This window comes from Lygodium microphyllum, chromosome 27, assembly GCF_053477565.2.
Source record: "Lygodium microphyllum isolate KBCC chromosome 27, Lygodium_microphyllum_v1.1.10, whole genome shotgun sequence".
NCBI classification, from domain to species: Eukaryota; Viridiplantae; Streptophyta; class Polypodiopsida; order Schizaeales; family Lygodiaceae; genus Lygodium; species Lygodium microphyllum.
Window position 1 is genome coordinate 3427871 of NC_141161.1, and position 72089 is coordinate 3499959.

Below are 72089 nucleotides of genomic sequence, written 5' to 3' on the forward strand. Positions count from 1 at the left end.
GGCATCGGGCTCTAGGTCAATGTGATGTTGACATACTATGGGATCAATCCCCTTTAGGTCTTTATAGGACCAAGCAAACACATCTAAGTTCTCCTTGAGTAGGTCTCACAGGACCACTAATTCTCATTGTGGAAGATTGAGACCCACTTTCAGGTGACGCTCAGTACCCTCAACATCCAGGAACGTTACTTGTCTTTCACCTTCCACTTCATGGATAAACGTCCCACGGATTGCTTCTGAATAGAGGTCTGACTCTTTCAAGAGAGTAGTATCCTCGTCTGATGTCCCACTAGAACCAGTGTTCTCCTTCTGAACAAATGACTCATTTGTCTGTTTAGGTTGTTGGAAGGGTATCAGAGCTTTATTTGCTTCTATGTAAGTAGTGATTTCTTTTGGACTTAGGGATTCATCTTCAGAGGATGCGTCCAGGAATGTCACATAGCACGGACCTGCTAGAGGCCGGGGCTCTGAGGGCTCTAGCTTCTATTGGCAGGGGGCATCATCATCATCTTTTCTTTGAACTAAATAGTCAGGGCGACAGGAGCCACTGATGAACTTAATCTTTATGCTTTTAATCAAATGCTTATACAAAGTCTGCATACTTTGTGGTCCATTGATCAACCCAAATGGAACCATAGTCATTCCATCCAATACCCTGAGATATTCGGCCTCTAAGGTCTCTGTAGGGACATCAACAAGATCATCCTCTATAAGAGGGAATTCTTCATCTGCACTTTCATAGCCTACTTCATTTTCTTCCTCATCAGTTTCATCCTTATCCTCTAGAGGCTCTCTCTCTGCTTCTGTAGAGGCTTTGTAGGAGAAGAACAGATCTTCTGGCTCTGCATCTGCTTCTGCTTCTGTCATAGCTTCGGACTCTGCTTTTGGCTCTGGCTCTGTATCTATTATTGTCTCTGTATCTGCTCTACCTATGTACTGTAGCCACTCTGTATCTGCTCTGCCTCTGTAGTGTCTCTGCTCTGTAACTGTACTGTCTCTGCTCTATCTTTGCAACTGTCATGTAACAGGGAGAACAGTACATCCATGCTTCTATTTCACTGTCAGAGGTGATTTCAGAAGTTAATTCTAATTGAGGCAGGAGATATTCTCCCACGGACAAGGATTTTACATCCCGTGGCAGTTGGCTTACAGTGCCCACTGTTAGGGACTATGCCTCTGTTTTCTTAGGAAAGATTTGCTTAACAGCATCTTCATCTCCTGATGTACCATTTGTTACCTCATTGGAAGAGTCAATTATGACCTCAATGGATGTGGATCCATTGCCTTTTTGCGATCCATACAACTTTAGCACTGCTTTATTGGGTCCTCTGCCTAGGGTTAGGGTTCCATTGAACCAGTCCTGGCTCTTGCTTCAAAAAGCCAAGGTCTTCCCAATAGGCAGAGGGTATGAAGTCCCATACAAATTTGGTTTAACCACCAGATATGTCAACCAATAATCTCTTCCTGCAAAGGTTGTTTTTACGTATGGGAGGATGCCCAACGATTTGACTCTGCTTTTGGTCTGCCAATCTGATAAGCCACTGTGTAGGTTGAATTCCTTGCAACCCTAAGTCCTTCATTGTGACATCTGTCATTATGTTTATTGATGAGCCTCCATCAATCAATGCATCTGAAATGAAGCATCCTTCTATCCATACACTAATCTCTGGGGTTCCATGATCTAGGAAGGCATTAGCCACATCCACTTCCTTTACAGGCTCTGGGGCCTTATTGGTCTTGGTCGCTATTGAAGGAACGATCCTTAGTCCACACCTTCTTGTCAAAATGCTTTTAAATTTCTTTCGGCAGCTGGGAGACAGCATCAACAATTGCCGGAATGTTAAGTTTGGTTTAAAAGTGTTTAGATCTTTGACCAAGTCATAATCTTTGATAGGATCCACAGGCTTCTCCAGCTGGCTGGGGAAAGGGGCTACACCCATTTTCATTTTTTCTTTTTCTTCTAAAAATTGCAACATCGGCACTTCTTTCTGTTTCTGGAAGTGCTTTTGTATCTTCTATCTCGTGGGCCTCTGGTCCTGTCTCTAAGACTGTCTCTGTAACTCTCTATGGCACTTAGTGCTCTGTACTGCGTTGTTCTGTTCTGTACTGCTCTATCCCTCTGTAGTAGGTAGGTTGAACTTAGTCTTGGCAGGAGAGTCATTTTCGTTTTGAACCACTGGTTCCTTCTTCTTGGTGCGTGTCACAGCGGCAACTTCCAACTCAACCAAATTAAAAACAGGCTCTTGTACAGCGGCAACTTCCAACTCATCCAAATTGGAAACAAGCTCTTGTACCTTCTGTTGGCTATCACTAGCATTGTCCTTTATAGGGGCTGGACTGGAACAGTCCTTTGCAGTGTGGCCTTCTCCTTTGCATCGGGTGCATAAGGGCTTGTAATCCACAGATCGTCTAGAGTTTGGATAATTCGACGAGATATGTCCCTTTTCTCCACACCTGTAACATTCCACCTCTGATCTCTGTCCACCGCCCCAGACTGTCGTCCTCTGTAACTTTGAGAGGGAAACCTCCTTGGACCAAAATTAGAACCAAAAGCCCTAGGCTTTGGTCCAATATCCTGTGTTGTCATTTTGGATTCCAGCAAGTTGAATCTTGCATTTTCATCCTTCTGTCTTCGTTCATGCATCTCTTTCAGAGAGCAAATATCCTCTGTATGGTTCTTCCGCAAACAGTAGGAATAGAAGGCTCCAGGAATGGTTGGTTTTCAAGTACATTCAGTGGCTAAATGTCCTGCTTGATGACACTTTCCACACCATGTATTAGAGCGCATCACATCTCTTCCAGCTCCTGCAAGAGTGGAGATATTGGCAGTATTCACCTTCAGCGTCTGTAGCTGCTCTGTAATCACATCCAGAAGATCTTTCTTGATACTTGCAACAACTGAGTTGGATAAGTAGTCCTTCAAATTTTCACCTCCTGAAGTGCTTGTTGTGGGATTTTGGGAAGCATCTGTAATTACTGTATACACTGGTTGGGTAGATCCAGAAGGTCCTCTATTCTGGCTCTGATTTAGAGCTCCTGTTGAGACTTAGGGTTGTTGATTCCAGTTGGTAGGGTTCCACTGTTATTGAGTCGCCATTGGAGGAACTATTTGAGGCCACTGTTATTGTGGTTGAACCATCATTTGAGGCACTGTCGTCTGCGGTGACCACACTGGATTAGCTGCATTATATTGGGGCACCATTTGCATCTAGGGATAAGGGTAGGGAACTGTCCCTGGGACTGCACTTGGTGGGTATACCATTCTAGGCATAGGAGGAGGTAAGACTCCTCTTCCTGGAGTCATTGACAGCCTTGCTTCAACTTCGTCATACAATCTTGCACCTTCCAGTGCAGCTTGCAGATTGACTGGTCTTCTCAATTCCACGAACTTGCGAACTTCTGGTTGTAGGTCCTTGAGAAACACTCATTTTTGGATTCCTTCATCCAAATGATGATTAGTCCATCTCTTCAAGATGGATTCCATTTGCGAGACATAAGCTTCTACTCTTTCTCTAGGGGACTAACTTAGATTCATGAACTCCTCTCGGATCCGCTCTTCAAAACCTTCACGCCTGAATTTAGTGAGGCAGGCCAACTTCAGGTCGTCCCATGTGCCAAAAGTTCCTGTTGCTTGTCTCTCATACCATTGAAATGCCACACCCTTGAAAGTGGCAGGGAAGATTGCTAACCAATGCTCAGGGGTTCTGACATTGTTAGCCATACATGCTACCATGAACTCTGCTACATGAAGATCAGGGTCTTAATTGTACTCTCCCTTAAAAACTGGCAATGGTACCATGAACTCTACTACATGAAGATCAGGGTCTTCATTGTACTCTCCCTTAAAAACTAGCAATGGGACTACATTTGTTGGCCTGTCATCAATATTTCCAAGACGAATCTGAATAGGAAGGGGACCTTGAGTTGCCATGGGGACTTCTATAAAGAGTGCTTTTAGGGCGTCAAAGGAGGCTTCTGCTCTACGAGCTCGTTCTCAGCTTTGATTTTTGCCTTCTCTCTTCTCACGTACCTCTGGACTCATTCTAACGCTTGCCTCTTTATTGCGTCATTCATCAGGGGGTTGGCTTCAACCACTTGGTTTGGACTCAACAGAATAGTATCAGAGAGGGCTTCAGTCTCTGATGGATTCTCTGGCCAACATCTCCTCTACTTCCTTCTTTTCAACATCTCTGAATTCAACTTTCAAACCACTACAGAGAGGAAGATATTCTGTTCTGAAAGTATCAAAACTCATTCTTCTTAGGATCATTGTTGCGTCATTATAATAATGCCAACTTCTGAGGGTTTCAACAGTGTATGTTGTGAAAAACGCTCTATCCACCAACTTCCAGTGGGTTGCTAATTGAAAAAAACAGAAGATTATCAGTGCACTAAGCATCCCACATATCTTGCTGTTGAGCATCCACGAGAAAATTCCAACTCTTTTTCTTCTTGTCTTCGTGAACCTCTATAGACCAAGACTCCTGAAGCTTCTTCACAATCTCCCACTTGATGATGTTTGGAAACTTCTCAATGAATGCCAAAACTTCCATGGATGGCCATTCTCTCTATTTCTGCTCTTCAGTTTGTTCCCAAACAGTTTGCCACCAAGATGCAAGTTTCTGCTGCTTCAATAGGAAGAGGAAACAGTCCACCACATAGAGCATGCATCATGATGGTGATATGTTTTCACCATTGTGGGATGAAATTCTTGTGGAAAGTGGCTTTGATAATGAGAAATTCCAACTTTTCAGTGGAAGAATGAACTTTGCAAACATCCATTGAATTCTCCTCTTCTTGGCAATGCCATTTCCTTTCTTTTCAGTCTCTTCTGGTGCTTGTTGATGGCAAGTTTCCCCGGCTGCACACCAAAAACATGGAGCTCCAAGAGAAACACCAAGGAAAAGGGAATTATCTTGCAAAAAAATCTATCTTGTAACATCAACAAGCTTTTATTTCATTCGTTTGATCATCAGAACAAAGAAAACAACAAATCTTCACACATCATCATAGTAGATATCTCCCACGGATTTGATAAAATCAACCATAACCTTCAACATCTTTATCGAATTCTTCAATATAACAAAAAAACACAAAGGAATACACCATCTTTTGAATGGAAATCAATCACATATTATTCATCTTCAATATCTTCATAGTTCTCTCTCTCAATCTCTCATATACAATTACACCGTTTTGATAAAATTGACTATCTCTGACTCTCTCTCTCTCTCTCTCTCTATCAATAATACATCATATCCTCACTACAATGCTCTAATAATAACCCTCAATAATCTTTCTTAGGTCGTGGATGCACCTCCCAAGAGGTATGTCTGGTATGAAGAGTCACCAAAGCCACTACAGTGTCTTTTCACAGCTCACTACTGTCACTGTCACTTAGTCTTCTCTTCAATCTTCAGTAGCTGCTTCTTCCACTTGTTTTAGCTCTTTTGAACTTAGATTCATCATTTCCAAAGATTAGAAAACTTTCCCAAAGTCACACATACATTCTACAGAACACTTACAGAAGGTCTACAGAACAGTCACAGTATAGCACCAGAACAGCTACAGTACAGTTATAGTACAGAGACTGAGCAGAGACAGAGGGTCTACAGAACCTCATAACTCATACTCAAACCATTCCAAACTATCAAAAACTATTCAATAAGCTTTCAAAAGATCTCAATCTTCATCAATCATCAATCCATGCTTCATACAGAAGAAAATCAAAACAAAACAGAAGCTATACAGAAGGTATACAGAACCTATCAGAACCTATCAGAACATCACAGAACCTTATATCTCCATTGAAAATCATCATGAAATTCCAAAAAATAATCAATATCATCCAAAACACTCTCAAATACTTCCCTTAACAACCATGCATCACTCTAAATCCATCAAAAATCAATCATTCAGTCCTCAAAAACAACAAAAATCAGTCAAAAATTTAGTCTTTTTCCACTCTCAACAGTGCTTCGCATGGCTATCTTCCCCCACAACCCCAAGTGACATTGCTGGCCCATCCCCGCCACACTCCCTCTCCTCCAGCACGGCATTTGGCTGGGGGAAGAAGGAATATAAAATAAAAATTTGAATTTTTGATCCCCACATTATCCTCTTAGCCTTCTCCCAAGAGGATGTTTACCTACGGTTATGTGGGTTTTTAAACCTTGGTCCCGTTTTGCCAGTGGAGAGTCATGATACTTCGCGTACAACTTAAAGATTGCATCATCCGTAAATTCAATGCCAGCATTGTCATTTGCATGAGTCTCACGCGGCTAGTAATATTTTCCAACAGAAAGATTACAACAAATGAGAGAAAAGAAAGTTGTAGAGAGAGAGAGAGATAGAGAAAGTTGTAGAGAGAGAGAGATAGAGAAATTGACAACACACTAGGGATTGAAAGATTGGCCAGTCCCCCCCCCTTGTGGAGTTATATTATTGACAAGGAGCAATCTCGTCCGTTACACGTAAACCAGTTCTTACTTGTAGATCTTGGAAACAAGATCACGATTCCTTGCACGGTATACAACCAGCTAACACTTGCACAACTTAGAAGTTGGCACCTTTGATCCTTCCTGAGTCTCCTTCTCTCCTACACAATATGTGTAGGGCTCTCCTCTTGGCGCTTGATTTCAGCAGAGCTTTCGCAGCACTTGCACCTTCTCTTCTCCTCTTGGAGCTTGATTTCAACAGAGCTTCCACAACACTTGATTTCAACAAAGCTTCCACAGCACTTGTACCTTCTCTTCTCCTCTTGGATGCATGCAAAGTGATGCTTCCTTCACCTCTCTCACACCCAAGGAGAGCCTCCTCTTTTATAGGCTTTCAAGAGTTTCTTTTCCTGGAGAGAGACTTGAGTTGATCTTCATGCAAGACATGGCTGCTCCAGGACCTACTCTGTAGTACCAATTTTGAGATATCTCTCCGTGTGTTGCTCGGATGAAAAAACCTCCAACACAAAAGTTGTAGATCTCGTTGTTTTTGATAACCCGCATGGCTCGTTTGTAGAGATCGTCTTTCTATCGTGAGATATTTTAGAAATGGATTCACCATGTCTTTTTTAAAAAGAACAGCTTCTCAAACTGTACTCTTAACTTGTGGTCCATGCAACCACCTTAAGGAGAGTTCATTAAATTGCATTGGGCCTCAACCTTAAGATTGACTTCCACACAAAAGTTTGTGTTTTTTTAGACCTTAGAAAGAGAAAATCGCTTCTCTCCTCACTTCCAAAGGATCACGTCTCTTGTCTTTCTTAATGAAAAAAAAGACCTTCAACCTTGACTTGTAAGGGAGGGGATGACCCCAAATGAATACAATGCTCATTACACACAAGTAAACGTTTCCAGGCGTCCCCGAATGCACACATAAATACATATAGACAATGGTAATGCACTTTCTCTTCTTAGAACTTAATCCATCTTCATTTATGTGTAACTCCTTAGTTCTTGTATACACTCTTACACTTGGCAGACACTTCTTTCCCCCTTCATAACTTGTACTACCTGTACTAGATATCCCCATCACAGTGCTCTGATCACCCCATTAAGTGATACACTAGGAATACTGGTCTCTAAATGGTTTCATGGCCATGCTAGATCATCATCAACACTTAAAGAAAAGTGAGTCATTAAGTTATTGACATAATTTTTTTAAAAAATAGAGAACGTGTAATGAGCAATCAATTTAGTGACATCCCTTTGGCTTCTAAACAGTTGGCCTCAACTGTGGAGGGGGTACATAGTCCTTAAAAAGATCTAGAAAGTATTATAGTTCTCTCTCAGTCATAAAATGAGCGTCCAATGGGGGATAATTCTTAAACTTAGCCAAATACTTCCATAATACCTTACCTGACCTTAAGAGTATTGTCCTGATGGTGTAAAATTATTTCAGGCACAAGGAACTCTTCTGTTTCTTCTATGTCAGGCAAATCTTCCTTGATTGATTCCATTGGAGGTTCTCCAATATAGGAACGCAACAAACTTATAGGGATGATACTTGAGTGAAAGTTGTATCAATGTCTTTAACAAACTCATCTGGTGCAAAGATCTTATCCTTCATAAGAAGAATGGGTGGTAAATGAGGCTTACTATAGATGATCTCAAAGGGCGCCTTACCAATACTAGAGTGCACTGTATTATTGTATACAAACTCAACCAAAGGCAAATACTTTTTACATTCTCTTTGATTATCAAAAACATAGGATTTCAAAAGGTCCAGAATAGTAGAATTAGCACTTTCAATCTATCCATCCATTTGAGGATGAAAACTTTAACTTTGTCCCGAGGTTCTCGAAGAGAGCTTGCTAGAAGAGGCTGGTCATGCAGGGATCTCGATCACTTATAATGGACTTAGGCATGCCATGATGCTTGAAAATATGAGCAATGAATAGATTAGCCATATGATTGGCTCTGATTGTCTTTCGCATAAGTATAAAGTGAGCATGCATTACTGAATCTATCAATGATTTTCCAGATTGCATTGTTGCTTGCTTGGGTGCGAGGAAGCTCCATGATAAAGTCCATGGCTATACTTTCCCAAGGCTCATTGGGAATAGGTAATGGCTTTAGTATACCAAGTGGTTTACGCATGTGATACTTTACTTTTTGGCATATCTTGCACTTGCGGACATATCTTTCAATGTCAGCTCTAACAGTGGGCCAAAAGAAATATCTTTCCAATGCTTGAGTAGTGGGTAGAATACCCCTATGTCCAGTATATGAAGGCATGACATCTGATGTTATCCCATCTTTCTTCTTCTTCTTACTTCCCTCCAATCTTCACAAAATCCATGGCACAGTCCCGGCAATAGAACCAAAAATGACTGGCTCTCACCCAACACTTGAACATGCACAAAACTAGGTACTAATAAGCAACAAAGTATATTATTGGAGCTTTTCTCCTCACCATGAAACCTACAAATACACCTCTCATGCCATGAATACACACACACAAAATACTCAAGACACACCCTCACAGATCATGAAACAAGATCAAGAGGCTCCTCCTCTTCCTCTACACACTTAAGATCCATAGTTGTAGCACACAGGAAGAGCAAGAAGAAGGATGGACAAAGAGAGTTTGGAAAAGAGGGAAGAGAGTAGTTAAAGAGGCACCACAATCTACTGTGCTCCAACCTCCTCAACCACTTTTTCCAAAGAACCCTAATTGCACCCTTTTTAACCTTTATTAAATCAAATATTTTTGAGCATACATAAGGAAAGGTTGAAGTCTTATGTGATGCATGCATTCTAGGCAAGATTCCTAAGGTTGTAAAATAAAAGAACATATGCAATGGCTTTTATAGCTCCAAGCCAAGCATTTACAACGATAAAAATATATATCAATGACGTACAACTTAGATGCAATAGCACAATTTTTTTTGATAAAGTGAATAATTTGTCGATGTAGAGCCACATGCTTTTAGCCTTTTTTATGACCAAATTGGAGGCTATCAAGTAGATGTCTATGACTATGTCTTCTTCTTCTTTCCTCTTGAGCTCCACATCTTCTTCCTTAGCTTTTCTCTTTCTCTCCTCTTCGGCCCTCTTGGATTCCTCTTTTATCCTTTTTGCCTCCTCCTTTTCACTTCTCTTTCTTCTTTATTTTGTGCTTTTGGACTCACTCTAGGCTCTTTGTAGATCTACTTTTTCTTTCTTCATGCTCTCTTTTTTGTTCTTCTTATGTGGAGTCTTTTTCTTTGACTTCTTTGCCCTTCTTCCTTGGCTAGATTGTGCTTCCCAGTCTCCTTCTTTGTCACTCACCATCCTCTCACTAGATTTCTTCTATTCTTGGCAGGGAGGGGACTTGTTTGGCATCTCAGTGACTTCATTATCTTCTTGCACTTCTCCCAAAGCCTCTCTGATGATGACCATCAAGACCTCTCCAAACCCAATGGTAGAGGCCTTCGATGATGACTTCTTCCTAGATTTGGAGGCCGAGGATTCTCCCCCCATGGGTCTTCCACTTATAGGGCCAATGCTTTCGTCGATGTTTCTATCGTCTTCCACACAAAGCTATTTAGGTTCACCTAATCAAAGGACTTGGTAGCGATGCTTTCTAGCATTAGTACATTGATTCTGCTCATCAATGCGTTGTACCTTTGGCTAGAGAACAAGGCATGAACCATTTTTTCTTGTAGTTGTGGACTTCGGGGTTGGGGATATCAGCTAAGCCATCACTTTGTCCATTCCCAACATGCTGTACATGTTTCTTTTGGCCATCTTTTAACCTTGTTGGGTAGGCCTAGTGCTCTCTACACCAACCGAGGACTCACCTCGATTTCCACCTGGTAGGTTTCATTCTCTTGATACATCGTGATGGTGTGGCAGATCCTATTGAAAGTTTGGAGTAATTCTGCACAACTTCTCATAGTCCATGGCTTGGACCACCTTCTCCACATACTTTTGTATCTTGCATTGCTTCATGATTTGCTTGATGACTTACTCCTCCATGACTATGTCTTTTGAATTCAGGATGTGCCTGAATTTGAATTGGTTGTACGCCCTTGTCTCCCACTGAGAGGTCGTACTTTGCCTGCTCTTCCTCCGAGAATGGCAGCTTGCTAGTTTTCTCATGTCCTACCTATTGAGGCTCGAATTGCACTATATTAGTACTTTTATACATTAGTACTAGCATACATATAGAACCAGCATATGGAAAGTGACCTAAGATGTCATATGAAGCATTCAGGTTTTTACCTGACATTCAGGCGCCTTCCTGATAGTTAGGAGTTCGTGTTTTTTGTATTTCTGCGTGATGAGAAATGAGATACTCTTCAGGACAGCGCCAGATTCTGGTCGCTTACGTCTAGTTCTAACACTGTATATCTGTGTCCTGAATATTCGTGATGTCTGTTTCAAGTTATTTGATCAGGAGTGAATATGATGATGACAAACTGTGTGATAGTTTTCAGGAGAGTGGTTCAGCATTGATGTTTACGATATGTAGATCATGTTTGCATGGTATTCCTGAAGATTAGGTATGTGTAATGGCTGTAAATTGTGACAGGAAGTTCCTTGCAGTGCTAATTTCCTGCATTTCCTGTTATGGTCCTAATGGTCCATAACACTTTGGCGATCCTGCCCAGTTTCATGAGAATATTTCTCATGATTCAGGTATATGGCTTGGAAGAAATACTTACACAATTTGGCTGCAAGAATTTAGGATGCTAATGGCATTGAAGATGTACAAGGTGCCTTGCATGGGGAGTCTTTATGTCAGAGAATTATCCTCATTCCTCCAATCTTATTTTCACGAGGAGCAGATCTCGAGCATTGAGGGAGGCATTGTCAAGACAGCAACATCAATCTGTAAGGTCTAATGATATAGATGAAGTGGTGCAATTAGGCAGGCTGGATGAAGAGGAGTTCACAGATGTTGGACATCATCTTTTGGGGGTGGGTTCTACTGAGGGCACTTCAATAGTATATCATGCTCCTGCCACCTCTACAGAGTCCATCCCTACACCTCCAACCCCTTCCAGCATACCAGATGTATCAGATAATGAAGAACCAGTATTACCTCCTGACTATCAGGCTACTCCCCCAAAACAGGCACTTGAAAGACTGCAGCATGCAGTTCTAGGGAGAACATTCCTGTTAAGGAATGCAGGGGTTTTAGTCAATAAATCTTTGAATTTTAATCCTTTACCACCTCAAAGGAAACTTAAGAAGAAACACAATATGAATCAAAATCAATTGTTCAACCCAAAGGTGAGGGCATCTAAATTTTCAGGCAGGAAGAAGGAAGATCCAAATTGTCATGTAGCTCAGTTTGAAACAAGGTGGACAGCAAGTGGATTTAATCAATTGTATGGAGATCAGGTTAAAGAGCAGCAGTTCGCAGCCACTTTGCAGGGAAAAGCCATGGACTGGTTTTCCAATTATGGCATGGCAACATTTAACACCTATGATGAATTGAAGAATGCATTTTTGGACAGGTTCCAGAAAGATAAAACACCAGGAGATATTTTGAGGAAGATAAAGAGAATTAAGCAAAAGAGGATGTTGGTGGAAGATTATTCTCAAAAGTTCAGGAACCTATTGAATAGGTTGAATAATGCTGATGCACCATCAGTGGAAATGCAAATTACTTATTTCATTAAGGGTTTGCAAAGCAAGATCAGGAATCCAATTGCTAATGTAGAATTGGGACAGAATGGTACACTGGATACCATGATTAGGGCTGCTATAAGAGTGGAGAGAAGGCTGGGTACTTCTCATTCAAAACGACATAAAGAGGATGATTCTTTAGGATCAGAGTCTGACACAGATTTAGATTTAGAATCTGAAAGTGATACTAGTGATGATGACAGTGAAAATAGTTCAGATTCAGAAAATGATGCCAGTGATTCTGATAGTGAGACTTCTAGTAGGAAGAAACACAAGAAAATGAAGAAAAAGTCAGGATCAATTAAGTCCAAAAGAAGGAAAACCAAAGACAAGAATGAAAGAAAAGCAGAGGAGACTAAACTCGATAGAAAGATCAAGCAGAAGCTGAAGGATTTAGGTCTTTCGGACACTAAGAGGAAAGAAAAGTATTGTGAGATATTCCAAAGAAATGACCATGAAACAAGGACATGCTGGTACAATCCTAATTTTAGGATGCCACATTAGATGCCAATGGGACAGCCTAGGCTGAGGCCTTTCCAGCCAGTTGTAGTAAATCAGGTTATGACTGACACAATGCCTCAAAGACCTTTCAGGGGATCTGGAAGAATACAGGCAAGACAGCCTTGGGGAAATTTAAGAACACATCAGCAAACTACTCAAAGGGGAGCATGCCATTATTGTGGATGTCAAGGACACTTTGTGGGACCAAATTGTGAACTTTGGGCAAGGCATAGGACTGAGAGAGGAATGCCAGTAGCAAGGAACCGCAATGATGGGAGACCTGCAGGAGCATCTCATCTACAGCATCCACCTGCCCCAACTGTAGCAGTCCTAATAGAGTTACCTGATCACAATGAGGAATGGCAAGTCCCTGCTAATACAGGAGCTGTTAGTGGTAGGGAAATATAGCAAGAAGAGGTTCAAGAAGGTCAGGAGAGGGTGTCAGGTAACTTAAATGCTGCAAGTATGCATATTCAGTGTGATTGTTTTAATTGCATTAAAGTTGAGGATTGTCCTGATGAAGGTATGGTATTAGCGGTTACTAGAAGCCAAGTAGGCCAGAAGCTTGATTGGCTGGAACAAGAGGAAGCCAGGAGAAAGGTGACAAAGCAGGTCAAAAGATTGTAGAAAATTGCAGAGAAAGATAGATTTGAAGAGCCTAAGGATTAGGCAGAGTCAAGAACACTGTTTCCTGATGATCGGGATCAGTCTCCTGAAGATACAGAATCAGGAAAATTTCAGGAGGGAGGTTCAGTAGAGCTATTTCAGGCTCTAGCAAAGTGTTCCTTGCAATTAACATTGGAGCAGATCTTGGATTTGATCCCAGGGTTCAAGGAGAAGTTAATCCTAAAGATCAGGGAAAAGCAATAGGAGGTTATTGAAAGTACCTTAGTTCACGATCAAGTACTTCCTGACTATCAAGCAGTTATACCAACTCAAAAGGAGGTGGTAGATTATCAAGTGCCCACTATTCAAGTTGAATATCAAGGGAAGAAGTTTGATGATGTCCTGTTGGAGTTAATATCCTTCCTGAACATACATATTTAGTAACTAAGCAAAAAGAGTTGCTACCAGCCCCATTTCAGGTCAAGATGGCAGGCCAGAGGAGGTTACAACCTGTGGGAATTCTCAGGAAGCAAGAAATTCAAGTTGCTGGTCTGAAGTTCAAGGTAAGCTTTGTGGTATTAAGAATGTCAGAGATTGGAGATTCTTACAAGATGCTGTTGGGAAGACCATGGTTTAAGTTGGCTAAATTGAAGCACGATTGGGGGAATGATTATGTTTGTATACCATGGGGATTGAAAGAGATCAGATTATCAACCATTAATAAGGTAATCTTGAAGAGTTCTTCTCGACCTGTGGTAGCTCAGACTATTAATTTGGCTGATGAAGTGGAAGATGATGAGGAGGAAATGTTTCTTCAAGAAAATCCTTCTGTAGTTCCAGTGTTTGAAATTGATGTGGATAATATTATTCAGAAGTATCAAGATTCTTCAATATCTACGAGCTATGAAGTTCGGGACCATTCAGCGGTTCAACATGCAGGAAGAAACCAGTCAGGATAGCAACGTGAAGCATTTCCTGAAAGTCAGGAACAGCTTGATGTTCAGGAGAACTTAGGAAATGAATCTTATAACAGGATTCAAGATCAAGGCAGTTAGTTATCCTGAAGAATTTCAGCCAGAGAAACTTGCAAATCAGCCTAAGGATGTGGATAAATGTAGGGACAATCCTGAAGTACTTGATGAAGAGGGACAAAAAGCAATCATTCAGGCTGAGTTGAGATATGAGCACACCTTGAGAACATCTGCAAGGGTGGTAGAAGATGAGGTGCAGGAAGTCAATTTGGATCTTGAAGGGAAGGTTAAACTCATTAAGATCAGTATCTTTGTGGAACAAGAGTTCAAGCAAAACCTTGTTCAGCTGTGCTAAGAGTTTCAGGATATCTTTGCTTGGGATTACACAGATATGAATGGTTTTGATCCAGTTGTTTGTCAACATAGAATATATCTTAAAAAATATGCCAAGCCAATTGTTCAGAAAAGATATAGGATGAATCCCAATTATGCCAAGAAGGTCAAGGAAGAAATTGACAAGCTTCTGAGGGTGGGATTCATCAAACCAGTCAATGAGGTCACTTGGTTATCCCCTATAGTGGTGGTACCTAAAAAGAATGGAAAGATTCAGGTTTGTGTGGATTATAGGAAATTGAATGCAGCTACTATTACTGATCCTTTTTCTATTCCTTTTACTGATTCTCTTCTTAATGATGTGGCTGGTCATGAAATGTATAGTTTTCTAGATGGTTTTTCAGGCTACAATCAAATAAGGATGCATCCGGAAGATATGGATAAGACAGCCTTCATTATTGAATGGGGAGCATATGTTAGTACGGTCATGAATTTTGGATTGAAGAATGGGCCTCCTGAGTTTCAGGGAGCTGCTCATAAGACCTTTGGGCCGTATTTGACAGCTTTTATGAGGGTGTTTATTGATGATTTCTGTGTTTTTGGCAGCACTAAAGATCATCTTCAACATCTTAGGTTATGTTTTGAGAGATGCAGAAAATTTGGCATGTCCTTAAATCCATTTAAATCAGTATTTGCAGCAAAGAGAGGAGTGCTGTTAGGCCATATTCTCTCTGAGGAGGGTATGAGCATAGATCCAAGAAATATTGCAGTTGTTCAGAAAGCTAAAGCTCCATCCAATGTGCAAGAAGTTATGAGATTTGTCAGGCAAGTGAAGTGGCATAGCAGATACTTGAGGTATCTATCTCATATATGTGCTCCTCTTATTAATTTAACCAAAAAGGGGATGCAGTTTGTCTAGAGGGAAGATCATGATAAGGCCTTTGGTATTCTCAAGAAAATGCTTGTTGTAGCTCCTATATTGTAGCCTCCTGAATGGGATTTACATTTCCATATATTTGTTTATGCTTCTGATCTTGCTATGGGAGCTGTTTTGATGCAAGATAAGGTGCCTAGATGGTATAGACCTATTTACTATGCAAGTCGGAGATTGAGTACTACTGAAAAGAATTATTCAATAATAGAAAGAGAAGCACTTGGTATGGTGTGCTCAGACATTACTTGCTTGGGAATTAGGTTATATTTCATGTGGATCATTAGGCACTGTTGTTCCTGATTAATAAACCTCAGTTAATAGGCAGACTTGCTAGATGGATGTTGCTATTGCAGGAATTTGATTTCATGGTTATTCATACTCCTGGGAAAGAGCATGCTGTAGCTGATTATCTTAGCAGATTGGACAATGATGATATGGGAGCAGGAGTTCCCGATCAGCTTCTTGATGCTGAACATTTTGAAGTTCAGGCTATAGATCCTGACTCTTATTATGATCAGTTACTGCATTTCTTACAGGAAGGAGTGATGCCTGCACACCTTACAACAGATCAGAGAAGGAGATTAGCTTTGAAGAGTCGGTCCTTTCAGCTTATTCTAAATCTTTTGTACAAAAGAGGAGTTGATAATGTGTTGAGGAGGTGTGTTCCTGAATTTGAGCAACCAACAGTTCTTCATTGAGCTCATTCCGGACTGTCTGGAGGTCACTTTTTTGGAGAAATTACAGGCAGGAAAATACTGCAAGCAGGTTTATGGTGGCCTACTGTGCTGAAGGATGCTCATCAATATGCTAAGGTGTTTACCACTTGAACCATTTCAGAAATGGGGAATTGATTTTGTTGGACCTATCAAACCAGCAACTAAAGGCATAGGTAACAAATACATTTTGGTTTGCACAGACTATGCCACAAAGAGGGTGGAAGTACAAGCCCTCAAGGATAATAAAGCAGTTAGTGTGGCCAACTTTGTGGGCTTTTCGGACTGCATACAAGGTGACAGCTGGATTAACACCTTTCAGGTTAGTGTATGGATTGGAAGTTGTTGTCCCTATGGAATTTGTGGTTCCCAGTTTAAGAGTTGCTGTTGAACATAAGTTGGAACCAGAACAATTAGTGCAGTATCGGATGGAACAACTCCTGAAGTTGGAGGAAGACAGAGTGTTAGCTGCTTATGTGTCACGAATCACACAGCAAAGGAGAAAAGCTTGGGTAAATCGACACATTCGCAAGAAAATTTTTGAAGAGGGGGATTGGGTAGTTGTTTATAATTCTCGGTTGGGAAAATTTCCTGGAAAATTGAAGCTTAGATATGATGGACCATTTATTATTCAAAAAGATATTGGGCAAGGTACATTTCTGCTAAAAAATTTGCAAGGCAATATCCTGAAGCCTACGGTCAATGGTTTTCGGCTTAAAAGACTACTGCAACCTTATTATTCACCTGTTAATTTAATTTTTCATGTTAATGTAAGGGAATCAAATTGTGAAGGTTACATGTGTGAAGGGTCACTTGTGCATGATGCTGACATGACATTTGGCACACAACAAAGTTCACTTGCAGAACACTTGGACTTCACTTTTCAAATGGAGAAGGAAGCAGGCATTCTTCGTGATTCTCCTCTTTCTCCATAGCTGTGTGTTGTGCGCCCTGTTCGTGCCGTCATGACACATACACACCGAAGCTCTGTTCGGAAGCTGGCTCTTCCAAAGCGTGCTCGCCAAGAGGAGGAGGACGATGAGGAGTATGGGCTGTCGAAAGATGATCGGCCTGGTTGACACAAGGAGGACACGTCAACACCGATGTCGGTTTCTCAGCTGTCAAGCCCGAGTGCTATGAATACATCGTTTGTTGATTCTTCCCTAGTCCTTGACGTGGATGATGCAGTTCATAGCGCTTGGCTGCAACGCATTGGATTATATGCATTTGCATGTTTGCCATGGTCTCGGTGGGCTGCCAATGTTAATGCATCCGCCCAATTGGACATGATGAGGCAAAGTCAGGGCATGATTGCAAGCCGTTTGGAATTGACTGCTGCAGTTGTTGCACAGGTATTTGCATTACCCATGAATGAAAATCCAACTTTTTGGAAATGTAGTGATGAGCAGATGTATCAGGCCTTTGGGGAGCCTACTAGTCCTCGGCATGTTTATATTTTGAAGAGAGTTGATGCTGTCCAAAAATTGCAGCTCCGATGGTTTATTGAGTGTTTCATGCTATTCATCAAAACTAACATCATAGCAAGGGAGACTTATGGTGTTATTTATTATGTTGAGAATGTGGGTATGCCGAATTGGGTAAGCTTGATGTTTGACAAGCTTATGGCTGAGATTAATATCTCTAAGCCCAAGAAGGTTTTCTAGAAGTCGCGTATGGGATGCTGTTTGGCTGCTCTTTATGAGTATGCACAGTCCAAATTTCCTGATGTTGTTTTGGGGAATGTGTCTGACTCAAAGCCATTCTCTTCAGTAGATAATGCAGTGCATGTTGATGATCAACATGTAGAGTCTGATTCTCATCAAAAGGATGCTGACAGTGATAATGTTTTTGCCGGCCATGAGCAACAGAAGGCTATATACAGGGACTTGGTGCATGTCGGTTATGATGAAGCCTATGCTCGAAAAGTTGCCTTGGATTTTGTTCCAAAGGATTCTGTCTCTTTGGATGATGCAGCAATTCATGAAAATCAGGGTAATGAAGATTTTCTTAAGTCTGCAGGTCATGGGCATGCTAAAAAGAAACCTAGAATCGGTAAGATTTGGTTGAGAAGCATGCAGGAGCCTCAGGTTCAGCAGCAGACTTTTTCTGAAGACCCTTTGATATCTGCAACATCTTTGGATGTTAAAGAGCAGGTGGATGTTGTTTAGCCCAGTGTTCCTTTTGTTCCAAATTGCTCTCGGGTGGATGAAATTGCTTTCAGTAGTGTGTCAAATGCTTGGACTGTCATGAAAAAGGTGATGTCATTTTTTGAGCAGGCTGACAAAAATAGTGCTCAAACTATAGCTGAATGTAAACAGGTCAAGTTCTAGTTAGATTTTCAACAGAAGCAGTATGATGCCTTGGTTAAACAGTTGAAGATTAAGCAAGATGAGTATGATGCTTTGCAAACAGAGTCTCTTGGCAAAATTGCAGCTTTACAGCAGTTAGTGGATAATAGAAAAATGTCAACTGCTTTGTTTGAGAAATGGACTCAAGAGTTGCAAGATAAGTGTATACATGAGTTGCAAAGTTTTATTGATATGCATGCTAAATTTCAGGTTGAGCATCAATTGTTGTTGGAGAGTTTTCAGCCTCTTAAACATGCTGAACAGCAGATTTTGAAGAATTTGGAAGTAGATGTGGATGCCTCGGTTGTATTGAAGTTTGAATTTTCTGAGATTCAGCAAGCTTTGATTGGTGAAGTTAGAAACACTTGGTAGCTGGTGATGGGAAAATTTGACACTTTGGTTTCTAGACCTTATAATATGCTTAAAAATGCTTTTGTTCCAGTTGAGTTTGATGCATTAATTCAGGAAAAGGATGCATTTCTTCAGCAAGTTGCAGATTTGCAAGCTGTCAAAGTGGATCTTACTGCTAAGTTACAGCATGCTTTGGATGAGAAGAGAAAAAGTGATGACTATGTAGCATCTCTTTTGCAGCAGAAGGATTTTAAGTTAGAAGATAAAGATGCTACTGTGCAGCAAGTTTTGTATGAGGTGCATGAAGAGATTAAGGTTACTAGTAGTGGATCTGTTGAAGACTATGCTGTTGCACGTTCGGACTGTCAGATTTCTACTTGCACAAATATTATTCTATACACTCCTAGTTTGTTTACTACTTGACTTTGATATGTATCTTCTTTTTGCTCATGACATGATGTAATGACCTCTGGTAACACTTAGGATCAATTATGCAACTACACAAGAGGACTATGAGTATCCTAGAGGGGCTCTACGCATGGTTGCTCAGTGTGGCTTGTCAAGGGGTGCAAGGCCTCTGGCAGGGCATAATTATATTCTCTGGGTTATTTCTTACTTTGTATGCTTTCCGTTATATAGCTACATACTTGTGGGTTCGAGACTTGACTATCCCAATCATCCACCGGGCTGTGCCAGGTGTTGAGGCTCGAATTGCACTATATTAGTACTTTTATACCTTAGTACTAGCATACATGTAGAACCAGCATATGGAAAGTGACCTACATTTAGAGACCCAGTCTGGGTATTGAAGTCCGCGATTCAGATTAAAGCACCGCTCTAACCTAATAATTGGTACTTAAAATTTTAAGAAGGAACTTGTTAAGGTTTATCACTTAATAAAAATTCACCCATTTCTTAATAATTTATTAAAATGAACCTTTCATTAAATTAATTCCCCCTCACTGTACTTATTTCCCCTTTTTAATGAACCCGTTTTGTGGGATGGGTATGCGAAGTCTTCGGAGTTGTCTCCATGGTCAAAAACTGATTATCAAAGTTGTGGTCTTGATGTGTGTGGGTTGTTGTTATGTTTTGGTTCAATTTCTTTAATACGGTTAAGGGTACGGTGTGTCGTTTTTTTCTTTATTGCCTGATACAGGGATTTGGGTGATTGCATGTTGCATAGCATGAAGCTTTCGGTCGCATATGTCTAGAGGTCATGTCAAATTTTTTCTAGGCTGTGGTTTGCTTGGGGATAGTTGGTCGAGTCACATTTTATCATTTTGGTTTATATCTTATCCTTGGTTTTTGTATGTTGCTTTGCAAGCATTCTCCTTGATTGTCTGTGTTTGTGGTGTATGTGTAACCATCTGAATGGCGCCTCACGCTCCTCCCCCTATCCAGTATGTCCCATTAGTCAGTAGGGATTACTCTTCCCTACTCACTTTTGAGCCTCTCACGAAGGCGGGACTTGCGACTTTCGTGGCTGCCTCCTTTCCATTGCTTCCAGAGGATCCATCTATGTGTGACGAGTTTCTGGCCTCCTACAGCAAGAAGTTGGGACTGGTCCAGGGTACTTCCATGACTTTGATACCTCGAGGTCTCGGGAAGGCTCTGTCTCTTCCCTCCAAAGGTGAACCCTTTGTTACCACTCGCCAGCTTTTCTCTAACGAGGAGATTTTGAAGTTGTTACAAAAGCAGACCAGGGAAATTTTGATGTTAAGAAGGTGATCAACTCTTCAAGAGTTTCCTTTTCCATGATCACTAATCCTGTGTGGAAGTTGGTCTGTCAGTTTCTCCAAGACAGGTTTATGCCTGCAAAAATGCCATCCCATTACTTGTCCAAAGAGCTCTTTACAGCTTCAAGGATGGTGTTAAAAGGAGTAGCTATTGATTGGAGCACTTACCTACTCACTAAGATGGATCAACATTTCATCAAAGTCACCAGGGGCAATGTTACCAATGTCACCTATGGATCGTACTTGTCTGCCTTCTTGACCTACTCAGGTTTACAGAAGAGTGTGCCTCCACCTCCTCCATCTGATCCAGTACCTCCTCCTCCACCTTCAGATGAGTCAGAACCAATTGATATAGAGGATTTGGATTCTCCGCCTCCCCTGGTCATACAACGCAAACGCTTAAAGTGGGTAGCAGATAAAGCTCTTTCACTTCTTCCCTCAGTGCCCATTCCTGCTACCTCTCGGGCAGTGATCTCCCTGGTTATCTCACATGTAATAACCTATTCAGAGCACATCGCGAAGGTTTGTTGGATATATCAGTCCCCTCACTGAACAGTCTAGTCTCGGGAGATGCCATTCCTTTCCTATGTAAAGACATTCAGAGTTCCATTGAACTGTCAATGACAGCCTGTGTTCAATAGCTGTACGCTTCCTTTTATGAAGAACTGATGTAGTCTAAGGACCAGTTGCATAAGGCAACATCCGAGTTAGCCTCTACTAAGGATACCTTAGCAGATTTGTTTAAACATATGGAGCAACAAACCCAACTGATTGCAACCCAAAGAGATGAGATATCTTCTTTGAAGATTCAGTTATAATAGAGGCTCAATCAGAGGTTACTAGCCTCTCAGAGGAGGAGAGGATGTCCAAAGAAGCGCAAGAGTTCCAAACTCTTTTATATGTCAAACTTTCAGCCTTACAGACTGCTAATGACACAGTGGAATCACAAGCTTCCCAAATCAAGCAGTTGCAAGATCAACTGGCAAAGTCACGGTCTGTTCCTCCAAGCCCTCATGTTCCCTTGATCCCTTCTCTCTCACAGCAGGACTTGGCAACTCTTCAGAGACAAGCTACCTTGTGTCCTCTCTTCCAAGATAAAGTGGAAAGATTGCAGTCCAGAATGGATTTTCTATGGTCTTCATTTGAGCAGTATCAGGAATATGTTCCTACGGACCATTCTTTCTTTGTCCACTACCAATTACAGAAGTTGGCCTTTTACATGAAGCTTTCCACGATGGATCTTCCTCTTCTAGAGGATGGTTGGAGTGGGGCTTGGTCTCCTGAGTTGCTAATAGAGGTGGTCCGTATGGTGTTTGAAGATTCTGTCATGACCAATACCATGTTGATGTCATATATGTATCTACGAGGAGACTTGTTGATTCCAGATGAAGTGGATATGGCTTGGTATGTGGGAGACATGATATAAGAAGTGTTAATGTATAAAGGGTTTTCCTTTCATTGTATTTTTATATCAGATACAGGTGATAAGTTGGGGTCGTGGTTGGATGGACTGTTTTTGAAGATTTATTGAAGATTTGGAAGTGGTTTGAGAGTGTGGAATGGTTTGAGTATGAGTTATGAGGTTCTGTAACCTTCTGTAGAGCTTCTGTCTCTGTACTGTAACTGTACTGTAGCTGTTCTAGTACTATACTGTAGAGCTTCTGTATGCTTCTGTATGTGTTCTGTTGGATGAGAGTGTACCTTGGGAAAGTTTTCTAGCCTTGGAAAGAGGTGAATACAAGTGCAAAAGAGCTAAAAGAAGTGAAAGAAGTAGCTGCTGAAGACTCAAGTAAAGACTGGAGTGAAGTGACAGTAGTGAGCTATGAAAAGACACTGTAGTGGCTCTGGTGACTCTTCATATCAGACATACCTCTTGGGAGGGGTATCCACGACCTAAGAAGGATTATTGTAAGTGATTATGAGAGATTGTAGAGAGGATATGATGTACTATTGATGGAGAGAGAGAGAGAGAGAGTCAAAGATAGTCAATTCTATTAAAACAGAGTGATTGTATATGAGAGACTGAGAGAGAAGACTATGAAGATATTGAAGATGAATACTATGTGATGTATTTCCATTCAAAGATGGTGTATTCCTTTGCTTTCTTTGTTCTATTGATGGATTTTGTGAAGATATTGAAGAATATGGTTGATTCTATCAAATCCGTGGGAGATCTACATGATGCTGCATGAAGATTTGTTGTGCCTGGTGTTCTTTTCTTCATTGTGATCATATAAAACCTAATACAAAAGCTTGTTGATGTTACAAGATAGATTTTCTTGCAAGAGAATTCTCTTTTTCCTTGGTGTTCCTCTTGGGGCTCCACTGTGCAATGTTGCTCAAGGTACATCTCTCATCAAGAGTGTCATGTCTAGTCATCTTGGCATTTGTAGCTTGCTGATGTTGCATTTCGCTCTGACTGGACATGGTTTGAACACAATGTCTTTGTGTTCTTGGGGTGTGGCATTTTTTCCCTTGATGGCTAGATTGGCCTGTTAAGGTTCTAGGGTCTCTGTTTGTTTCTATTCGAGTGCGGCCTTTTGATTGCTCCTTTGAGCTTCCATGCTCGCGTAGGACCATTACTGCCCGAGGGTCTAAGTTGGAGGGCCTGTCACAGCGCACGTTCTCTCTCCCACCTACTTGGGGTGGAAAAGGAGGGGGTAGGGCCCCCTTTGCGGGAGTCTTGGAGGCGGTCCCCTCCTTGACCCGCAGGGTCGTTGCGGTAGGCACCATGCATAGCTTGGAGGATCGTTCCGCCAAATCTTGAACCACTTACTCTAGGTTTCGGCCCAGCAGTGGGTCTGCAGTGCACCTTTCGTTCTATATAGCCTGGGGGGTCAATTTCGAGGCTGGGCACTCCTTTTCCACTTCGTTGCCTCGTTCGTTTTTGGGTCTAATCAGGCTTTCCCCCTCGACAGATTACGCCTAAGTCCCTAGTCTTGTGATTTCCTGCCTCTAGCTCCTAAGCGGTTGCACCCTACGATTTTGCATATTCCATGGGCCAGAATAGTGTTTTGGGTGTCCCACAGCCTTCTGACAGTTCGCCTGTTGCGTTCTAGCCGGGCCAGGTCAAATTTCAGAAAATTTGATAAAAAATTACACTCGGACCAATTGGTCCGAATTGCAGGGTCCGAGTAGGTCACTCGGACGGGCCGAGGCACAGGGCCGAGGGCCGAATTTCAGGGTTTGACTTAGACGGTTTTGATTCGGATGGCCGAATGGCAAATTCGAACAAGGTGATTCGGACGGGCCGAATGGCACTTGGGCCGAGGGCCGAATGTGGAGAGTGGCCAAGGGCCGAATTGGAGGCTCAGATGGGTCGTTCGGACGGGCCGAGGTCGAATGTGCCATGTGGCAAAAAGTTTTGACTCGAACGGGCCGAATGGGCTCACTCGGACGGTTTTGACTCGGACGGGTCTGAGGGTAGGTTTGGCCGAGTGACCAGCTGAGGGCCGAGTCTGGGCCTCAGACCAAAGTCGATGTGACTCGGATGCGCCGAATGCCGCACGTGTTTTCGCCGAAGCTCCCAAAATTCATCGTGCAGGGCGCTGGGAGTCTTCTCCCTTGTCGAGCAACTCCAGATTGGTCCTACTACTGTAGGGGGAGATGTAGAATTACCTGGGCTAGCCGAAGATCTTCATGATGCCAAGATTGAAGCGGATTTCCTCGCCAAGCTTTCCTCTTCTCTCCTGCTCTCCTGAAACCGTGCAATGCACAATGTGGCCTTTCTTGCCACTTTTGGTCCTTATACCCTATTTCGGGTATGGTATTGGCACCCGCAACAACTCACTTACTGACCTTAGGCATCACAAGTAAGGTTTTTACCACTTTTACACGATTCTTGCCCTGTTTCTGCTCTGTTTTGCAACAGTAACCCTAATGCTCATTTTCTTTGTTTTTCTTTGTTTTCTCCTACTCTAATGCATACAACTCACAAAGTAAATACCTACTCTACTCCATCTCATTACATAACTCTCAAAAAGCAAAAAACCTACTTCCCAAGGAGATCGAATACCATCTTCAACCCCCTCACTACCTACCTATCTCAAGCACCGGTTCGGGGAAACCCTTACTTGGATGCTCGATTCGAAGCGCACAAGCGCTCAAGACTTGAATTTGTTGGTCTCGGCAAAACGGAACCAAAATGTGGATGCTTTCGCTCAACCACCAAGACCCACGGACCGCTTATTGCTTCAAGTGTTCCAAGCCAAGCACTAATGGCTACCTCTCACATGGCCGATGTGCCATCCACATCTATGGGTGTAGTGAGCTTACCTCCATGCCGTTCGAGTTACCTCCTCTCCCGCGCACTCCGGTAGCTCCACGATCCAAGTGCAAGCTTCAAGCAAGCTCCATCCTCGGGCTCCACACTCCAAGCTCCATCACCGCGAGCAAGAGAAGAGAAGAAAAGAAGAGAGGAGAAGATGGAGAGCTTCTCCACCCCACGGTCCCTCACCCTCGCACACTCACTCCCTCACACTCTCACACTCCCTCTCTCAAGCACAAGCTCAAGCAAGCAAGAACAAGAAGAAGAAGAGGAAGAGGAGAGCTACTTTTGGCCACACACAAGAATGAGCTTCTCATTCACTTTTCAACTTCATATACAAAACCCTAAATCCCTTTTGGGCGGTCATCCCCTTTTCCCCTTTTTTAGATGGCCGGCCATAGCCTAGGCCCTTTTTCCCATTGTCCTTCTATCTTCCTAGCTTCCTTTCCACCGCCCGTCTACATTTATAAATTGCACGCGGCGCTCCTTGAATTAAACCATGATACGCTTGCGCTCTTTTACAAAAGTATTGATTCGCACTTTTTCTTGTGCGCCTTTGCCTTCCATTTCTCTCGCCTTGGCCTTTGCCTTTGTCTTTGTCTTTTATTTTGGCTTTCCGGCTGTTCCACTGCCTGGCACTTTTTTACAAGATTCACGGTGCACCTTTGTATTTTAAAATGTACCTTTCCCCTTTTGCAACTGCCTAGGAATTTTAAGGTTGCCCTTGCACTTTTGGCCTCTTCTCCTCTTCTTTCTTCAGTCGAGCTACCTCTTTTCCGCCTTTGCCCTGCATCTTTTTTATTTCCTTTTGCTTTCTTCGTGTTGGGGTTAACGTAGCCAATTCACCAGCTACTGCAGCCACCCTTTCCTTCCAACAACACCTCTGCTAATGCTGACCCCATCTATGAAATCACCACCAAGGAGCGTATAGAAAAAAGCAAACAAAAAATTGAAAACTTATAAAGGTGCAATAAAAATAAAAACAAAGAAGCATCTTACACATGAAAATTTTGAAATTGGAAAATTACTTGGAATTATTTTTCGTAAAAGCACATCAAGCTGGCTCTTGTATAAATCATAACAATATATCTCAGCTAAGTTGGTTGGAAAATAATTAAAAGAATGTAAATGGTGTGTGCAAGTGAGAGAAGATTGGTCTAGGCAAATGCAAAAGGAGGGTGCCCAAAAATTGAGGCCATATATAAAAACTGGAAAGTCAATGGATAAGCTCTTTCTTATGATGTGCAATCTTGAGAGCTCTCTTCTTACTTCTTGCTTGTGTGAGAGGGAGAGATTGAGAGAAAGAAATATTAACATCTATAAAAGGCCAATGTGGCCTATGAGACAAAACCAAAGTACATCTCTATCCAGTGTCATCTCATCACAAAAGTGAAAGAAAAATGCATCCTAATGTAAGGCTAATATCTAAATATCTCTATGTCTAAAAAGCTGACTATATAAAATGTCTAACTATAGTAGCTCCTCTCTAAATGTCGAGATCAACACATGATTCTAACCATGATGTGAGTCTCCTATGTCTTAGTATGGGCCCCTCAGTCTCGTCAAAACGCATGGTTAAGGTCTCTACGCTTGACACAATTCAATGGCCCTATCTAGTGTGACTTGGTAGCATAGAGTAGAGGTAGTCTAGTGAGATGGATTTGTGTTTGCTAAGCTAGTAGTGACTATGGATCTGATTTATGAAAGAAATCCATCACTAGTCTTTGCATGGGTCCCTCTAGTCGAGCTAGTCCCCTGTCTCATAGTAGTGTTGTGTGGTGCCTTTGGAGCTCCAAGAGGAAAAGCCCTAGACATTTCTAGTCGTCATACTCCATGACATGACAAAGAGGTCCAAAGCCCTCACAAAAAAGGTAGTGATATGTTCCTTATATGTCATAGTACATTTTACATCTACATATGTAGTGCTCCTCTATCTCAAGCTCTCTGTCATCACAAAGCTAGCATATCTTATCCTCAGCTGGACCATCTCTCCATCTACATGTCTCTATCCTCAACTAATGGGAGGAGGCATGCATCATCCACATATTGTGGGAGAGATGCATGTCCATATATTGTGGTCACGGACAAGAAATCATCCTCAAAGAGGTGTAGAAAGTGGCTCCAATATCTTCAATCCTAGCGAAAGAGAGAGACAGAGAGAGAGAGAGAGAGAGAGAGAGAGAGAGAGAGAGAGAGAGAGAGAGAGAGCAAAAAGTAAGAAGAGAGCTCCACAAGATTGTACACCACAAGAATAAGCTTATCATTTCATTTTGTGTTTATACATGGCCTTTTTTTTCTTGTGTTCCTCTCATCTCATTGGCATAAATCACTCTTCTCTTACCTTACATACTCTTTTGTTTTTTACAACTCTTTTTCAACTTGTTGGACACCGAGTTTTTTACCCCTCATTCAAGAAGTTATTACAATTCGCATGGGAATGAGTCCATCTCTCTTCCCAAAATAATTTTCTGTCAAAAAAATTTAGGCACTTGAGAGACCTTAATTTCCACTTCTCCTTTCATTCTTAAATTTTATATTTCTTTTGTATCTCCTTAGTCATGCTTTCCCAGAAGGGGTTAACATTACCCCCATCTTAGACTTATACTAGTTCCATGGCCCTCTATATCTAGTGGATATCCTTATGTGGCTGATATTGTGGACCATGTAGAGGGTAACTACTAATTATGCTGCAATTTTGGGCCATTATTGGAGTGGATGAGGTTAGCTCTTTCTCCATTCTTGAGGGGTTGGTTCTCTATTGAGGGAAAGGAGGAAGAGGATGGGATGACAAGGGCAACATATGTCACCGAGTTAGTCAAGTTGATCTTCAAGCCATAATCTCATCATGGTGTATTGGGACTTGGATTTGTTTCATGATGGTCACATGCTTGTGGGGTAAAGGAGGATTCTTTTTCCTATTTTAGGTTCTTATGGCTCTTTAAACGTTAATCGAGGAATAGTGCCATAGCTTTCTAATTCACCCCTAGCCACTTAAGTACTCTCAGATATTGAAGGAAATGTACACTCCATAAGGGTGTGTGCCTACCTTATTGTGTTGTGACTATTGTAGAAGTGCGAGTGCAACAAGGAGATGGATCAAATCTCAAGCACTGTGCTTGGAGTGTTGTATCACATTTGAGGACCCAGTTGGTGCATGAGGACATATGATGCAAAGCTCACAATGACATGCTTGTTGACGTCCTAGGTATATCTTGCCCTTGAGATGCCCTAAGTCTATGAAGTTGCAAACGGCTAGGGGTTGGGGATGGGGCCCGCCAACTATTATCATAAGAGGTGCCCAACTTGGGGACCCCTAGGTGATGTGACTATGAGTGGTTCTAGTGAGATTTTTATTTGCTTTGATTCGTTGATTCTTTTTCTCTCCTTTTCTCTCTTTTTTATTTTCTTTTTCTTGTCTCTCTCTATTTATTTTTAAAAAAATGAAAGCTTCATTGTGGCTTTCTTTGATTCCTGAGTGTTGGCTGGGGAATGGTCACAATGTTCTTTGCAAGCATACTCTGCTCATCATGTAGGTCTTCAATACTAGCCTTATAGATAGGGGTTTAGATTAAATGAAGGTGTGGCTACAACTAGTAAACTTACTTATGTTCATAATATCCTTTAATAGCACAAAACAATATACAAGTTGTAGAGTAGGTTGAAGAAGTAGTCTCACCATAGCATATCTATCTATTCTAACATTTATATCAAAGAAGAGTGGATGAAGACCCTCTTGTTATGTTGCCTTCTTTTGATTGACTAGTCGAAGAAGTAACCATAGGTATTTGTGGTGATAGTAGTCCCTTATCTTCTTTTGGCTCCTAGTCTAAATCAAGTGCAAGAGGTGATTGTGTGACTCTTCTGTGGTGGTTGGAGTGGGTTCTTTACTAGCTACAACCCCAATTAGCCTTAGATATGCTATTGAGAATCTAGCTTCCCTTAGTCATAACACCTGATTTTCCTTTGTCATCATATATTCATGTTGAGGTACTCCTATTTCCAAACTATGCTTGAGAGTCTACTTAGTAAGTTACATCTACAATGCCTGCCTAGTAAGTTACATCTTCTTCTTAAGATTATCAACAATGTTCTCCTCACATGGCTACCATGCTTCAAGTAGCATGTTAGTGAAGCTTTGTTTTTGTTCTCGTATAATCTCTTCTATTGCTTTAGCCCTTTTAATCACCAAATTCTTTTCACTCTCAACTTGAGCTAAGTAGGTGGCCAGGTCTCGCATGATGTCGACATTTCTCTCCTTCCATTGATTCATGTTCTCCTTTGCCTACTCTAGCCCTTTTTGTTTTGCTACTTTTTGAGGATTTCTAATGTGGTTTGCTATTCACTCTAGGTTTGACTCAAGGTTTTCCTTTTGTTGCATTTTATATTCTAGTTGTTGCTAGAGTTGTATGTAGTCATGTTGTGTGCCTTTTTCTATTTCATTTTCTAGTTCCACAATCCTTTTGGTACTATGTTGTTCCTCCTCTTTTGTTTGATTTGCTTTTTCTAACTCTCTCATCAGCTGCCCTTGCAACTACTTTAGTCCTTCTAGCTCTCATTATACCTTGGCCTTCTTCTTTCTAGCTTGGATATTCTAACTCTTGAGCTGCACTTCATTTTTCATTTATACTTTACATTGCTTTCACAGTCATGTCTTTTACTCTAGGGACTAAGATGAAAGGTGTGGATGCCATAATTGATGGAAGAGATTCCTAGTGGACCTTGCCTTTGCCTATGATTGGTGGCCTTGTTGAAGGTCATGCTACTCCACTAGTACCTACTTCTGATGAGCTTTCTAGGTGGTGGTTCATTAATACCAGTTCTTCCACTATTGAGTCTTGTTTGATTGAATGATGGCTAGGGCTATGCCCTCCTCTTCTTATTTCTTGAGTGGCTTCTTCTCCTCCTATTGCTTGAGCCTTCGTTTCTCTTATTCCTTCCTTGATTCTTCCTTGGATCTTTCTAATTCCTTCTCTTCTTTAAGAGTGGCCTCTACTAATTTGATAGATACTTTAACAATAAACTTTTCCCTACCCTCCTTGTCAAAGGTTGCTGATTTTGGCACTTCTAATAGCACTTGGTTGTTGTCACTAGGTTCAATGACTCACGTGTCATGGGTCATGGAATCATTTTCTTCTTAATTTTGATGGTCACTCTAATGCTTGAGCTTGAAGAATAGCTAATGTGTGCTCCAGTTGATTCACTTCATCTTCTATGGTTGGGCTTGCCATGGGGATCTAGGTTGATGCTTTCTTGTTGGGCACATGTCATGAGTCTTGAGCTTTTGTGGCATTGCTGCGAGTCTTTTAGTACTTTCCTTTGCTTTCAACTACACTCTCTTGATTTCCTATTCCTCTACGTCTCGTGAGGGTTCAAGCTGCTCCAATGTTCTTGTGTACATGGGGGACACATGTGGTATTGATATGGTTGGGGGTTTCTAGGATACTTGTTTCTCTCTTGTCTCAATGGACCCTTGATGATTTACTATATGATTGTCATTAATGCATCTTTGAATCCTATTAATGTGGCTTTGGTTGCAATTGTTTTCCTCTCTACTTCCTTGCTTACTACTGATATGGGTCCTGATCTTTCAGAGTCTTATACACTAGATCCAAGCATCTTCGCTAGATCATGGATGGCCTTTATAACAAAGGCATTGAGATTCTTATTATCCATTGTCCATCCATCTCCACTTTCTAGCATTGCCACTTGGATCCTACTTATCATGGAGTTGTACTTGTGGCAAAAATAAAAGCTTGTGTTAACTTTGCTTGGATTTCATAGTAGGGTCTAGGATATCCACTAGGCTTACAGCATCATGGGTGAACACCTTTTGTTTGTCCATCCCTAGTATTGCATAAATGTCTATTTTTTGTCTCTCCTCCTTTTTGTTCAACAAGCCCAAGGCTTTATGGACCACCCTTGGTATGAGCAAGATTTCCACTTATTGTTGACCATTACCATCATTCACAATGATTGCCCCACTATTTCTATCAAGGTTTGTAGGTCATGAGAAATGCCATGTACTTTTCATAAGTCACCTCTTGTTAGAAGTTTTTCATGTAGATGTCTAACCTCTCCTCTTCTATCTCCTCTCCTTTCCTCTCTCTCTCTCTCTCTCTCTCTCTCTCTTTTTCACTCAAAAACCCTAAATTTCTTGAGAGCAAATCCCTCTCTTTGATTCTCTCTCTCCCCTCTTCTCTCTCTCTCTCTCTCTCTCTCTCTCTCTCTCTCTCTCTCTCTCTCTCGGCTTGTGTTGGATACCTCCCTCGGCATAGTGGTTGATTGCCTCTTGTCTACTAGCCCCACTGCCCGTATGTTGTGGCTAATGACTCCCTCTCTGTGCTAGCCACTGTCGTCGCTATCCTGCCTCCCGCATTTTGCCTACCGCTCTCCTACCTCCCGCCTCCTGCTAGCTACTCTTTTGCCTCCCGTGTATATATGTATATATGTAGGGCCGTTGTTGCCCTACCAATTAGCCATCTACCATCTGCTCGTGTGCTAGCCCAACTTGGCCTTGTGCTCCACGAGCTCGCCCTCTACTACATGTGCACTTGCAGTCCCCTCCGCCCTCTATGCCCTGTGTTGCCCACCAACACTTCACCCGCAGTCGCTTGCTGGTCTTCTCCTCCTGGTTACCAATGCCCCTCCTCATGCTTCTTGATGCTTGCTCCTTGCACCAACTCTACCGATGCCCTCCACACATAGCTAGGCGCCCGAGTAGCTCACTATTACACATACACACACAAACACACACACACACACACCCACCTCACTTCAAGTCCCTTCTCCCACTTCCGACTCCAACTAACGACGCCCTCTGCACATAGTTGAGTGCTCCATTGGATGCACTATCATGTAGACGAGAGAGAGAGAGAGAGAGAGAGAGAGAGAGAGAGAGAGATGGCTATGATGAGACGAGGGAAGAATAAGAAGAACAACAGAGAGTTCAAAAGGTTAAAAGAGCTCATAAAATATACCTATTTAGGTGACCAAAGAGGCATGAAGAAGAACAATAGAGAGTTTAAAAAGTTGAAAGAGCTCATTAAATGCAAGAAACTAAAGAGGTGCATTCTCTCGCCATAGCCATCTCTCTCTCTTGCCATGTGGTGATAGCACAACCAATGGAGTGCTCACCTATGTGTAGAGGGTGTCAATAGAGTTGGAACATGGATTGGGCATCAGGAAGCAAGTAGGAGAAGGGACATGTAACCAAATATGCATATACATCTCCAGGCAATAGTGTAGGCAGTGGAGCACTTTTATAGAAATGTGGAGGGCATTGCCTATGTTCATGTTGGAGTCCAAGAAGCACTTCTTATAACCTGTTATCCTTAGAATGGAGTTGATCATGCCAAGTACGTCGAAGAAGTAGCAACTGCATTAGGACTGTAGTAGCTGTGCCTATTGTAAGAGCATGAACACCAATTTACTTAATTAGCTATCTGGGTCTCAACAAATAATGTTGCAAATTCTTTGCTATGGAAATTTCGTCCTCAATCAATTGTTATTAATATTCTAGTGCAAATCTTGATTGATTTCGTGCTCTTAACAATCCACCTATCCTCTATGTGTGTGTGTGTGTGTGTGTGTGTGTGTGTTCTCATGACTCCTGGTAGGAGGGTGAGGGGGCCATTAGGGCTCTCTCTCTCTCTCTCTCTCTCTCTCTCTCTCTCTCTCTCTCTCTCTCTCTCTCTACACGATAGTGTGACCAATGGAGTGCTCAACTATGTGCAGAGGTGTTAGTAGTTGGAGCAGGAAGTGGGAGAAGGGACTTGGAGTGTGTGTGTGCGTGTGTGTGTAGCTACTGGAGTGCTCAGCTATGTGCGGAGGGCATTAGTAGCAGCTGGAGCAAGGAGCAAGCATCAAGAAGTAGGAGGAGGGGCATCAGTAACTAGGATGAGAAGACAAGCAGGCTAGCGCGGGTGAAGTGTTGGTGGGCAACACAAGTTGTAGAGGGCGGAGGGGACTATGAGTGCACAGGTAGTAGAGGGCGAGCTGGTGGAGTACAAGGCCGAGTTGGTCTAGAACAAGAGGAGATGGTAGATAGCTGATTGGTAGGGCAACCGCGGCCCTCTATATATATACACACACATATATACAAGGGAGGCAAAAGAGCAGCTAGCAAGGAGGCGGGAGGTAGGAGAGTGGTAGGCAAAATGCAGGAGGTAGGACAACAATGCCAGCTAGAAAGGAGGGGGGGTGATTAGGCGCCACAACAGACGGTCAATGGCCAGTAGACAAGAGGCGGCCAACAAATACACCGAGGGAGGTAGCCAACACAAAAGGGGGGAGAGAGAGAGAGAGGAGAAAAGAGAGGGAGAGAGAGAGAGGAGAAAAGAGAGGAAAGAGAGAGAGAGATAACCAAAGAGAGAGGCATTTGCTCTAAAAATTTTTAGGGCTTTTGAGAGAGAGAGAGAGAGAGAGAGAGAGAGAGAGAGAGAGAGAGAGAGAGGAGAGGTTAGACATCTACATGAAAAACTTCTAACAAGAGGTGAATTATGAAAAGTACATGGCATTTCTCATGACCTAAAAACCTTGATAGAAATAGTGGAGCAGTCATTATGAATGATGGTAATGGTCAACAATAATGGTAATGGTCAACAATAAGTGGAAATCTTGCTCATACCAAGGTGGTCCATAAAGCCTTGGGCTTGCTAAACAAAAAGGAGGAGAGACAAAAAATGGACATCTATGCAATACCAGGGATGATGGACAAATAAAAGGTGTTCACCCATGATGGTGTAAGCCTAGTGGATATCCTAGACCGTACTATGAAATCCAAGCAAAGTTAACACAAGCTTTTATTTTTGCCACAAGTACAACTCCATGATAAGTAGGATCCAAGTGGCAATGCTAGAAAGTGGAGATGGATGGAAAATGGGTAATAAGAATCTCAATGCCTTTGTTATAAAGGCCATCCATGATCTAGCGAAGATGCTTGGATCCATATTAGTAGTAAGCAAGGAAGTAGAGAGGAAAACAATTGCAACCAAAGCCACATTAATAGGATTCAAATGTGCATTAATGAGAATCATATAGTAAATCATCAAGGGTCCATTGAGACAAGAGAGAAACAAGTATCCTAGAAACCCCCAACCATATCAATACCACATGTGTCCCTCATGTACACAAGAACATCAAAGCAGCTTGAACCCTCACGAGACGTAGAGGAATAGGCAATCAAGAGAGTGTAGTTGAAAGCAAAGGAAAATACCAAAAGACTCGTAGCAAAGCCACAAAAGCTCAAGACTCATGACATGCATCCAACAAGAAATCATCAACCTAGATCCCCATGGCAAGCCCAACCATAGAAGATGAAGTGAATCAACCAGAGCACATAATAGCTATTCTTCAAGATTAGGCATTAGAGTGACCACCAAATTGAGAAGAAAATGATTCCATGGCCCACAACACGTGAGTCATTGAACCTAGTAGCATTCACCAAGTGCTATTAGAAGTGCCAAAATTAGCCACCTTTGATAACGAAGGTAGGGAAAAGTTTATTGTTAAAGTATCTATCAAATTAGTCGAGGCCACTCTTGAAGAAGAGAAGGAATTAGAAAGAGCCAAGGAATTAGTAGTGACCCACGACCCATGAAATGTGATAGCAAGAACCCTATAGAACCTCCAAACCTCTTTGGTCACCTGAATAGGTGCATTTAATGAGCTCTTTCAAACTTTTTGAACTCTCTCTTGTTCTCCTTCTTCTATATTGCTATATAGTGTAAACTAGCGTTCCGCGCATGCTTCACGCATACGGAACACTAGGCCACTTCGCAACAGCTTTGCTGCCTTGAAGCGGCGAGTGAAGTAGCTGTGCTATCGTATGTCAACTTCACTCAACAATCCATTTCTCATCTTTCTCTTTCCTCTTTTTCCTCTCTCTCTCTCTCTCTCCTCCTCCAAATTCCCTATGTCTAATTCTCTCTCTCTCTCTCTCTCTCTCTCTCTGCCTTCTATTTTAGATTATTTTTCTCCTCTCCTGGTTCTCTCTCTCCCTTTTTTCTCTCCCCGCTTTTCTTCTCTCTCACTCTCCTCTTTTTTCCTTTTTTTTTCTTCTTCTCTCTCTCTATCTCTTCATTCTCTTTTTAAATTTTTTCTTTTCTCTCTCTCTCTCTCCTTTTATTCTCTTTGCGTTTTTCTTCTCTCTCTCCTCTCTTTTCCTTCTCTCTTTCTCCTCTATTTTATATTTTCTCTCTCTATAATTCTCTCTACATGTTCTCTCTCTCTCTCTCTCTCTCTCTCTTTTCCTTCTCTCTTTCTCCTCTATTTTATCTTTTCTCTCTTTATAATTCTCTCTACATGTTCTCTCTCTCTCTCTCTCTCATTCCTTCTTCTTCTTCTTCTTCTTTTTCTTTTTCTTTTTCTTTTTCTTTTTCTTCTTTCACTTTCTTCCCCCCCCCCCTTTACTCTCTCTTAAAGTATGTAAATTTTATCTTTTCCCTATATATAATTCTCTCTTTATGTTTATATTCTCTCTCTCTCTCTTCGTCCCCTTTTCTTCGTCTTCCCTTTCTCTAAATTTTCCATTTTTTCTTCTCTCCCTCTCTCTCTTTTAAATTTTATATTTTTGTTCACTCATTCTCTCTCTTTTAAATTATATCTTCTCTCTCTCTCTCTCTCTCTCTCTCTCTCTCTTCCCTCTCTCCTTCTTTCTTCCTTTCTCTCATTCTCAAAAAATATTTAAATTAAAAAAAACTTTTCTCTTTTATCTTTTTTCCCATCTCTCTTCCTTTTTCTTCTTCTCTCTCTCTCTCTCTCCCCCCTCTCCTCTCTTTTCCTTCTCTCTCCTCTCTTTTCTTTTTTTTCTCTTTAAATTTTTTATTTTATCTTTCTTTTAAATTTTATATTTTCTCTCTCTATAATTCTCTCTCTGTGTTCAAATTCTCTCTCTTCTTCTTATTTTCTCTCTCTCATTTTCTTCTCTATGTCTCTCTCCTCCCTCTCTCCTCTCTTTTCCTTTTTTCTTTTCCTCTCTCTCTTTCTCTCTTAAATTTTATATTTCCTCTCTCTATAATTCTCTTTCTCTTTGCTCCCCCTCTTTCTCCCTCCCTCTCCTCTTCTTTCTTTTTTGCTCTTTGTATATTTCTCTCTCTCTCTCTCTCTCTATTTTAATTAAAAAGAAAGTTTCTTTTTTTTTTCTTTTTCTTTTTTTCTCTTTAAATTTTTTCTTTTTCTCTTTCTTTTAAATTTTATCTTTCCTCTCTCTATAATTCTCTCTGTGTTCAAATTCTTTCTCTTCTTCTTCTTGTTTTCTCTATCATTTTCTTCTCTCTATCTCTCTCCACCCCTCTCTCCTCTCTTTTCCTTTTTTCTTTTCCTCTTTCTCTCTGTCTCTCAAATTTTATATTTCATCTCTCTATAATTTTCTTTCTTTCTTTTAAATTTTATCTTTCCTCTCTCTATAATTCTCTCACTGTGTTCAAATTCTTTCTCTTCTTTTTTCATTTCTCTCTCTCTCTCTCTTCCCCTCTTTCCTCTCTTTTTTATTTTCTTTTTCTCTCTCTCTCTCTCTTAAATTTTATATTTCCTCTCTCTGTTCCCCTTCTCTCTCTCCCTCCCTCTTCTCTTCTTTCTTTTTTACTCTTTGTATATTTCTCTCTCTCTCTCTCATTAAACTTTTAAATGTAAATTTTTTTGTTTAATTAACATAAGGAGAAAGAGAGAGAGAGAGAGAGAGAGAGAGAGAGAGAGAGAGAGAGAGAGAGAACCTTAGCCCTACATATGAGAGAGAGCGGGGGGAGGGGCGAGGAATTTAATTTAAAAGGGGAGGGGGGAAAAAAAGAGAGAGATTATAAGTGAAAGAGAGGAGAGAGGGTTTTAATTTAAAAAAGGAAGGTGGGGGAGGGCGGGGAGGGGAGGCTTTAATGAAAAAAGGGAGAGAAAGAGAAAATGAGATATAACATGTGATAAAGAAGGGAGGGAAAGAGGAGGGAGGTTTAGAAAAGGGGGGAGATTTGGGAAGCCCTCTAAAAGTTTGGGGCTTTCCGAACATATAAAATAATATAGTAGTAAGATAAGAAGTAAGATATTGCAAAATTTTACGTTTGTAAATTATAATGTTTCTATTTGTTTTTTCCCAAAAAGTCGAGGATAGGAAAAAGGGGAACTTGGAAGCGACGAAACATGTGGTACAAACGCGCCTCGAGACACCTGCCACACACGGAGGGTGGTAAAAGATAAGGGGGAATCGGGAATCATTGAGTCGGGATACTAGGGTAACTGGATTAGTCTAATGGTCTTCTGAGTGTGAGAGACGAGGCGGAAATAGAATTTGTCAGAGCGATGGCGGGGGAGAACGGGGAAGCAGCAGGGAGAGGAATGGGCGTGCCGCACGCGGTGGTGGTGCCATGGACGGGGCAGGGCCATCTGGTGCCAATGGCGCAGCTGGCGCGCATCCTGGCGGCCGCCGGCGTGCACGTCACCATGGTCTACGGCGCGTACGGGCACGCCCGACTGCGGCGCGCCGGATCGTCGGAGCCCGCCAACATAAAGGTGGAGGTTATCCCGGACGGTCTGCCCGCCGACGACCCTTCCTTCACACCCACCTTCGAGGACATGCTGGCCTCCATCCCTGTGATGCAGCAGGGCCTGCAGGACCTTCTGGGCAGGCTCGCCGGCGGTCCTGGGCCTCGTCCGACCTGCCTCGTGTCCGGCACCTTCTGTCCCTGGACCGCCCCTCCGGCCGCCACGTTTGGCCTGCCCAGGGTCGAGCTGTGGTCCTCCATGGCCATCATCTACGCCATTGGCTTCTACCACCACAAGCTCCATGAGGAGGGCTACATACCCTTCCAAGGTATCATGAGAGAGAGAGAGAGAGAGAGAGAGAGAGAGAGAGAGAGGCTCATAGTTACGAATACCTTAGTAACCTTCCATATCTTATCTGATGCAGGCAGCCGAGAGGAGACCTGGATCTCTTGTATACCCGGTGTGCCCCCCATGCGAGCCTCGGACTACCCTCGAGAGTTCATCCCTTCCCTTGGCCCTGACTTTGATGAAGAGAAGATCAAGAAGATCTGTGACCGGATCGCAAACACCTATGGGCAGGCCACAAGCGCATACAGAGTGCTTGTCAACAGCGTCTATGATCTGGAGCCCAGCACCTTTGATGCCCTTCTAGCCGACCATGTCCAAGCCTATGCAGTTGGGCCCTTGATACTGCAGGAACTCGGGAGTCCTACCCCTGATGCAGGTCCCTTATTACTGCAGCTCTCACCCAGCATTTATAAGGAGGACTATTCATGCCTGCAATGGCTGGATGGAAAAGACAATGCCTCTGTGGTCTATGTGGCCTTTGGTAGCGACTCAAAATTCAAGAGAGAAGATTTGCTGGAGCTCGCATTGGGATTGGAAGACAGTCAGCCCAACTTCCTCTGGGTCATCAGACCAGGCTCGGTGCTCGGCATGGCTGCAGCATCTGAGAGCTCCTTCCAGGACATCCTGCCCGAAGGCTTCCTAGAGAGAACTGCACAGAGGGGCTTGGTGGTATCCTGGGCGCCTCAGATGCGTGTCTTGGCCCACACAGCCACCGGTGCGTTCTTGAGCCACTGTGGCTGGAATTCCACCCTGGAAGCACTGTGTTTAGGCCGAGTTCCCATCATAGCTTGGCCACAGAGAGCTGATCAAGGGATTAACAAGAAGCTCATAGAGGAGGATTGGCAGGTGGGCATAAGTGTTAAGAAGGATGGAGAGGGTAGGGTGCTTAGGGCAGCCATAGCCGAGGCAGTGAGATATGTAATGCAAGGGAAAGAAGGAAGCTTTGCTAGAAAGGTCTCAGAGATGATTGAACTTTTGCACAAGGCAACTCTGGAGGGTGGCACCTCCAAGACGAATTTGAAGGCCTTCATACAAGATCTCTACAAGCTATCTCAAGATTATCAAGCTGACTGAGTTTCTTAATCTCAAGTTTTGTACAGTTAATAGCCGGTAACATGGCCTGCTAATTACATTGGCTGCAGCTTCCTGTTGATGGTACAGACCTTGCGAAGAATGAAACAAACAATCTCTGCACATAATTACAATAGTAATACAGAGAAGAACTAGACTGCGAATGAGGTGGGCAATATAGCAAGAGGACTTGGAAGCTGGGTCACCTAGCTGCAGCTACAGGCAGCAACTGCATCAAAACCACCAGTGGTCCACTACTAAGCTCATCAATAGGTTACACAGCATGCCTAATTTTGGACATGAAAGCATCCTCAAGCTTGCTGTGTGGACAGATGCTCCTTTTGCAAAGAAGTATTTCATGCTTTGGAGACTTATAATTATGATCAAGGCGCCTACTTGAGACAGGATTTCTGGTTGCCGGTTGCCTGCTACTTGTGTCCTGTTTGCAAGGGCCTTGGAGAAATATTTGTTTCACCTTTTTGGTCTTGTAAAAACACTAGAAGGTTTTGGAGGACATAGTAAATAGTAAAGATGAGGCAAGTAAGCGGATCATCCGTAAGCTAAAAGGCCTTGCTAGAGCCAGTTATCTTCTCGTAAGGCTGTAAAGTTCCCTTGATACATTTGACCACTATTTTCGCGTAAATAAAAAAGTTCCCTCAAGCTTCTTCTTTTCCATATTCCCATGAGTTTCGTCATCTTAGGTCTTGCTTTTTCTCGATTTTTTGAAAGTTTTTCTAGATTATGGTATTTCTTATACCATATATTAATAGAAGGATTTTTTGGCTTTACATATGGCCAACAAGAAAGAGTGATACAAAGCAAGTAGTTTTTTTATAATGCACATTACATTAAATAAGGTAACCAAGTAATTTTAGTATCTCGAAGGATAGAGATTTAGATCACCTTTGTTCGGACTTTACAAGATACTTCAAAGACTTAATCTACTTTCTTGGCCCCTCTGAAGGTAAAAATCACTCCTAACCTACATTTCTTAGCAGGTAGAGATGACATATGAAAGAAAAATGTGAAGAGAATTTAAAACCATAGCCAAGTCTCCTCGAAGAACATCTTGAGTCAAGAAATCAAATGCCTTGGCAAAAAAGCCTTAGTAAGGAGGGTGTTTGCAAAAACTTGTTCTTAGAAAAAGTCATGTTTTAGCTAGTTGTCTCTTTTATCTCAAATTGGTTTGTTGATGTATCAAAATCTCACCAAATGAGCATTAGAGTAGGTTTCATCCATGATACTTTCTAGCTCTTTTGAAGTTGCACCAATGAGATTTAGCACCAAGTTGTTGCAATGCTTCATCAAGTTCTACAATGGATACCAAATACCAAGGAAAGTGCTCCTCTATGTATAGGTTAAGAACTTGGATCATCATCTTAAGCATGTGAACCTCCCTTTGAGAGGATAACTAATTCTTACTTTTCTTTGAGATTAACTCAATCATGCATCTATGCAAATCGTAGTCTAAGGATGATTCAATGACTTAGATGGGTATCCATACTTGTATATTGTTCTTGAAGTATCCTTGAGTGTAACATGCTCGTTTGTTTGCTTGTGGGACACGTCTTAGTAGCCCATCGGGAGGAGGGTCTAGAAGGCTCCGCCTGGCACTCGCAGGGAATGACACAGGGTTTGCGATCTAGGTCCTCCCGAGTCTGCCCTGAGCAAAAGTATCCAGTCGTTCCCACTTGGGATCGACCTGATGTCAGGGTCCTTTTTCTATCAGTAAAGTCTCTAGGAAGGAGCTAGCATCGAGCTCCAGTTTGTCACAACTCTATAGAAACAAAATTTATATCATTTTTCATTAATTTGTCTATATAATGATTTATTAAATTTATTTCCTTTGCACTAATTAGATATAAAGAAAAGTGCATTGGAGCTAGCCACCACTGATGAGTGGTCACAAGTTATGGTGGACCCACGCGGTGGGTTAGAGAAAAGATAGTTCACACTTCCACCTATATGGCCTGATTGGGCGCCTGTGACTAGAACTCACGCATATCAGGGTTAGACTCGCACAGAAAAATGATTGATGCCTTGAAGTATGGGCTAGATCCACCAGAACAGACAGTTACAATCAACAAGATGGCATGATCATGAAATGCTTGTATAATGTGCATGTGTGGGCTGAAAGCTTGAAATGCACATTTCTTTGCATAGAAAAGTCACATGAAGATTCGGATATCATTTTTGCGATGTACACGGAAAAAGCTTTCATATGACACCCATATTGGGGGGGTCCCTAAATTTTAGGAGGTCCCTACATTTTAGAAGCCTCGAATTAGCCTAAAAATGCTAGTCCTAAAAAATAGGGATATCATTCTAAAAATAGTAAGTTCTGTACTCTGATTGTGCTTACTAAATTTGGTTGTTTCTATTCTTGACAGTATTCAACCCAAAAAGGAAGGCCATAGAGAAGAGACAAGTGTCAAGACACTTGTCACACAAGTTTCCAAGTGTCCCACCACTTGTCACATCTCATGACATGTGGCTGGACACTTGTCTTGTGCTACTCCACTTTTCCCTTTTGTACTAGCTCTTCCCTCTCCTATAAATAAGAGCTCGTTTTTCTTCATTCAGCATCATTTTTCTTTGCTGTAAACTCATGTACATCACCCACAGATAGCTAGAAACTGGCCCCATCCATCCCCATCATCATCCCCCACTTCTCCATTATCAAATTCCTCCATATTCCCTCTTCTATCACTGCTGTTTTACAGGACATCAAGCCTGTAAATTCATTACAGCACCTCCTTTTCAAGCTCTTTCTTCCATTTTAGCAACAAGAAGCAAGCCCTATCCATGTACTACTGTTCAACGATGGAGAAGGCTGATTTCCCATTTTTCTTCTCTCATACTGTAAAGAAATCAGTTCTTATCATTGCATAATAGATAATGCATGTGTGTTTGTACATCTTTGCATGATCTTGTGAGAGTGAGAATTACTTCTTCTCACTCTCAGGTTGATTGTAACTGAGCTCTTCCCTAAGGGACTTGGGTTGAGCAGAAATACATTCCTTCGGGGGGGGGGGGGGGGGGGGGGGATTGCCCATCTTCAACCCTCAATCTTGTCTCCATTACTTTTACATTTTCATGGCTGTAATTTTGTGAGTAATTTTCATTTTCAGCTTTAAGTGTTCATTCTCTTTTATATTAAATCTCGAAAAAAGCGAATATCATAATTGTTAAGCATACTACGTTGTTCGGGGCATTTACAGAAATTTAGGAATCTCCTAAAATTTAGGGAGCCCCCCAATATGGGTGTCATATGAAAGCTTTTTCCGTGTACATCGCAAAAATGGTATCCGAATCTTCATGTGACTTTCCTATGCAAAGAAATGTGCATTTCAAGCTTTCAGCTCACACATGCACATTATACAAGCATTTCATGATCATGCCATCTTGTTGATTGTAACTATCTATTTTGGTGGATCTAGCCCACACTTCAAGGCATCAATCCTTTCTGTGTGCGAGTCTAACCCTGATATGCGTGAGTTCTAGTCACAGGCGCCCAATCGGGCCATATAGGTGGAAGTGTGAACTATCTTTTCTCTAACCCACCGCGTGGGTCCATCATAACCTGTGACCACTCATCAGTGGCCAGCTCCAATGCACTTTTCTTTATATCTAATTAGCGCAAATGAAATAAATTTAATAAATCATTATATAGACAAATTAATGAAAAAGGATACAATTTTTGTTTCTATAGAGTTGTGACACAGTTATACCACTTGGTGTAGGAACAACGGAGTCGATGCGGATTCATGCTGCACTTGGTTCATGGAGAATGGGAAATGAGAGGGATGCGAAGCTCAACCTCTCTGCCGTATGGCATAGCCCCATTTCTTTCCCCTAAAACAGAATAAACCGGAAATTCTACATCTTCTGACACTAGGTCTTCATTGTCTTATCATCTCATCATTTGAGAAAAGTTCCCAACTGACCGGGACCACCCTTCCGTAGGACGGACCTAAGTCACGTCCACTGCACTTTCTTCACTTTGCTTTAATTATCTAATTACCTAACACATTACGTTTTGACATGCAAAATCAGCTTCTTTAATTAAACAAATTAATCACGGGTTCCTTCACGTAACTTAGGGACTAACACAAAAACAATGTCAAGCAAGTTCCTCTTTCTCAAGTATTTATTCTTTATTTATCATAGTCCTGGATTACATCCAATATCATGCCCGAAGGCCATCCCAGAAATCTATAGGATCGCTGCTTCAAGTTCCGTCCATAGACTAGTACACGGGGCTCGAGATCCCATCTCGAGTCACGTCGGCCTCTTGTGCGGAATCCGGAGGCAAGGGATTTATAGCCAGAGCCTCCCCTGGCACCCAAGCGTCCTCTCGCTCCAAGCACTACCCACGGAGAGACCTCTCGCGGCGGGTTAGGTCCATATGCCCGGCACGGCTAACAACCCCCTTTGATAGGGCTAGGAAGACAGTGAGAGGTAACTGTTCCTGCCTCTCCCTCTAGGCTTTCAATTTGAAGCATTAAGTATTTTCCTTGGATTAGTTCCTTGAGCAAAGAGATCAAATAATGTATCTAAGTACAAGCACGAACATTTTCGGAGGTCGTTTGTGCGACCGACTGCTAAGGTGTGACTCCCTTTTTCCTGGATGCTCCCCAGCACCCAATCCTGGGTCTTTTCACGACTTGGCGAGATCCCAATAATTTCGAACAAGATGCGCAAGCAAATGGTCTTGGTAAGTTGACTTATACTTGCCCTTTTCCCTTGGGTTTTACCTTAGGGTATTTTAGTACATAACTCAAGCATTAGCTGGTCAGTCAAGGCAACGAACATGCTTTATTCGCAGCCCAACCAAGGTCTTTTAATCTCTAATTCCAACCAAGCTCAGTTAACACACATGGAAACACATGATTTTTCATTTAGACTTTCAAGATGCAATCTAGATGCATACGATCCTTCCAATTTTCTTAGTGCAGCTCTATGCACGATTTCCCAATCAACCTTAACCATCGTGCACATTGTGCGGTTAGTATAGTTGTACCTCCTAAATGACTTTGATCTCTCTTTATTCTTGGGAACGAATACTTATTTCTAATGCACCGGAACACATGTGACTTGCGTCTATGAAAGTCTAGGGTTTTTTCTAACGATGCAAGTGCATCTCATGAACAGAAATTAACATTTCATGTGTTTCTTTTAACCATGATTGCGAAACGTGAATTCCAATCGACTATTCATACACTGAACATGTTAAAAAGCCATCATTTTATGTGAAGTAAGGTGATAACCCTATCATTTTATGTGAGTAAAAGCTATCATTTCATGTGAGGTAAGATGATAACCTTATCATTTTATGTGAATTCCAAACTCTTCCGTTCGCGCATGCAACTTAGTTCTTAGAGTACATAAAACCCTAAGACTCGTTCTTGTTCCATGCACGTCGCAAACCTCTTGTTCCATGCACGTCGCAAACCATTTCATCTTTTCCACGAGACATAATACCTAACTAATTTTAAAGGTTAAAACCTGGGTTTGATTCGTGTGTGCTGTATTGGTCGTCCTGCTCGCCCCTCCAGCATTACCGGTGGCTTGGGCGCCTATGCTTCCCGTGACTTTCTTCTTGGGAGCCATTCGCCTCGCGGAGATTAGGCAGACCGGACCTTGATGGGTTTCGGGTTGACACGTTTGGTTGGGAGAGACCACCGGATGGGGTTCATTGCCAGGAGAGTGGTTTGGGTGACTTGTAGCAGTTACTCTCTTTCTTTCTCTTCTTCTTCTTTTCCTCCTCTCCTCCTTCTTTCTCTCTCTCTCTCTTTTCTTCTTCTTTGTTTTTCTTACTCTCCTACTCTCTCTCCCTCTCCTTCCCTTCTCCTAATTCTCTCTTATTCCTCTACTCTCTCTTTCTCTCCTTCTCTCTCTCTTCTTCTCCTTCTCCCACTTCTTTCTCCTTCTACTTCTTCCTCTTTTCCTTCTTCTACTACTTCACTCCTCTCTCCTCTCTCCCTCTCCCTCTCCCTCTCCCTCTCCCTCTACCACTTCTTCTTCTTCCTCTACCTCTCTCCTTTCCCTTCTTCTTCTCCTCTCCTCCTTCTCTCCCTCTTCTTCCTCTTCTTCTACCTCTCTCCTACTCCTTCTCTTCTATTACTCTCCCTCTACTTCCCTCTTCCTCTACCTCTCTCCTACTCCTTCTCTTCTTCTACTTCTCTCTCTCTCCCTCCTTCTTTCTCTTTCCTCCTTCTCCTTCTTTCCCTCTTCTTCCCTTCTCTTCCCTCACTCCTTCTTCTCTCTCCTCACTCCTCCTTCTCTCTCTCTTTCTCTTTTCTTTTTTCTCCTCACTCCTTCTTATCCTCTCCTTCTCCTTCTCTCTCTCTCTCCTCCTCCTCCTCTCTCTCCCTCCTTCTTTCTCTTCCCTCCTTTCTCTTCCCTCCTTCTCCTTCTTTCCCTCTTCTTCCCTTATGTTCCCTCACTCCTTCTTCTTCTCTCCCCTCACTCCTTCTTATCCTCTCCTTATCCTTCTCTCCTCACGGCCGGTCAGGATGGCAACCAGGGTGGGAGGCGACTACTTTGGATGGCTCAGTCGGGGGGGGGGGGGGGATGTCAAGATTGTGGGAGAGAAGGAAGGAGTCTCACTTGTAGCTTTCTTGCTTGCACAATGGGGGAATACACACAAAGGTGGAGGTTGAAAACAGTTTTCCTCTTCTTAGTTGTGTAAGCCAAAAAGAACTCTTGTACATAGAAATAGAAGAACCCTATATATGGGTCTCAAACCAAACTCAACTAACTAAGGTGGCATACTAACTGAGCCACGAACTAGAGTAGATAAGGATAGCTGTCATCTAGCTATTATTCATGGACGGTGTACCAACCGCATCTACAGCTAACAAGTCGGTGACATAAATGCACAACGGTCACCCTGGCATATCACAAGTGGAGCTCGATATCTCAACACTCCCCCTCGAGCTCAATCCCAATTCCTGCACACCAAGCAGGTCTCTGAACTTGCGCAGCTTGTCTGCGCCCAATGCCTTCGTAAATATGTCAGCTACCTGATCCTCTGTGCTGACATAAACTAGATCAATAAGACCTAGTAAAACCCTCTCCCGCACATAGTGATAGTGCACCTCAATGTGCTTTGTTCTAGCATGATAGACTGGGTTATTTGCCAAGTGTATACTACTCATGTTGTCACAATAAATGACAACTGGCCCATCTGTAGGCTGATGCATATCATAAAGTAGCTTATGCAACCAAGCTACCTCACATGCAGCCATTGCTGCGCCCCTGTACTCAGCCTCTGTGCTCAACAAGGCAACTGTAGGCTGTTTCTTGCTGCTCCAAGTGATTGCAGCACTCCCAAAAGAGAACACATATCCACTGGTAGATCGTCTATCAGAAATACTACCAGCCCAATCAGCATCAGTGTATCCATGCAACTGTATCTGAACCCCAGTCTCATAAAGTAGTCCATACTGCAATGTTGACTTCACATACCTGAGTATGTGTCTAGCCGCATCCAAATGCGATTTCCTTGGAGCCTGCATAAACTAACTTACCAATTCAATAACATAGCTCAAATCTGGCCTAGTAATAGTCATATAAATTAAACTTCATACTATGCGTCTGTACATAGTAGGGTCTTCCAGAAGCTCACCTGCATCTGCGCTCAGCTTCACATTCTGCTCCAAAGGAACTGAAATAGGCTTACAGCCTCTCATCCCATCTTTGGACAGCATGTCCAATCCATACTGCCTCTGCAAGAGTTGTATCCCAATTGGTGATCTAATCACCTCAATGCCCAAGAAATAACGCAGCTCTCCCAAATCCTTCATCTCAAACTTCTGCTTCAATAGCATTTTCACATGAAGAATATCTTCATCACTGTCACCTGTCATAATCAAATCATCAACATAAATGACAAGTAGCATAATACCTTCCTCTGTTTCTCTCACATAAAGTGAGAAATCTCCCTTGGAAATCTGAAAGCCAATATTGACAAGATACTATCCTATCTTGTCAGACCATGCTCTAGGTGCTTGCTTCAAGCCATACAATGCTTTCTTCAACCTCCAAACAAACTCAAGATGAACAACATGCACATAACCTGGTGGCTGCTCTATATAGACCTCTTCTTGCAAATCACTATGCAAGAAGGCATTCTTTACATCCATCTGATGTAAAGACCATCCCTTTGATGCAGCCATAGCAATGACTACTCTTATGGTTGCCATCCTTGCAACCGGACTGAATGTTTCTTCATAATCAATGCCATATGTTTGTGCATATCCCTTGACTACTAATCTTGCCTTGTATCTATTCACAGAACCATCTGCATTGTGTTTCACCTTATAAACCCACTTACAACCAATTGCATGCTTATCTTTAGGCAAAGGTACCAATTTCCATGTGGCATTTGCTTCCAAGGCATCCATTTCTTCATCCATGGCTTTCTCCCATTTTTCTTTTCCCATGGCTTGCTCAAAAGAAGTGGGTTCTGGTTCCTGTATCACTTTGACCATATAGGCATAGTGAATGGCTGTAAATCCATCATATTTCAGCCTATCCACAGGATACCTAGCTCTGGTAGACCTGCGCAAAGTAGGTTCACTCCCAGGTGCTCTCAAAATATCCCTGGTCTTCCTTACTCCAGGTGTAACAATAGAAGGAATACCCAACTCATCATCAATGCTCTGTTCTGAGCCACTGAATTCACCATCCACATAAGAGTGACATGCATTCACATCAAACATGGGCTGATCTACCTTCTCTTTTCCTTTTCGTGATACCTGAATACCACTATCTGCATTACTTTGAGAAGATTCTCCTGATCTCAATCTGCCTGTCCATGGCAAAGAATGTGAACCACTGCTAGAGGATGCTCCAGGTCCACTAATATTTTGTGACTGCTGCTGTGAATTCTGTGCAGCATTAGCATTTTGTGCATCTACATTATCAATCACATTTACTGGTTTATACCAGCTACTCATCTCATTAAAAACAACATCTCTGCTCACTGTAAACTTACGAGTAGAAGGGTTATAGTATCTGTACCCTTTCTGCTGCAAAGAGTAACCAATAAAGATGTACTTCTCAGCTTTTGGATCCAACTTGGATCTCAACTCATCTGGCACATGAACATAGGCAATGCAACCAAAAATTTTCAAATGAGAAATATCTGGTTTCCTACCATTATACCTCTCCTCTGGAGTCATCCCATGTATTACTGCAGTGGGAGTCCTGTTCATTATGTAGACTACTGTAGCAACTACCTCAGCCCAATAAAAATCTGGCAGGTCTTTTTCATTGAGCATGGCACGAAATACCTCTCCAATATGCCTGTTTTTCCTTTCTGCAATTCCATTTTGTTGTGGGATATGACTGCATGAATATTGCTGCTTTATGCCATGCTCCTGCAGGAACCTTGCAAACTCATTTGAGAGGTACTCTCCCCCTCCATTTGACCTTAGGCATTTTATTTGCAGGCCTGTTTCTTTTTCAACCATAGCTTTAAGAGTTTTGAAATGCCCAAAAACTTCACTTTTCTTTTTCATAAAATACACCCAAACTTTTCTGCTATAGTCATCAATAAAAGTGACAAAATAATGACAGCCTCCAAGAGATGCAGCTTTAGTAGTCCACACATCAGAGTGGATTAATTCCAATGGCTTTCTACTCTCTTGAACATGTCTAGGAAATGGTTTCCTTGCCTGTTTTCCAAATTGACAGGCTTCACATACCTTATGCATTTCTGCAACCTTGAATTTAGGGAATCCTACAATAATATTTTGGGCCTGCATTGATTTAAGTCGCTGTACATTAACATGACCAATGCGTTTATGTTAGATATCAATATCTGCAACTACACCGGTCCCATGTGCAAACATTGCTGCACTCAATTCAGGCATGTCTGCATCCAACGTAAACATTCTGCCCTTCTTCTTTCCTTTTTGCTATCAAGCGACCTTTATTTTTCATATCCTCAACAAAGCATCCATGAGGATTAAATATGACCTGCAAGCCCTGCTCAATCATTTGACCAACAGAAACCAGATTCTTGGTGATATTCGGGACATGAAATACATCGGACATGTATTTCTTTTTCCATCCTGCATAGACAAATGAATTTTTCCAATTTGCACAATAGGATGTGCAGTATCATCACCAGTCTCCACAAATCCTGGTTTTTCCATTTTCCTTGCATCCTCCATTCATTCTGCATGACCTGTCATGTGGTTGGATGCACCTGAGTCAACATACCATACATCGTTGCTTTCTTCTGCACTTGTCACAGAATTGTTCATGTGCTGCACCATAAACAAATGCTCATTTCTGTCTCATCACCCTGTCTACTAGAAGATGCAAAATTCCCTTGTTGCAATTTTTCATTCATGATGTCATTCTGCTTTTTATAGCAGTCTTTAGCCATATGACCCATTTTACCACAGTAGTAGCATTCAACATTACTGTTTGCATTTTGGCCTCTTTGCCATCCACCACGACCTCTTTGGCTCCCCCTACCTCTATAGTTACCACGTCCTCCTTTATAGGACTGGTTTTCTTGAGTTTGCTGCAATTCTAATTTCTACCACCGCCTCCAGATCGGCCTCCTCTACCTCTGCCTCTACCTCTTCCAGCATTTGAGTAGAAGACAGCTTCTTTTGAAGTCCTCCTGAAGAAGATGCACCACCATTTCTCTGCTCCTCAGAAATTAGAAGAGCAATCAACTCCTCAAAATCAGAAAATCTTTCACGGACGGAAATGGATGTTCGGAACTGTGCATAATCCTTTCCTAGACCATTCAAGGTCACAGAAACTAAATCATCATCTTCCACTAGCGACCCAATGGAAGCAAGTGCATCTGCAATCTTCTTCACCTTCATATGGTAGTCATTGATGCATATATTTTCTCTTTGCACATTGTGCAACTCTTGCTTGAGCTGCGTTTTCCTGGCTTGCGTATTTGTGCTATACATTTTTGACAAAGTATCCCATGCCTCCTTTGGCGTACTTGCATCTTGAATATGCACAATCATAGAGTCTGTAATGCTGATAGACAGCCAGTATATAACTTTCATGGCTCTCTCATGTCATGCTTTAAATGCCTGCATTTGCTGTTGATTGGGAACTTCAGGAAGAACTGGTTCTTCTTCATTTCCTGCAACAAATTTCCAATATCCTTTTCCCATAAGGAAATTTGTCCTTCTAAACTTCCATGCTTGGAAGTTGTTCTTGTCAAGCTTTTCAGTGACAATCTGTGAAAGAGAATCAAACGCCATTACAGAACACTACAAAAAATTCTGTCACTGCAAAGAACACAGCTTCAGCCTCACAAGGGTAAATTTGCAAAACTGACGAAAGTGGTATTTGACCACACAATCACTTTCTAGTGACGATTTTGCATCAACAGGCAACAAGGATGATTCTGTAACTCCCAATGTCTCTGCGCACAGGCATACGATTCAATTTCTACAGTAACTTTTCACCGACCTGTAGAACAGTAGTCGCACAGCATAAAACTGGGCCTTTTCCTGAGTGCGTGCAGAAAACTTCCGCCTCCAAAACATGCCCCGAAAGGGCCTCAAATTAAAAAAAAAGAGCAACCAAGGGCTAAAGCCCTTGCCCGTAGCATATACTGCCCTCTTGCTACACCGCGAAGGATGTCTCAATCTGAGACAATGCACTCTTGCACTTTCCGGCTGTGCTACCTGCAGAGACTTGCTCCCAACAACAGAAAAATGAAAGCAACACTGGTCCTCTTACCAGAACACCACGAACTTGGCTTGCTTTCTTGAGCTCCTTACCATGAACAAGGCTCTGATACCATGTCAAGATTGTGGGAGAGAAGGAAGGAGTCTCACTTGTAGCTTTCTTGCTTGCATAATAGGAGAATACACACAAAGATGGAGCCTGAAAACAGTTTTTCTCTTCTTAGTTGTGTAAGCCAAAAAGAACTCTTGTACATAGAAATAGAAGAACCCTATATATGGGTCTCAAACCAAACTCAACTAACTAAGGTGGCATACTAACTGAGCCACGAACTAGAGTAGATAAGGATAGCTGTCATCTAGCTATTATTCATGGGCGGTGTACCAACCGCATCTACAGCTAACAAGTCGGTGACATAAATGCACAACGGTCACCCTGGCATATCACGAGTGGAGCTCGATATCTCAACACGGGGGGACGTAAGGAGGGGGCCTGTAGCCCCCGTCGATACCAGCTAACTCGGGGGGATGGACCGAGCCACTAGCGGAGTATATGCTGGACCAGAACAAGTTGTAAGGGGGGAGGCTGCGTTCAAAAGGCCCAGGGAGGTGGTGCAGCGCCTGTCGTCGAGGTGGTGGGATGTGGCTACGGCTGAGAGCCCAGGGGGGTTGGTGTAGTCACTGCTGACAGGAGGAGGAAATGGCTTTTAGCGGAGGCCCAAGGGCCCTATACGGCAGCTCGGGGGAGGTTGGCAACGTCTTGAAGGGTATAGCCTCTCTATATCCTCCTCTCCTCTCCCTGGGGAGGGGAGAAGCCTCCCCTTAAATAGGGGAGGGGAGGAGGTAGGTGGCATGGAAACCCCTCCACTTGGAGGTTGCATGCCTCCCCCCCCATCATCCACCACTCCCACTCTCTCTCCCGCTCCCCCGAGACTGCTGTCGGCGGGGAGAGAGGGGGGAGTAAAAAAATTTGAACTAGGGATAATAAAAATTCATTTTCTTAAAAATCTTTAGGGGAGGGTTCCTATTACACTGAGACTCAAGAAAAGATCCTAGGCAATCATATTGACCTAACCTTCAATGAGTTGACATATAGAATTCTTTGAAATAGCTTGAATTGACCTCATGGTTCAAGCTTATATGAGCATAGGATGAAGTGCAAGCCTTTTTTTTGGTGATCAACCAAATACTAAACTTGGAAGAAATTTCCACTTGTATTATTATTTTTAGACTATTGATTGGACCAAGGGTATTGTGGATGTTGTGATAAGTCTTGATTCCTATAGTTTGGCATCGATAATCAACATGGCAATTTGAGAGCTAAACATGGAAGTTGGCCAATCTATATAATTAAGAAATACCCATCTATCATGCATGGGCCTCTAATCTTATTTATGTGAATTTGTAATGCACTTGAGAGCTTCTAAGAGGTCCAAAGTTGTTTCCAACCACTACTACAAGATATAGGCCTTATACCGACGTTTAAAGCGACGAAAATGCAAATAACAAAATTTGCCCCCGTCGTCGCAAAAAGCATCGTTATTGGTGATGCCATAGAACAGTTGGTATCATCGTCAGTATTGGTGTCGGTACCGACACTAATACCGACGCTGATAGCGACAGTTTGCGACGTAAATAACGACGCCAATAACGACACGAGCAGTAAAATTTGCAACGCTAATAGCGATGGTAACAGAGAAAAAAAAATTGTGGCATAAAAATAGTTTCTGCACTATTGTGTACAATGCGCTTGCAAACAAAAACAATGTATACTGAAATCATAAAACTGATACATGAAATAAATACATGATCACATAATAAGCGATTGGTACAATCATGACAGGATATCACTAATACATAGAAAATGTCTACATAGATCAGGCGACTCAAAAATAAAGGTGTGTGAGCTCCAGGGATCCAAGGGCGAGCTACATATCCTCATTCCCCAAAAGCTCGTCCTGTCGCAAAGGAGCATCGAATGGACTCTGCAAAAAAAGAAACAACACATCAGTCCACCATACAATAATGCATTCAAATATCTCATGGTAACTACGGACAAGAAAGATGAGTGACTTACAGGGCCGCCGCGTCTATACAATCGGTCGATCAATGTAGTGAGACCGTGCCTCTCTGCATATCGAGTCTCAAGGCCAGTCGGATCGCGATTTGTAATGGAGTGCTGCAAAGAAAACAAAATGCTAACTGTTAGAAATATGATTGTCAGTACAAAGAATATTTTAAAAAAATAAACAAGCAAAACAAAAGAAAAACTTACAAAGTCCTCCAAATATGTCCTATAGCAGCCACTCCCAAGATGATGGACCACTCCGGCCTCGAGTCATGCCCTCGCCGCCTTGCGCTGCTGACTCCAACGTCCTGGAGAATCTGTAGCCTCATCCCTCAGTCGGCACCAGTCGTCTGCATCTAACCACTCGGGCTTTGCAGTCCCACTCTTGATTGCCTTGCGTGTGTTGGATCCTCTATGTGACATGTATGCACACATGCAATCCATCATCCAGCCCGTAGAGAATCTATCTGCTGAGGCTAGCACCAGAAACTCCTCGTGTAAGGATGCTACTATGTAGTCCTTTCTCCCCTCCGGTATATTCTTCCAATGATCCAAGACGTTGTGCCGAAAAACTTGTTGGCACAACTCTCTCATGCGAGCCATCACCCTCCTCCCCTCATCATTCATGATGATGTCTCCTGACCTACTATCAACTAGATATCCATAACCCCCTGGAGTCTGCCTAAGATGGGTCCTCTCCCATCTGCGTCCACACTCCTGGGCATATTCAGGAGACCCCTGTGCATCCGGTGTACCGATCGGGATAATATCTCTCGGAGTGGTACCCACAGGGGTGCCACCCTACTGACGGCTAAGCAAAAGCCGGAGTAACTAGAGTAGATGTCCCCATAGGTGTGACAAATCCCTGAGGTGACGAAACTCCAGCTTAACAATGAGACAGAGACACCGCGTCCGCGTCTCCACAGCATCCACCTGAGCCTGACCCAGGCTCCTTGGAAGGGCCACGAGAGCGAGGAGTCGCACATGTATCCTGTGTCGACTGCAGGCTCACTGCCTTTGTATCTCTACAGCATCCCCCTGATCCCGATGCACCCCCTCCCTCTGGCCCAAGTCGTGAGCATCGAGCTCGTCTGCTCAAAGCCAAAGCATCCGATCGCGCTGAAGCAGATCTAGCAGAGCGCCCTAATGAAGACCGAGACAGCTCCTGGTTTGCCATCTCTCTGAATCTCGCGATCTGGTCTGGAGACATGTATGCGAAGATGTCCTGTAACTCCTCATCGCTCATCCCTTGACTCATCCTGAAAATGTCACCTGCATAGATAAAACACGATGTTAGAATAATCAATTTAAATCATACAAAGCACAATAATATAAATCATTAAAAAAAATCACACTTAAAATGCATATCTTATGTACCATTATAAGCGATTGGTCAATGAATTGAGTAAGTGGATGCTCCAAGTATGAAGTATCCTATGGTCCCATGTTAATCTCCTGACACAACTCCGCATACATTGGAAGGTCGATAGACATGTCACCACAAAAGAATGAGTCCACCTCGTTCTCAAAGAATTCTTGGACTCCTATATTTCCATCATTGTTAGCCAATGCTGGCTCCAAGCTTTCGACGGCCTCCACCCCTTGCAATATCGACCCCTGTATTTGCATATTACCTTCATCTATACTCGGAACATTGCTTTGATCATATACTCTCGCACTTCGGGGAGTTGAAGGTATAACATACCACCATCGAGGTTGTCGAGGGTTTGGATAGAAGATTACCTGTTCACAAACACGTACAAGAGAGTTCAAACCATTGTGACATAAACCATGTCATAATACAATTAGCAAGTAAATGAGTCCATGCACCTCTTCACAATGGACCGGCATGTTATCGTGTTCCCGTAGCACAGAGGAGCAGAAAATGAAAAAAAATAGAAATAGCAAAAAAGGCACAGGATAAAAGCAAAAAAAGGCGCCTTGACCGGTAGCCAGTCCTTGAAAAACTCAAATGTTCGGGCACGACCCTCAGAAAGCTTCGGTGTCGGCCCGAGGCAACAAAAGAATTAAAATACGGAAGCGCCCCCGAATCTTTGTAAAAGAGTGCTAGGCTCGCTCCTGTGCAAAGTGTACGCATTAGCCGGGAATAGGATAAATTAGAATCGTGGGAAATGGGAAAAAGGGCCTAGGCTACGGCCGGCCATGTAAAAGAGGGAAAAGGGGATGACTGTCCAAGAAGGATTTAGGGCTTTGTATATAAAGATGGAAAGCGAATGAGAAGCTCATTCTTTGGTGTGTGGCAAAAAGAGTCTTCTTCTTCCTCTCTTCTTGTCTCATTCTTGCTTGTGTGTGCTCTTGAGAGAGGAAGTGTGAGTGTGAGGGAGTGAGTGTGTGTGAGAGTGAGGGATCAAGAGGGTGAAGCTCTTCACCATCTCCTCTTCTCTTTTTCTCTTCTCTTCTTTTCTCTTCTCTTGCGCACGCGGCTATGGAGGATGGAGCTTGGAGATGGAGGAGGCTTGAGGATGCTTGAGCTAGCATCAAGAATCGTGGAGCTACCGGAGTGCAAGAGAGAGGAGGGTACTCGATCGGGCATCAAGGTAAGCTCACTACACTCGTAGGATCGACGGTGCGTCAGCTAGGTGAGAGATAGCCATTAGAGATCACTTGGAATGCTTGAAACAATAAGCGATCCGTGGGTCTTGGCGGTTGAGTGAAAGCTCCCACATTTTGGTTCCGTTGCCGAGACAACGGATTCAAGCTTGAGCACTTGCGCGCCTCATATCGAGCATCGAAGTAGGGTACTCATCCCCGAAACGGAGCTTGAGATAGGTAGGAAGCTGGGTGTTTTTAATCTTCAAAACAAGTAAGTATTTTGGGATATTTTGGTTGGTTGATGATTGGAAAGCATGGAGGATCTATTTCAGTTTTTTTTCCTTCGATCTTCGTTGCATTTAGCGTGGGTTAGAGTTAGGAAATCGAACCTGAAAAGAGTAGGGTTTACTGTTTCAAAACACGGAAAAACAGGAAAAAAATCGTGCAAAATGCGCAAAATGCTCGCTAATGAGGCCTAAGATCGACAAGAGAGTGATTGGGGGCGTCAACGCAGCATTTGGGAAGGCATATAAGAGCCAAGAGGCCAAAAGAGAGCTCATTTGTGCCATTTCAGTGAGTGAGAGAGAGAGAGAGAGAGAGAGAGAGAGAGAGCTAGAGAGCCCCAGCCCGTGTGATTCGATCGCATCACTGATGCACTCACCGACCTGTTCAGGTATACAAACCTCTCCTTCTACTACCCTAGATAGGATCTGGAAGTGCATGACCATGGCGCCGGCCTATATTGGGTGAAACGATCGAATTCGCATTTGCACGGGTTGCGTGCGCCGTGTTCGGCCCATCCGAGTGGCCTCTCCTGGGCCGAGTCCCAGAATCGGCCCTCGGCCCACTTGGCCAAACCCTAGTTGGCCCTCGGACCGGACCGTCCGAGGCAACTGTCCGAGCCAACCCACTCGGCCGTCCGAGTCAAAGCTCTTTGCCACATGGCACATCCGGCCCTCGGCCCCCGTCCGAGCGACCCGTTTGAGTCTCAAATTTGGCACTCGGCCGCACCCGGGATTCTGCCCCAGGCCAAGCGCCGTTCGGCCGGTCCGAATTACCCTGTTCGAACCTGCCATTTGGCCCGTTCGAATAAGAATCGTCCGAGTCAAATCCGGAAATTTGGGCCTCGACCCCATGCCTCGGCCCATCCGAGTGACCCACTCGGACCTTGCAATTCAGACCAGTTGGTTCGAGTGTAACTTTTTGTCAAATATTTGACCCGACCCGGCAAATACGCATTAGCGCAACTTGTCGAAACCCTTCGGGTGCTCAGAACTTGATTCTGGCACACGTGATAAGAGAAATTGTAGTACACAGCCGCTTAGCGGTTGGCAGTAGACAGTTGAGGGACCCAAGGACTCGGACACGAGCCGCTGAACCGTAAAACCTGATCGACCGAAAGCGAACAAGGCGACATACAAGGAAACCCTAAACCCTGACTAAACGGCTAGAAAATGGACCTACAAGCCTATCAGTTCGAAACGAGCAAGAGTGAGTAAGACGCCGGGGAATTACTTGTGGCACTCACATTGAATTTCCGCACTTGAAGTACACTTAAGAAAGCTGAAAGCCTGATTGGGCACAAGTGCACGAGAAACAACACTCTCACCGAGTGACCATAAATTGAGGTTTGTATTCAATAATCAAAGGAACTCACTCAGATAAAATCACTTAAGGAACCCACTAGTAGGAGAAGACCCCAAGAATTAGACCGATGCCTAAGTGTCCTACTAGTAGGACCTGGAGAAGACACGAAGACACGAAAAGCAACAATATAGAGGATTGGATGCTGCTGGAGCTGCTTGGATTGATTGACAACCTCGTGGAACTAGAAGCAGAAACAATGTCGGGACCAAGAGGCGAACAAAGAGAGGACCGGATTAGACTTAGGAGAATTTCCAACCTCAGTCCAAGAACTGGTCCACGACTATGATCTACTCACTAGGACCGTGATCCAGGGCAAACCTGTAGAGGAAGTGGTAGCTAACCTGGAAGAAGAGAGAAGAGCTATCAAGAGAGCGCTAGAAGGCATAATTGCCTACAACCATGAGCAAAGGGCTAGAAGGTTACAGCAAGACGTAGATATGTACGAGGCTAGACGAGTGCTAGACCTAGCTGGAGTGGCCAAATCCGGACCGAATGTAGAGAGGGAACGGGCAGCAGAGACTGACATGACATTGAGCGAACTGGTAGCAAAGCGACTCTTGGACAACACGTCCGTTGAACAGAGCGCTACTGCCCTAGTCAGCGTGCTACTATTGGGATTGGGAGACCGCAAGGGGCTAAAGGGCAGGCTAGAATCCCCATAGTAGCAAAACAACTAGCTAGATATGAACCTAGCAGTGACCCGTACAGCTTCATGGAGCAGTTCGAGCAAGTATGTGAGGCAAATGGTCTTATTGACCTTGAACAGCGAGCTCAAGCTTTCGTCCTGTGCTTAGGCGATAAGGGGAGGACGTGGTATTCTAGTCTAGATGACGCAGAACGTACAAACTTTGTCCGCCTTAAGGGCCTCTTCCTCAAGAGGTTTTCGGAGGCAGGGTATTCGGATAACCTCATCGTTAGGTTGATGAATATCAGTCAAAGGGAGAAGGAGGGCATTAGGGATTACGTCACTCAGGTGCATAGCCTCTACAAGAGAATCCCTGCCAATGAGCGACCTATCGAGAGGGCAGTGTCTACAGTGTTCATGAACGGGATTCGGAGTGAGGAGCTCCACAAGGCTTTGGCCACTAACTCCACCTTGCAACGAGACATGCTAGCTAGAGTTTTCGAGGAGGCAATACGCGTGGATGATCAACTCAGGGAGCGCAGTATGAGGACTACCAACCGAGAGAGTGCAAGCCAGAGGGACCCTGAGAGATCGACTACTTTGGGGGAAAAAGCAACTGCTAGTGTGCAGGATAAGGGAAAGAGTGTAGACCACGACCAAGGGATGGCAGAGATGAGAATGGAGATTGCACGATTGCAAGAGCTCGTAAGGACGCCTGTGAGATCGCATGTACAATGTATATACTGCGGCAGCAATCACCTCCCAGTTGAGTGCCAAGATCCTAGATCTCGGCCGTGCTCAAATTGCGGTAGATTCGGGCATGATGCAGTGCATTGCAGAATACCGAGGAGATTCCCATATGCACAGTAGTACAACCCTCCATGCTTAGGTAATAGGCCACCCAATTTCTTTGGGAGGGGAGCCCAGTTAGCTCTTCCAACACCGACTGACTCAAGACCTGCCGTGCCTAGGCTAGAGATGAACCCAACTGGTATACCCAGGCCACCATGGCCTTTTGTAACCCACCCATCTAGTGATGCTCCTGTTCACTTTGTGGAGGAGCCTAATGAGGAAGAAACATATGTAAACCCGTACATATCCTATGACAAGGAGGGCAACCGAGTCCTGATGGACTATCGGCCAGTGCCGGTGATGGCTTTAGGAAGAGGAAGAGGCAGAGGCTTTGGAGGGTCCATCCAGGATCCAGTCACATGCTGGACTTGCGGCCACCCAGGCCCCATTTCATCACGCTGCCCAGAATGAGAACAAGCTAACAAGGACAAAGCGGATCTCCGATGCACAGAGTGTGGAATCACACATCTGTTCCCTGATTGTCCTAGGCGGAAGCCATCAACCAGCTCTGCCAACATGCCATCGGTGCCTTTGGGGCTCTTTGGAGTGGAAACCTTTGGTAGTGAGGATACGCCCACCCCACTATAGGCTATGATGCGAGCTCAAACAAAACAGGCAGGCATCTCCTTGCCAAGGCCAAGTAACCTTGACACAACCTCAATAGGAAAGAAAAGCTGGAGGAGACGGAAAAAGAGAACCGATGCAAAGATAACTCTTAAAACTGAGGAAGCGACTACGTTAGTAACGGGAAAGAAGATCACAGACGTAGAGGTGGAGACCTCAGCTCCTAAGACAGCCGAGCCAGGGACTGCCAAGGTAGGGGAATATCCCCACCCCAAACGGCAGCTCGAGGCTATAGCTAAGGTCAAGGAGTAGGTCAAGGATGCCCAAAAGCACCTCAAGGATGCTGAACCTATATTAGAAGATCCTATTGATGATTTCTCCAGCGTGAGCACACTAGTCTCACCTCCAAAACCACAAGCTGCGAGCATACCTACACCACTAGGGGCAACTCAGCAGCAAGGCCAAGGGGAAACTTGCCAGGGCAGACAGAATGCATGGCCTAGAAATGTAGCCTCAGGGGAAGACAAGAGCCCAGTAGCCTCCTCACAACCTTGTTGTCTACTTCAGTAACTCTAAGCTTGGAAGATCTGCTTAGGCAAAATCATTCCTTGTGGCAGGAGTTAAAAGACTCGATGGAGGAACACACAGGACTTGCGGGTGCCGATCCACAAGATCATGATGTGGTTACACAGATCCCAAGTCTGACTCTGCACTCAAATCCTGAGTCTTTGCACATCAATGCTTTTTGGGAAGGCACTGAGATGCACGCAGTTTTCCCCGTCCTAGCCTTAGGAGATATGACGCGAAAAGGAATTGTAGACACAGGCGTAGGTGTTAGTGTACTAAACCATGCAATCTTAGAGGCATGGGGAAACCCTCCTATAGAGACTGCCAGGTTTAACGTCATGTTAGCAAATGGAATGAAGGTAAGACCATTCGGGGTCTTAAATAATTGGCCAGTAAAGATTGCCGGTGTGCAATTTTCAGTAAACTTCATTGTAATGAAGCGAGTGGATTACGACATACTATTAGGCCGACCTTGGATGAGGAATGCGCGTGTCATTGAAAACTAGGGCAATGGTTTGATTTTCCTAGGGAACAGAACTAGTGCAGTAAGGGTAGAGATGGACACTTGGAAGACGACCCCTGTTGACCTAGATGCCATCTCAGCTATGCTGAAAGGCGATACTCAAACGACGAAACCCTATGGATCACTCACTAAGTATATTCCTTGCCCTGAGGATGAGAGGGATTGGATGCACGTTTTGGCAACCATTGACCTACCAATCTCGGATGAGGAAGAACTATATCGGTAGGCTGCTAAAGCCGCAACCGTGCCAATTGAGGAGCCAATTGTGCCACTCTGCATGATGGCAAAAAGCTCACTCAGCCCAGGCAAACCAGCCTCATTCCATATCCCCAACAACAAACTAGAGCTTCAGGAAATCGTAGAGTATCTAACCAATAAACTAGAAGGCAACTCGGCTGCTAACTTAAAACCTCTACGTGATCTATTAGCTAAGCCAAAATGGAAATGTACTAAAGTCCATGACCTAAATTTGTTATATAACTGGGCTTCAGTTAACTGACGACACGGAGACTGGAGAGGAAAGCTTAGATGATGATGAGCAGTCAGAAGGACAGGAATCTGATGATGAGGGGTATGAAGACTGTCGCTCTATGAGAAAGGAGAGTAAAGAAGAGATAGATACAGTAGAGTACGACACGGAAGGAAAAGCGATAGAACAAATCAGGGCAGACTCGAGGCCTAGGAGAGGAAGGACCAGTCAGAACGAAAAAGGAGTCATGCGAATGGAGTGTGACAGATCCTGGTTAGAACGCATAGGAGCCGTGGATTACGAGCAGGCCGGAGTGGCACGACCATGGGTAATCCCAGTGCTCAAGACGGATGCACCTATTGAACTACGACCCCTTGGGGAAACACCTTCCTCAAGTGAGGGATGCGAGTTTAAATCAGAGTCGGAAGTCAGCACTGAGAGTGATCTCGAGATACCACAAGCTTCTAAGGTCAAACGCACCAAGGGAGACTTGCCAGTCCACCTGAGGTGCAGGAGGCTAAAAGAGGAGGCCAGGAAGCAAGCAAGGGACTCAGAAGTAGAAAGGCCAAAGAAATCGACCGCAGGATCTACCGAAACGGTTTACAAAATTTAAAAAGAGTGATAGAGTGGTGATTCTGTTAGGTGCGAAAAGACAAGGCCAAACTAGTGAACTGATCGAGGGACCCGCCAAAGTCAAGGAAGTTAACTTGGCTGGGGAAGGTGAAAAGCCAAGTCCTGTGTTCATTGTAGATGACTTGACGTAGGATGAGGAGACCAAACTTGTTGCACTCTTGTAGGAGTACATTGACGTATTTGCCTGGAACTTAAGGGAGTCGACCCTAGGGTTGTGACTCATAATATCCCAATGGTCCCTGATGCAGTGCCAATGAAAAAATGACCTTACCCCATGAATCCCAAACACGCCCATGCAGTAAAAGAGGAGATTGATAAACTCATGAGGGCAGGATTCATATATGAGATCGAGCACACGGACTCGGTATCACCTATCGTGATTGTCATGAAGAAAAATGGAAAAATCCGAGTGTGCATGAACTACAAGAAAGTGAATGCCGCTATGAAGAGGGATAACTATCCTTTACCTTACACCGAGCATATGCTTGAGAGGGTAGCAGGTAAAGAAGCCTACAGCTTTTTGGATGGTTTCTCGGGCTATAATCAAGTGCAAGTGCACCCCGACGATAGGCACAAGACTGCCTTTGCCACGGAATGGGGTGTATTCGCCTACATTGTCATGCCTTTTGGGCTAATGAATGCACTTACAACTTTTCAATGCCTAATGTGCACTATCTTTAAGGACATGCTTAGGCGCGAACTGGAAGTGTTTGTAGACGACTTATGCTTACACTCTAGTTGGGCCGAACACTTAGAGAAATTGAGAGCTGTCTTTGAAAGGTGTAGGTTGTACCACCTCTCATTGAACCCCTTAAAGTGCCAGTACTGGGTGAAACACGGATGCATCTTAGGGCACGTAGTGTCAAGGAACGGCATTGCCACTGACTTTTCCAAAGTCAGAGTCATTATTGACTTACCGCCACCCGATAACTACAAGGGAGTTCAGTGCTTCTTAGGACACACTGGATATTATCGACGCTTTGTACTAAATTACACACTAATTGCTAGACCATTGTACAAGCTGTTGATAGTGTTCGAGTGGACTGAGGAATGCCAGCGCGCATATGAGGAGTTGAAAAAGGCTCTTATGACTCCGCCAATCTTATGAGCCCCAGACTGGAACATAACGTTTCATGTACACATAGACACCTCTAAGTTCGCTATTGGAGCCGTGCTATGCCAGCCTGGTGAACATAACTTAGATTACCCGGTCAGTTTTGCCAGCAGGCAGCTCACAGAGATCGAGGCGAACTATTCCACGATAGAAAGGGAGGGGTTGGCCATGGTATTTGCGGTAAAGAAATTTAGGCATTACCTATTGGCCACTCCCTTTGTCTTCTTTGTTGACCATCAAGCCTTGCTATATCTAGTGAACAAGCCTTGCGCTACGGGACGCATAGCTAGATGGTTACTCCTTCTACTGGAGTTTGACTTCTCTGTGGTTGTACGCAAAGGAAAGCAGTACTACATGGCTGACCACATATCCCGCATACCACAGGAGAAGCCGCTGGACAAGGCATACCTGACAATTTACCGGATGCTCATCTCTTTAACCTGTCTAGCGAGAGAGAATTGTTCAAAGCTGATCTGACACCGTATTTGGCCGATGACATAGTGCAAGTGCTAGAGAGCGGACTACCTGACCGACCCATTGAGAAGGCCAAGCTGAGAAGACTTATCCTGAAAATTCAGCCATACCAACTGATAGCCGGCCAACTCTACAGGTTGGGACAAGACGGTTTATTGCGCAGATGCGTATGTGAGCATGAGATGCACGATGCATTGAAAGAAGCACATGGCGGAATCACTGGAGGACACTTTAGCAAGGACACAACAGCCCGAAAGGTGCTACAATCCCAACTATGGTGGCCCACCCTTTTCCGTGATGTAGCTAAATTTGTAAACCATTGCGATGAGTGCCAAAGGACCAAAGTGCTTGTGCGGAAAGACAAGATGGACTTGACCCCTGTCATAGCCCGACAACCCTTTGAAAAATCGATGCTATGATAACCCTGTCATAGCATTGATTTTATTGGACCTATCAGTCCTGCGGCACAATATTCCCAAGCTCGCTACATCATAGTGAGCAACCAATTATCTAACGAAGTGGGCAGAGGCACGAGCCACGAGGAAGAATGATGCTAGAACCACTGCAAAGTTCTTGTGGGAGCAGGTCATTTCACGGTTTGGCTATCCAATCGAACTTGTAAGCGACCAAGGCACGCACTTCATTAATGAGGCGATTTCCCACTTGCTCTCTACCTTCCTAATAATTCATCGAAAACCCTCTCCCTATTACCCTCAGGCTAATGGCCAAGCCGAATATACAAATAAAATCTTAGTCAACGTGCTTACAAAGGTAGTGTCTGCCTCAAGAAGTGACTGGGACAACAAGCTAATGGCGGCCTTGTGGGCCTATCACACAGCTTATAAAACGGCTATAGGACAGACGCCTTTTAGGCTGATGTATGGAACTGAAGCTATTTTACCCTTAGAATTATTCATCCCTAGCTTAAGGATAGCAATCCAGGAGCGTTGGGAGGGAAGAGAGGCTTGGACCAATCGCTTAGTGGAGCTAGAGCGCCTAACAGAGACCCGACTCCTCGCCACTCACTCTTTGATTTGTGAGAAGGCTCGATGAAAGATGTGATTTGACAAGCATGTCAAACAGCGAGACTTTGAACAAGGGGACCTTGTTCTGCTATACTCTGTAAAAGGACATAAACAGAAGATGTAGTTTCAGAGGCTAGGGCCTTTCAGAGTACGCATGATTGGTAGAACAGGGAATGTTGAGTTAGAGACACTTGAAGGTGAAGGAATAGGCTTTTATAATGACAGTCGCATAAAGAAGTACTATCCTCCTACCAATCCATTACATGAGCCATCCATGCTAGAAGCCCCAATGAACGTCTGCATGGCTACTATAACCACCCTTACAGATCAGGACGAAGAAGCAGTGGCACCGGCGTATCTAGGAATCACAGTCGCAGCAGGAGTGACGTATTCTTTCGATGCCTTGATTGATGAAGGTGCTGACTACAACATCTTGATACATGACCATTGGACACACATTGGTCAACCGAAACTACAGCCCACTAATGCCAAACTCACCCCGTTTGGGGGTACTGCTTATTCACTCCTGGGGAAGTGCAAGGTAGTCGTTTCTATCGATTTTGAAAGTTTACCAGCTTTCTTCCATGTGTTGCCTGACACTAAAGGAGCCGGTAATATGTCAATATTGGGTCGTACTTTCAAGAAGCAAACGAACTGTAATGTGGATTACAACCTAAACCGCATTCATCTTGCTATAGGAAATGTACGTATAGTGATGACTTTCAGCAAGGGCTATCCTGATTCTTCCACCATTACAAAGCCACTGGTAGAAACCCCTATGACCATGCTCCAGCCCAAGTCTAAACAGAAGAAAACTACAGCCTCATGGCAGGCTCTCGACCTTAGGCCCAAACACACCAAGAGTGCTCACAAGGCCAAGGAGTCCAAGCTTATATGGGTGCCAAAACGGTAAAGACCACATCTAGGTAGACCACCCAAACGTCCTAACCGCAAAAATAATCAGCCATCATGGCCTAAGAGGCAATCTAGACGCTATCAACGTAGACACACAACCACGCCGCGATGGATCCCCAAAGATCTCTTGTGAGCACAAGGATACTACAAGGGAAACCCCTGGATTTGGGTGCCTAAAAATGGCCAGTTAAAAAGCTCGTCTACAAGCAATCTCACCCCAGTGAGGGAGGCTTGCACATGTGGTGCCCAGGGCATAGTCAACAAACCATTGCCTGCTGTGGCTAGTAAGCCCCAGCTCATCTATCGACCAAGGAAAATGCCACAAGCCTTAACCTTACCTAATCCAGAGAACTTAAAAACCCCCAAGACTGCTCACTCAGAACCCAGCACAACTCCCATGCCCCTAGAGCTTCCTACAGCACCTCAAAGCGCTTCGAAGTGCAAAGCCCAACCTGTGACACCAATGATGGAGTCACCACTATCCAGTCCAGTTGCACCATCCCCACCAGCAGGTCTTAAACCTTCCTACGCGATACAACCTTTCCTCTCCTTGGCTAAAGACCTCGCCGCGACTTCTGGGGATGACTTAATAACCTGCATCAAGATGTTGGACAAAACTTTCACTACATTTATTAGAAGTTATGAGAGGCTAGACCTAGGTCTTCTTGACAAAACACTTGCTTTGGATGTTCGTGCATTACCATGCACTTGGGAAGAATACAAACTTATGACCACTAAATTCCCCAAAATTGCTGCCGAACTGATAACAAACGACGAAAACTCAAAGGAGCAAGCTGCCCTCAGAAGACTAATCACTTCATATCGTAAGCCTCCTCGTTCTGTTCCTGAACACGAGTTGCAAGAGCTCATGCAGATGGCAAGCTCGCCTTCCATGTTCTTGCAGTAGCGGTTTGTTCTGAGAATCCAATGGGAGAAAAAAGGTTGCCGGATAATGACCAATGCTGAGCAACGGAGGGCAATTAAAACCATCGAATATGACCCTACTTATGTGGCACCTATCTCGTTAGGGTTTTGGCCATCACTCGTAACCAGGATTTAGATGACCATGTGCTCGCGTACCCCTAGGTTGACCAATTCCTCACAGAAGAGGAATTACATGTTGCCAGCCACCTTAATACTGGAGATCTCTTTCACGATGCCTTGACCTACATCTCCCAAGTCTCCATCCAACTGTCTGCTCTTGATTGTCATGCTCAACTAGAATACAATCCAAAATTCTACACGTGGCTTCTTCACACGTAACTCCTACCCCAACAGGCCCAAAGCCCTTCACCTTTTAACCCCCAATCCTAGGAAGGATTCTTTTCTAAGCCGAAAGGGGAGGGGGTATGTGGGTATGTGGTGAAGGTGAAAGGAATCAGATAGGAAATGAATAAAAAGGGGGTATAGTAAAGTAAAGGTAGTGAAAAGCATAAGCATATAGTATGAAAAAGGGCTTCCTAAGAAATTCTCGCAGGAGCTGGATCACCTAAAATGCGTAGAATTCCTCAAAAAATACAACCCGGACCAAGAAGGTGGCATTGTAACAGTGGGCCAAGGAGAGGGTGCAAAGCAGGTGCAAGTTCGGTTGGATCCAGCCTTGGTGGAGAAGGCTTTGGGATTGGTACCAAGGACAGAAAGGAGACAAAAAAGGGATGTTTATGCCTTGCTGAAAATGAAGAAGGAAGAGGTGCTCACGAACGACGGCATAAGCATCCAGGACATCCCTGACACAGAAGCCAGGTTGCAGGCCAAGTTGGTGCACGTGCTCTTCTCCAGCCAGTGTTACAATTCCTTAATGTATCGAATTAGCGTGCTAGTGCTGGAGAATGTAGCAGGCCACACCCTAGATGAAGTAGATTGGAATGGGTACGTGCAGAAAACGATTGATCAAGCGGCCAAAGCGCTAGCCCTAGGAAGTGCATCAACAGAAGGAGAATCTCCGGCTTCTAAGGTTACGGAAAGGAAGAAAGCCTCCTCCAAGGCCTCTTTCATCGGATACGGAGGAGTCTTGACTGCACTCATTTAGGAGGCAGTAAAGGAAGCACAAGAGGCAGAAGAGGGAGAAGGAGAAATGCCAGAGAGGTCGCCTCCTCGCTAGGACAAAGACAGGTCCACTGACAGAACGGAAACAGAAGAAAAAGGGGAGGGACAGACTAGCAAAAAGACAACCAGGACAATGAAGAAGAAGGCAGCGCAGAGGAAGAAGAAGAATGACGAAGGCAGGAAGAAGGAAAGGGAAGACTTGGAAAGGGCGAAGAAGGAATCCCTGAGAGAAGTAAAGGAGAGAGAGAGAACAAAGAGACAAGAGGAGGAGAGGGAAAAAGAGGAGTTACAGAAAGCAAAGGAGGCATCAAAACAAGAAGCAGAAGAGAAGAAAAGGAGGGAAAAAGAACAGAAAGGGAAAAAGAAGGAGGAGCAGAAAAAAGGGAGGAGGAAAGGAAGAGAAAAGCGGATGAGGAAGAGGAGGAGCTACGAAGAAAGGAGGAAGAGGACGTGGCGGAGGCCACACACCAGTCCATTGAACAACAGTGCCGAGCAGATGAACTAAGGAACCTGAGCCCGCGCAGAGAAGAGGGGCCAGGGTCTAGCACAGAGGTGCCAAAGTTTGTGCCACCTCCAGTCTCTAAAGGCAAGGGCAAGGCCCCGCTCCATCCGATCCCTACCCTCTTGGTGCCTTCCGCAGAACTCAACCACCATCACCCCCAGCATCCCGACTAGTGTAGATGTGTCAAACTTCGTAGTGGATGCAATATTTCATCAACAAGGAGATGGGCCAGGGGTAGAGCACAGAGACTACGGCCACAGGATAGAAGAGGTCAGCCACGGATGCGGAGTCCAGGCAAGAGTCCAAAAAGCAAAAAGTCAAAGCCTCAACCTCGCCCATTCACACAACGATGATGCCATCGGCTAATTACGATGAATACGTCGCCGAGATGCTCTCCCAATTGGAGAAAGCGAAGGAGGAACGCAAGATAGCCGTGGCTGAGTTGGCAGTCGAGAAGGAAACAGTGGCCGCCTTCCAGCTAGATAAGACAAGAATGATAGCCTTGCAGCAGCGGGAGATTGCAGATCTGAGACAAGAACTGAAGGCTAGGGATGAGAGGGAGGAACACTGGAGGCAACTGCTCGAAAATGAGACTCAAGAGTTAGTAAACATGCAAAGAGAGCACAAGCTCCTAATAGTGCAGTACCAGGAGCTTGCTGCGCAATTTGCTCAGATTGATGCACTCGTGACGGAGCTGAATACCAGGGACGAAGAAAGAAAACGAGGCATGGAGAGCAGCAGGAGGAACTGAAGCACCTGTCAGATCAGTTGACCTCTGAAAGAGGAGAACAAGAGAGGCTAGTCAGGGAACTAGAGGATTATGAGCAGTAAATCATGATGCTGACCTTAAGACAAGGAGAGGGCTTGGAAGTAATGAACAAAAGAGCAGAGGAGTGGGCTGCGCACAACGAAAAGAGGGTGAAGACACTGGCGCGGCGCCTTGCTCTGACAGAAAAGGAGAAAATCATCGCGGAGAGTAAGGCGGAGGCAGCCTAAGTGGCCTTCAGCACACTCAACAGAAGGCCTTCCTTGACACTATCCTGGAGGCCATGCACGCAACGCAAGGAGAGTCACTAGAGGCAATGCAAAGAAATCTTGGCATGGCAAGAAGAGCCCTACACGCTGGACTGTAGATGCCACCATTACCTCTGGAGGTTAGGCTGAGTTTGGATGAACAATGAAAATACCTAATGCTAGCCGGCCTAACCCCCCAGGAGATAGATGCCCTCGGATTCAAGGAAGAAGCAACACATGCAAAACGGCACGGGGAAGAAGCAGAGCTGGAAATCGATGTGAATCGATTCAGGGAAGACATAGTCCCACAACCCCCCTCGCCGCATGCCCAAGAGCCGCCACAAGGGGACCCAGCTTGTAGAAAGAAAAGCCATCTCTAAAGAAAGACGCAAAAAGATGATGGAGGAGGCCAGACAAAAACTGAGAGCCAAGCCAGCCGTGCTACCGTCCGCGCCTCTCCCTCCGTGCCCAGATGATCTTCTTGCAGGATTCCACGCAGAACTGGTGGTGTGGGAGGTACAGGAACTAGGAAAGGATCCATTCCCCTTTAGTTTCCTCCTACCCAACAGTCTGCAGAGGGTCCTGTCGCTCAAAGTGATGGACGAGGTAATCGCGGTCGGTGGCCGGTTGGGGAAAAAATGGTTGGAAGAGCGGAAAAAGACCCCAACCTCTTAGGGCACAGAAGCGGCCGACTACTGGCAAGATAAGGTTTTTGAAATCCCCCACACTGTACAAAACTACAAGAGCCAACCGCTGTGGAGGAGGCGAATATGCGACATGAGCATGCTCACCTGGATGGCGTTTTGTAATACCCTGCCATTTGAGTGGAATGACCCTACCTACATGGCGTACCCTCGAAGGGTAGGGGTAGATTTTGATGCCACCCTCCACGGGCGGTATGACTTTCCCATTATTTATAACTCCACTGTATTATCCTTTGAGCACGCCCTTCTTTTTACTACAGAAAGCCTAGACGAGTCTATGATGTGCTTCCTTGCGGACTTCTCCTCATGTCTTGACCCCGCTTTTATAACCACTTGTAATTATCTTAGGTTACTTAGGCTACTTCTTAAGCAGGACCCGACTCCACAAGAGCGCGGCTTGCCTCCCCTATTCTTTGACCCTAACGCTATAGATAACTGCGCCATGGCTCGTCTCATGATGAGGGCTAGTCTCCTTCCCTCTTTTTGCCTAGCCCTCCTAGAAGACATGAACAACAACCAATTCACTAGATGCAACCACCCCTTCCTCTCCACCACCTCCCTTCATGTACGCATGAATCTGAAAGATTACATGCAAAGTCACCAGTTTTTGAGCAAGTCTATCCGACCTCCTTCTCCTCCTCATTCCGATCAAGACAATTAGGCCTATGTATCATTTCAAAAAAAAAAGAAAAAAAGCACCACAGTCACTGCACCTAGGGTTCTCCCTAGCCCCCTCCCCCACTTCACGCTTAGGGCACATCAAGGGCAGGACTTTCAGACCTATCACCCTAAGACTCGCACCGCACCTCCAATGAAGCATGAACTGGGTCCTCAAGTGTGGGACGTTACCAAGGGCTTATCCAAGGTTAGATCCATCTCCCAATTCCACTGCCACGAGCACCACCCACTACACGGTGAGCAAACACACCTCTTAGGGAGTGCACAAATTTTCTAGGTTATGTTCGACTCTCAAGAAATGGCTACCCGCGGAAGAAGATCACCCACGGCACCCTTTAATGACCCAAACTCCTTTTCATGCACTGGCATCCAGCCATCTGCCTACCAAGTCTGATGGTCCAACCCTTAGAGACCCTTCCGAGACCCTTTCGGGACCCCGTCTAGGCCCCGGGACGGCACTAGACCCTTTCTGGAACTTTTGCATTTTGACCCCTGAACACGTCACGGGGCACCTCAACACGTCACGGAACACGTCACGGAACGCGACACGGAATAGAACACGACGCGAGTTTTGCCAAAGGGCCCATCTTGGGGGCTACAAGTCATATTCATAGATAGAAAGCATTTACAAGCTTGCACGGGCTCAGTAAGGGACCATGTCACGGAGGGTGGGTGGAGCTATCAATGCGCTTCAACACAACGCCACAACCGTGGGTGAGGGAGCTACAAGAGGTACTCCCTCATACACTGATGGCCACCATGATCGAACCAAGTCAAGATAGAACTACCATTGGCATAGATCTTGGAACCTCATCGTCCGAAGATCCATGCCCAACGCCTCAAGATCCACGGATCGCTTATTGATTCCACAAGCCTGAAGACCTTCAACTCAAACTGAATACTTTCAACTCAAAGACAAGGATCTTCAATCAAAGCCACGGGTTTTCAAGACAAACAGTGTTCGAGGGGTTTCTCCAGAATAAATCCCTCCAATACCATCCTCCTAAGGGATTGCTTATTGCTTCAAGCGTTTCTGATACCCAAAAGACGATCGGTTACATAACACAATAGGGTGAAAGATGGCGAGTATCTTCATGGAGCCTAAAGCACGCCGGAATCTTTCCTGGTCATTGTCCCCAACTACCCACCTACCTATTCTGCCTAACAGCCGACCTAACTAGCCACTACGTCCCACCGCAGTGCCATGGGACTCGCACTTGGCTAGGAGGGGGGTAATGTTACCGTGTTCCCGCAGCACAGAGGAGTGGAAAATGGAAAAAAATGAAAATAGCAAAAAAGGTGCAGGATAAAAGCAGAAAAAGGCGCCTTGACCGGTAGCCAATCCTTGAAAAACTCAAATGTTCAGGCACGACCCTCAGAAAGCTTCAGTGTCGGCCCGAGGCAACAAAAGAATTAAAATATGGAAGCGCCTCCGAATCTTTGTAAAAGAGTGCTAGGCTCGCTCCTGTGCAAAGTGTACGCATTATCCGGGAATAGGATAAATTAGAATGGTGGGAAATGGAAAAAAGGACCTAGGATATGGCCGGCCATGTAAAAGAGAGAAAAGGGGATGACCGCCCAAGAAGGATTTAGAGCTTTGTATATAAAGTTAGAAAGTGAATGAGAAGCTCATTCTTTGGTGTGTGGCAAAACGAGTCTTCTTCTTCCTCTCTTCTTCTCTCCTTCTTGCTTGTGTGTGCTCTTGAGAGAGGAAGTGTGAGAGTGTGAGGGAGTGAGTGTGTGTGAGAGTGAGGGATCAAGAGGGTGAAGCTCTTCACCATCTCCTCTCCTCTTCTTCTCTTCTCTTCTCTTGCGCATGGGCTATGGAGGATGGAGCTTGGAGATGGAGAAGACTTGAGGATGCTTGAGCTAGCATCAAGAATCGTGGAGCTACCGGAGTGCAAGAGAGAGGAGGGTACTCGATCGGGCATCAAGCTAAGCTCACTACACTCGTGGGATCGACGGTGCGTCGGCTAGGTGAGAGGTAGCCATTAGAGCTCGCTTGGAACGCTTGAAACAATAAGTGGTCCATGGGTCTTGGCGGTTGAGTGAAAGCTCCCACACCAGTCCCCTGAAAAACTCAAATGTTCGGGCACGACCCTCAGAAAGCTTCGGTGTCGGTCCGAGGCAACAAAAGAATTAAAATACGGAAGCGCCCCCAAATCTTTGTAAAAGAGTGCCAGGCTCGCTCCTGTGCAAAGTATACGCATTAGCCAGGAATAGGATAAATTAGAATGGTGGGAAATGGGAAAAAGGGCCTAGGCTACAGTCGGCCATGTAAAAGAGGGAAAAGGGGATGACCACCCAAGAAGGATTTAGGGCTTTGTATATAAAGATGGAAAGTGAATGAGAAGCTCATTCTTTGGTGTGTGGCAAAAAGAGTCTTCTTCTTCCTCTCTTCTTCTCTCCTTCTTGCTTGTGTGTGCTCTTGAGAGAGGAAGTGTGAGAGTGTGAGGGAGTGAGTGTGTGTGAGAGTGAGGGATCAAGAGGGTGAAGCTCTTCACCATCTCCTCTCCTCTTCTTCTCTTCTCTTCTCTTCTCTTCTCTTGCGCGTGCGGCTATGGAGGATGGAGCTTGGAGATGGAGGAGGCTTGAGGATGCTTGAGCTAGCATCAAGAATTGTGGAGCTACCGGAGTGCGCGGGAGAGGAGATAACTCGAACGGTA

The 72089-nt window shown here is 43.9% G+C and overlaps 2 protein-coding genes across 2 annotated transcripts; both read left to right on the forward strand.

Moving 5' to 3' along the window:
* The first annotated feature begins 14240 nt into the window (after positions 1-14240).
* Positions 14241-17109, forward strand: LOC148012014 (uncharacterized). The gene is made up of 7 exons (XM_087668724.1): positions 14241-14499; positions 14584-15356; positions 15513-15689; positions 15815-16119; positions 16210-16273; positions 16378-16825; positions 16967-17109. Exons 1-7 carry the CDS (start codon positions 14241-14243, stop codon positions 17107-17109), a joined length of 2169 nt encoding a protein of 722 aa, XP_087524850.1.
* Positions 17110-37081: 19972 nt separating this feature from the next.
* On the forward strand, positions 37082-39435 carry LOC148012015 ((R)-mandelonitrile beta-glucosyltransferase-like). The gene is made up of 2 exons (XM_087669256.1): positions 37082-37675; positions 37772-39435. The coding sequence occupies exons 1-2, from the start codon at positions 37165-37167 to the stop codon at positions 38767-38769; spliced, it is 1509 nt and encodes a 502-aa protein (XP_087525382.1). The 5' UTR covers positions 37082-37164; the 3' UTR covers positions 38770-39435.
* Positions 39436-72089: the final 32654 nt, after the last annotated feature.

Bases quoted from the DNA above. Each gene is read 5' to 3' on its own strand.
- LOC148012014 (XM_087668724.1), top strand. From the start codon at position 14,241: ATGAATCTTATAACAGGATTCAAGATCAAGGCAGTTAGTTATCCTGAA. The intron at 16,274-16,377 runs GTGTTTACCACT...TGGTTTGCACAG, and splicing joins ATGCTCATCAATATGCTAAG to ACTATGCCACAAAGAGGGTG. The intron at 16,826-16,966 runs GTACATTTCTGC...CAAATTGTGAAG, and splicing joins TCAAAAAGATATTGGGCAAG to GTTACATGTGTGAAGGGTCA.
- LOC148012015 (XM_087669256.1), top strand. From the start codon at position 37,165: ATGGCGGGGGAGAACGGGGAAGCAGCAGGGAGAGGAATGGGCGTGCCG. The intron at 37,676-37,771 runs GTATCATGAGAG...TATCTGATGCAG, and splicing joins GGGCTACATACCCTTCCAAG to GCAGCCGAGAGGAGACCTGG.